The 64,616-nt window shown below is 45.5% G+C and overlaps 2 protein-coding genes and 1 long non-coding RNA gene across 10 annotated transcripts in view; 2 read left to right on the top strand and 1 right to left on the bottom strand.

Annotated features, from left to right (window-relative positions):
• The first annotated feature begins 10,151 nt into the window (after positions 1–10,151).
• LOC139381325 (involucrin-like) lies at positions 10,152–13,746 on the top strand. Its single transcript, XM_071124776.1, has 5 exons — positions 10,152–10,193; positions 10,267–10,634; positions 10,783–11,479; positions 12,929–13,661; positions 13,736–13,746. The coding sequence occupies exons 1-5, from the start codon at positions 10,152–10,154 to the stop codon at positions 13,744–13,746; spliced, it is 1,851 nt and encodes a 616-aa protein (XP_070980877.1).
• A 36-nt stretch (positions 13,747–13,782) lies between these two features.
• Positions 13,783–35,952, bottom strand: LOC139381570 (uncharacterized). The gene is made up of 3 exons (XR_011628563.1): positions 35,825–35,952; positions 26,896–26,971; positions 13,783–13,870 (listed from the first exon to the last, which is right to left on the bottom strand). It is a non-coding gene; the product is annotated as an uncharacterized lncRNA (long non-coding RNA).
• Positions 35,953–47,920: 11,968 nt separating this feature from the next.
• The window catches only part of LOC139381119 (dedicator of cytokinesis 1), a 547,069-nt gene continuing 530,373 nt past the window's right edge, over positions 47,921–64,616 (top strand). For 7 of the 8 annotated variants that reach the window (XM_071124412.1, XM_071124414.1, XM_071124410.1 and 4 more), the window contains exon 1: positions 47,927–48,105. In XM_071124412.1, coding sequence (XP_070980513.1) covers positions 48,063–48,105 — 43 coding nt within the window. In that variant the 5' untranslated portion in view covers positions 47,927–48,062. Of the gene's footprint in view, positions 48,106–64,616 lie in introns of all 8 variants that reach the window. The other variant, XM_071124416.1, reaches the window with a different exon arrangement.

The following is a 64,616-nucleotide window of genomic DNA, read 5'->3' as shown; positions in this document are numbered from 1 at the left end:
ATAACATTCCTCTCCTACTGGTGTCAGGTGGTATATTATACTCCATAACATTCCTCTCCTACTGGTGTCAGGTGGTATATTATACTCCATAACATTCCTCTCCTACTGGTGTCAGGTGGTATATTATACTCCATAACATTCCTCTCCTACTGGTGTCAGGTGGTATATTATACTCCATAACATTCCTCTCCTACTGGTGTCAGGTGGTATATTATACTCCATAACATTCCCCTCCTACTGGTGTCAGGTGGTATATTATACTCCATAACATTCCTCTCCTACTGGTGTCAGGTGGTATATTATACTCCATAACATTCCCCTCCTACTGGTGTCAGGTGGTATATTATACTCCATAACATTCCCCTCCTACTGGTGTCAGGTGGTATATTATACTCCATAACATTCCTCTCCTACTGGTGTCAGGTGGTATATTATACTCCATAACATTCCCCTCCTACTGGTGTCAGGTGGTATATTATACTCCATAACATTCCCCTCCTACTGGTGTCAGGTGGTATATTATACTCCAATACATTCCCCTCCTACTGGTGTCAGGTAGTATATTATACTCCATAACATTCCTCTCCTACTGGTGTCAGGTGGTATATTATACTCCATAACATTCCTCTCCTACTGGTGTCAGGTGGTATATTATACTCCATAACATTCCTCTCCTACTGGTGTCAGGTGGTATATTATACTCCATAACATTCCTCTCCTACTGGTGTCAGGTGGTATATTATACTCCATAACATTCCTCTCCTACTGGTGTCAGGTGGTATATTATACTCCATAACATTCCCCTCCTACTGGTGTCAGGTGGTATATTATACTCCATAACATTCCCCTCCTACTGGTGTCAGGTAGTATATTATACTCCATAACATTCCACTTCTACTGGTGTCAGGTGGTATATTATACTCCATAACATTCCTCTCCTACTGGTGTCAGATGGTATATTATACTCCATAACATTCCTCTCCTACTGGTGTCAGGTGGTATATTATACTCCATAACATTCCTCTCCTACTGGTGTCAAGTGGTACAGTACACCATAATTTGCAAATATATTCATAAAAATCCTAAAATGTGATTTTCTGGATTTTTTTCCCCTCATTTTGTCTGTCATAGTTGAAGTGTACCTATGATGAAAATTACAGGCCTCTCTCATCTTTTTTAAGTGGGAGAACTTGCACAATTGGTGGCTGACTAAATACTTTTTTGCCCCACTGTACCTTTGCAACCAAACCACATCAAACATTTACTTTAAGCTGATGCGCCTCAGGCCTTGGTAATTAACGAATGACACTCGTAATGAGCCTGATTAAAAAATAATGAGAACATTTCACACAGGGAAGCGTGAGAGCACGAAGAAGGGAATAGCTGCAGAGACAGCGTGCAGAGACAGCGTGCAGAGACAGCGTGCAGAGACAGCATGCAGAGACAGCGTGCAGAGACAGCGTGCAGAGACAGCATGCAGAGACAGCATGCAGAGACAGCGTGCAGAGACAGCGTGCAGAGACAGCATGCAGAAAGCTCTCAGCAAGATCCACCGTTACTTATTGAAGTGACAGTCTCTCTTTCAGACATGCAATAATACTACACCCTGGACTGGAGTACTGGAGGACACAATTACATGCTCAATATATGTATTCTTCTTATTCAAATACATAACAAACTCTATTAATGTATTGTATTATTATAATATAGAATACTGCATAATTACTGTGTTATTATAATATAGAATACTGTATAATACTGTTATTATAATATAGAATACTGTATAATACTGTTATTATAATATAGAATACTGTATAATTACTGTGTTATTATAATATAGAATACTGCATAATCACTGTGTTATTATAATATAGAATACTGTATAATACTGTTATTATAATATAGAATACTGTATAATTACTGTGTTATTATAATATAGAATACTGTATAATACTGTTATTATAATATAGAATACTGTATAATACTGTGTTATTATAATATAGAATAGTGTATAATTACTGTGTTATTATAATATAGAATGCTGTATAATACTGTATTATTGTAATATAGAATACTGTATAATACTGTGTTATTATAATATAGAATACTGTATAATACTGTATAACACTGTGTTATTGTAATATAGAATACTGTACAATACTGTGTAATTATAGTATAGAATACTGTATAATACTGTATAACGCTGTGTTATTGTAATATAGGATACTGTATAATACTGTATAATACTGTGTTATTAAAATATCGAATACTGTATAATACTGTGTTATTATAATATCGAATACTGTATAATACTGTGTTATTATAATATTGAATACTGTATAATACTGTATTATTATAATATAGAATACTGTATAATACTGTTATTATAATATAGAATACTGTATAATACTGTTATTATAATATAGAATACTGTATAATACTGTGTTATTATAATATAGAATACTGTATAATACTGTGTTATTATAATATAGAATACTGTATAATACTGTGTTATTATAATATAGAATACTGTATAATACTGTGTTATTATAATATAGAATACTGTATAATACTGTGTTATTATAATATAGAATACTGTATAATACTGTGTTATTATAATATAGAATACTGTATAATGATATGGCTGTATTGTTAGGGAGTTGAAGCCAGACCAGGAGGGTGTGTGCTTTCAATCAGTTCCACTAAGTCTTCTATTATTTCTATCACATTAAGCAGTTCTTAATTCCCCTGGAATCCTCTCTCCCTCTCTGCCTTTCTCTCCGCCTGTGAAAAAAGGACAGAAATACAAAGGATGCGTGGGAAAATGAAAGAGAGATAGAGAGAGAGAGAGAGAGAGACAGAGAGAGAGACAGAGAGTGAGAGATAGAGAGCTAGAGAGAGAGAGATAGAGAGTGAGAGACAGAGAGAGAGAGACAGAGAGTGAGAGATAGAGAGAAAGATGGAGAGTGAGAGAGAGAGTGAGAGATAGAGAGTGAGAGATAGAGAGCTAGAGAGAGAGAGCGAGAGAGAGAGAGAGAGATAGAGAGCTAGAGAGAGAGAGTGAGAGATAGAGACAGAGATAGAGATAGAGAGATAGAGAGTGAGAGCTAGAGAGCTAGAGAGTGAGAGACAGAGAGTGAGAGATAGAGAGCTAGAGAGAGAGAGAGAGAGTGAGAGATAGAGAGATAGATAGAGAGTGAGAGAGAGAGTGAGAGATAGAGAGCTAGAGAGAGAGTGAGAGATAGAGAGATAGATAGAGAGTGAGAGAGAGAGTGAGAGATAGAGAGTGAGAGATAGAGAGCTAGAGAGAGAGTGAGAGATAGAGAGATAGATAGAGAGTGAGAGAGAGAGTGAGAGATAGAGAGTGAGAGAGATAGAGAGAGAGAGAGAGGGGGAGCTAGAAAGAGAGAAAAAGAGAGCGAGAGAGCTAGAAAGGACCTCCTCTCTGCTTCAGGATAACGGTGCTGTCTGACAACGAACCACCGCTGATGCAGATACCCTGCAGTGAGAGTTTCATTTAAACTGAGGAGAATAAATTATTCATCACAATACAATAATAAAATACGGTTCAATTATCCATCAAGGAAGACTGAGGACGAATCAAACCTGAGAGTGGTGAGGTGTGTATGACAAATAAACACATTCTATAGCATCACACACACACACACACACACAGACACACACACACACACACACACACACACACACACAGACACACACACACACACACACACACACACACACACACACAGACACACACACACACACACACACAGACACACACACACACACACACACACACACACACACACACACACACACACACACACACACACACACACACACACACACACACACAGAGAGAGAGACACACACACACACAGAGACACACACACACACAGACACACACACACACAGAGACACACACACACACAGAGACACACACACACACACACACACACACACACACACACACAGAGACACACAGACAAAACACACACACACACACATACACACAAAACACACACACACATACATACACACACACACAGCTGTACAGAGAACCTATATACTTAGACAATGCTCTAATACAGAGACTGGTACAGTCAGTCCAGAGGAGTGTGGTGGGAGGAGCTATAGGAGGACGGGCTCATTGTAATATCTGGAATGGAATTTATTGTACGCTCTCAACATCATCAAACATATGGAAACCACATGACCCTGTTCCATTTATTACATTCCAGCCTTTACAATGAGCCTGTCCTCCTACAGCTCTTCTCACCAGCCTCCACTGAGTCAGTCAGAGTCATATGTAGTAATTTCCTATCAACAGCTCTGGGTACCGTGAGACAGTAACTCCTACCTTGGTGCTTGATGAGGGTGATAGCTGGAGGTTGTGGTTGGCTGCTCCTGGCATCTGCCTGGTGTGAATGATGTGTCACATCTCCTTCTCTCTCAGTCCCTCTTCCCTCTGGTCTGGAGGACTCTGTCTCTGGGGGACAGTTCCCGGGTCCAGCTTGTGTAACAGCCTCTGGGCTCCAGTTCCCGGGTCCAGCTTGTGTAACAGTCTCTGGGCTCCAGTTCCTGGGTCCAGCTTGTGTAACAGTCTCTGGGCTCCAGTTCCCGGGTCCAGCTTGTGTAACAGTCTCTGGGCTCCAGTTCCTGGGTCCAGCTTGTGTAACAGTAACAGTCTCTGGGCTCCAGTTCCCGGGTCCAGCTTGTGTAACAGTAACAGTCTCTGGGCTCCAGTTCCTGGGTCCAGCTTGTGTAACAATCTCTGGGCTCCAGTTCCTGGGTCCAGCTTGTGTAACAGTCTCTGGGCTCCAGTTCCTGGGTCCAGCTTGTGTAACAGTCTCTGGGCTCCAGTTCCCGGGTCCAGCTTGTGTAACAGTAACAGTCTCTGGGCTCCAGTTCCTGGGTCCAGCTTGTGTAACAGTCTCTGGGCTCCAGTTCCTGGGTCCAGCTTGTGTAACAGTCTCTGGGCTCCAGTTCCCGGGTCCAACTTGTGTAACAGTAACAGTCTCTGGGCTCCAGTTCCCGGGTCCAGCTTGTGTAACAGTAACAGTCTCTGGGCTCCAGTTCCTGGGTCCAGCTTGTGTAACAGTCTCTGAGCTCCAGTTCCCGGGTCCAGCTTGTGTAACAGTAACAGTCTCTGGGCTCCAGTTCCTGGGTCCAGCTTGTGTAACAGTCTCTGGGCTCCAGTTCCCGGGTCCAGCTTGTGTAACAGTAACAGTCTCTGGGCTCCAGTTCCTGGGTCCAGCTTGTGTAACAGTCTCTGGGCTCCAGTTCCCGGGTCCAACTTGTGTAACAGTAACAGTCTCTGGGCTCCAGTTCCCGGGTCCAGCTTGTGTAACAATCTCTGGGCTCCAGTTCCCGGGTCCAGCTTGTGTAACAGTAACAGTCTCTGGGCTCCAGTTCCTGGGTCCAGCTTGTGTAACAGTCTCTGGGCTCCAGTTCCTGGGTCCAGCTTGTGTAACAGTAACAGTCTCTGGGCTCCAGTTCCTGGGTCCAGCTTGTGTAACAGTCTCTGGGCTCCAGTTCCCGGGTCCAGCTTGTGTAACAGTAACAGTCTCTGGGCTCCAGTTCCTGGGTCCAGCTTGTGTAACAGTAACAGTCTCTGGGCTCCAGTTCCTGGGTCCAGCTTGTGTAACAGTAACAGTCTCTGGGCTCCAGTTCCTGGGTCCAGCTTGTGTAACAATCTCTGGGCTCCAGTTCCTGGGTCCAGCTTGTGTAACAGTAACAGTCTCTGGGCTCCAGTTCCTGGGTCCAGCTTGTGTAACAGTCTCTGGGCTCCAGTTCCCGGGTCCAGCTTGTGTAACAGTAACAGTCTCTGGGCTCCAGTTCCCGGGTCCAGCTTGTGTAACAGTAACAGTCTCTGGGCTCCAGTTCCTGGGTCCAGCTTGTGTAACAGTCTCTGGGCTCCAGTTCCCGGGTCCAGCTTGTGTAACAGCCTCTGGGCTCCAGTTCCTGGGTCCAGCTTGTGTAACAGTCTCTGGGCTCCAGTTCCTGGGTCCAGCTTGTGTAACAGTCTCTGGGCTCCAGTTCCCGGGTCCAGCTTGTGTAACAGTAACAGTCTCTGAGACTGGGCATGGCTCTGTCGGGTCAGTGTGGCCTAACACATTAGCATAGCAGCTCGCTGGTCTCCTGGCTCTGTCCCGAGCCCGTCTCTCTTCGCCTCCTCTCTCTACACCAACCTGCTCTATGGACGTCTCTCTGGAAGAGGGAGAAGAGGGGTTGATGAATAGCATCAGGGTAGACTTCTGTATTGGCTTCCCTCCACCTCTGCTTCCCTCTGGGTCCCTCAGAGCAACTGTAGTGGTTGAGGTGGACTTGTTTGGAGTCAGGAACAGAGCAGAGTTGGGCCTGTCTATCCTGTCCATAGATGATTCTAGAAGGTACTGGGAGGGAGGGGTACTATGGAGTGATTCCACAGAGTTCATGTTTGAATTCATGGCGCCTTGTTGCCACGGGGATTGTTGCCACGGGGATTTGTGTCTGTACACTCCCTCTGTGTAACTGTGTCTGTACTCTGACGGCCTACTGCTGCTTCTGATCACACCACTGGCATCCTGACCTGGGCTGTAGCTCTCTCTGTGCTCGGTCACTTTTATGACGGTGGCTTTTCTCCTGTGAACCGCCGTGCCCCGATCATTTGGTTGGTCACCTGACACAGATGAAACAGGGCTCTGCCTTCCATTCAGTCGGTTGACAGGTTCAGAGGTCATCCTTCTGTGCTCGGTCACTTTGACTATGGTGGCGGTGGACTTTCTCCTGAGGGTGACAGGGGTGGAGCTGGGGTCGTTGCCGGTGGGGTGGTGGTGATGGACCTGGTCCTGCTGGGTGACAGAGGTGCAGGTGGTGGAGAGTCTGGCCTGATTTGTGTGGTAGCTCTGGGGCCTGGGGGTTTTATAGCCTGGGACCCTGGCCTCGTCGCAGTGGTAGCTCTGGGGCCTAGGGGTTTTATAGCCTGGGACCCTGGCCTCGTCGCAGTGGTAGCTCTGGGGCCTGGGGGTTTTATAGCATGGGACTCTGGCCTCGTCGCAGTGGTAGCTCTGGGGCCTAGGGGTTTTATAGCCTGGGACCCTGGCCTCGTCGCAGTGGTAGCTCTGGGGCCTGGGGGTTTTATAGCATGGGACTCTGGCCTCGTCGCAGTGGTAGCTCTGGGGCCTGGGGGTTTTATAGCCTGGGACCCTGGCCTCGTCAGAGTGGTAGCTCTGGGGTCTAGGGGCTCTAGATCCAGGGCTCAGAGGTCTAGACCCAGGGAGGCTTGCCGTCCTGGAGATCTTCTTGGTGGCGATGGTAATGGAGGAGAAGGCTGGTGTAGTTGTCTTCAGGACGATGGTAGCACCTGTAGTGGTCCTAGGGGCCGGGGGTGATACTACCCCAGCAGGAGAAGTTTGTGGAAGACAACTTGTTCGTTTTTGTAGAGAGGTTGCTCTGTAAGGCTCTGAGCTGGTTCTATAAGGAGTTAACTCAGCGTGTGAGGGTTTCTGTTGGACGCTGTTTGTCCTACATAGAGGGTTGTTGCTCCTGTACGGTGCAGATTTGGTTCCAGAGGGGGTTATCTCAGTATGTGAAGGATTATTTTGGACTGTTGGCCTGATGGTCCAGGGAGAAGACGTTTGGAAGCTGTTGGTCCTGTGTAGAGAAGATCTCCAGCAGGGTTCTGAGTCGTCCCCAGGTTGGATTCCAGGAGACTGTGAGCTGGTCCCATAGGGTGGACCCTCAGTGTGTGAAGGCTGTTGGTTGTTGCTGGTTGTCCTGTGTAGAGGGCTCTTCCTGGCAGGCTCTGAGTTAGTGTTAGCCCCGGGTAGGGAGTTGTTAGACTGGGTAGGAGTCCCACTACCACTGAGGTGGGATGTTGTCCTGCTAGCCCAACTTCTCCTCTGATCCTGCCAACCTAAAGACCTGTTGTCCCTCTCCCTTGGGACTGAGCTTTCCTTGCCTGAGACCTGTGGGAAAGGAGAAGAAGAAGAAGAAGAAGTAGAAGGAGAAGCAGAAGCAGAAGCAGAGGAAGAAGAAGACGAAGACAAAGAAGTAGAAGGAGAAGGAGAAGGAGAAGCAGAAGAAGAAGAAGAAGAAGAAAGATAATAATGTAGATTGGGTGTCTTCATAATGTGTTAGTTAAACCACTATCTGTTTCAGGTGTCTTCATAATGTGTTAGTTAAACCACTATCTGTTTCAGGTGTCTTCATAATGTGTTAGTTAAACCACTATCTGTTTCAGGTGTCTTCATAATGTGTTAGTTAAACCACTATCTGTTTCAGGTGTCTTCATAATGTGTTAGTTAAACCACTATCTGTTTCAGGTGTCTTCATAATGTGTTAAACCACTAGCTGTTTCAGGTGTCTTCATAATGTGTTAGTTAAATTACTAGCTGTTTCAGGTGTCTTCATAATGTGTTAGTTAAACCACTAGCTGTTTCAGGTGTCTTTATAATGTGTTAAACCACTAGCTGTTTCAGGTGTCTTCATAATGTGTTAAACCACTAGCTGTTTCAGGTGTCTTCATAATGTGTTAAACCACTAGCTGTTTCAGGTGTCTTCATAATGTGTTAGTTAAACCACTATCTGTTTCAGGTGTCTTCATAATGTGTTAGTTAAACCACTATCTGTTTCAGGTGTCTTCATAATGTGTTAGTTAAACTACTAGCTGTTTCAGGTGTCTTCATAATGTGTTAGTTAAATTACTAGCTGTTTCAGGTGTCTTCATAACGTGTTAGTTAAACCACTAGCTGTTTCAGGTGTCTTCATAATGTGTTAGTTAAACCACTATCTGTTTCAGGTGTCTTCATAATGTGTTAGTTAAACCACTAGCTGTTTCAGGTGTCTTCATAATGTGTTAGTTAAACTACTAGCTGTTTCAGGTGTCTTCATAATGTGTTAAACCACTATCTGTTTCAGGTGTCTTCATAATGTGTTAAACCACTAGCTGTTTCAGGTGTCTTCATAATGTGTTAAACCACTAGCTGTTTCAGGTGTCTTCATAATGTGTTAAATTACTAGCTGTTTCAGGTGTCTTCATAATGTGTTAAACCACTAGCTGTTTCAGGTGTCTTCATAATGTGTTAAATTACTAGCTGTTTCAGGTGTCTTCATAATGTGTTAAACCACTAGCTGTTTCAGGTGTCTTCATAACGTGTTAGTTTATCACCATAATTATACAATTGTAATGTTGTACCAACAAAAACGTTGTTGTTGTTGTTGTTGTTGTGGTTATTGTTGTGGTTGAGGTTGTGGGGTTGATGTTGTTGCTGTGGTTGTTGTTGTTGTGGTGGATGTTGTGGTTGTTGTTGTTGTGGTGGATGTTGTGGTTGTTGTTGTTGTTGTTGTGGTTATTGTTGTGGTTGAGGTTGTGGGGTTGATGTTGTTGCTGTGGTTGTTGTTGTTGTGGTGGATGTTGTGGTTGTTGTTGTTGTGGTGGATGTTGTGGTTGTTGTTGTTGTTGTTGTGGTTATTGTTGTGGTTGAGGTTGTGGGGTTGATGTTGTTGCTGTGGTTGTTGTTGTTGTTGTTGTGGTGGATGTAGTGGTTGTTGTTGTGGTGGATGTAGTGGTTGTTGTTGTGGTGGATGTTGTGGATGTTGTTGTGGTGGATGTAGTGGTTGTTGTTGTGGTGGATGTTGTGGATGTTGTTGTGGTGGATGTAGTGGTTGTTGTTGTGGTGGATGTTGTGGTTGTTGTTGTGGTGGATGTAGTGGTTGTTGTTGCTGTGGTTGTTGTTGTTGTGGTGGATGTAGTGGTTGTTGTTGTGGTGGATGTTGTGGATGTTGTTGTTGTTGCTATTGCTGTGGTTGTTGTGGCTGTGGTTGTTGTGGATGTTGTTGTTGTTGTGGATGTTGTTGTGGATGTTGTTGTTGTTGTGGATGTGGTTGTTGTTTTTATTGTGGTTGTTGTTGTGGTAATTGCTGTTGTTATGGTTGCAGTTGTTGTTGTTGTTGTTGTTGTTGTTGTTGTTGTGGTTGTTGTTGGTGATGTGGTTGTTGTTGTTGTGGTGGTTGTTGTTGTTGTTGTGGTTGTTGTTGTTGAAAGCCAACTTTGCCTTTCAGTGGTAACTTAAGCTTGCTGTTTGTACTGCTATCATATGACAGCCTCTCCCCTTGCTCAACAATGGCTGATTGGTTTCTCTTGTCTTACTAACTTGGGGCATTTCATGCGGCACAATAACTGTGTGTATCTGTGGCTCTCTGTTTGTGTCAGTGGTTAGTACTTAAGGCTTCTGCTTCTTTGGCTGTCATATCACTGCCTCTCCCCATTCTTAACAACAGCCCCAGCAGCAACCAGAGCCAGCACACAGCAAGCAGAGCCAGCAGACAGCACGCAGAGCCAGCAGACAGCAAGCAGAGCCAGCAGACACCAAGCAGAGCCAGCAGACACCAAGCAGAGCCAGCAGACAGCAACCAGAGTCAGCAGACAGCAAGCAGAGCCAGCAGACACCAAGCAGAGTCAGCAGACAGCAAGCAGAGCCAGTAGACAGCAAGCAGAGCCAGCAGACAGCAAGCAGAGCCAGCACACAGCAAGCAGAGCCAGCAGACAGCAAGCAGAGCCAGCACACAGCAACCAGAGCCAGCACACAGCAAGCAGAGCCAGCAGACAGAAAACAGAGCCAGCACAGAGCGAACAGAGCCAGCAGCAGGTAACCAGAGCCAGCAGACAGCAAGCAGAGCCAGCAGACAGAAAACAGAGCCAGCACAGAGCGAACAGAGCCAGCAGCAGGTAACCAGAGCCAACAGACACCAAGCAGAGCCAGCACACAGCAAGTAGAGCCAACAGACACCAAGCAGAGCCAACAGACACCAAGCAGAGGCAACAGACACCAAGCAGAGCCAGCAGACACCAAGCAGAGCCAACAGACACCAAGCAGAGCCAACAGACACCAAGCAGAGCCAACAGACACCAAGCAGAGCCAACAGACACCAAGCAGAGCCAACAGACACCAAGCAGAGCCAGCAGACACCAAGCAGAGCCAACAGACACCAAGCAGAGCCAACAGACACCAAGCAGAGGCAACAGACACCAAGCAGAGCCAGCAGACACCAAGCAGAGCCAGCAGACACCAAGCAGAGCCAACAGACACCAAGCAGAGCCAGCACACAGCAAGCAGAGCAAGCAGCAGGCAACCAGAGCCAGCAGACAGCAAGCAGAGCCAGCACACAGCAAGCAGAGCCAACAGACACCAAGCAGAGCCAGCAGCAGGCAACCAGAGCCAGCAGACACCAAGCAGAGCCAACAGACACCAAGCAGAGCCAACAGACACCAAGCAGAGGCAACAGACACCAAGCAGAGCCAGCAGACACCAAGCAGAGCCAGCAGACACCAAGCAGAGCCAACAGACACCAAGCAGAGCCAGCACACAGCAAGCAGAGCAAGCAGCAGGCAACCAGAGCCAGCAGACAGCAAGCAGAGCCAGCACACAGCAAGCAGAGCCAACAGACACCAAGCAGAGCCAGCAGAGCTAAAAGCCTATCCCCCCATTCGGATGTAACAATGAGCTACTCGCTATCTTGAACACAACTGTTGAAGCCAAGGATCTTCAGAAACATATCCAGGCCTGAGCACTAAGAAAACAGTCCTGTGATCCAGACAGACAGAGTCAGAGGGTGTTGGTCATGTGGTGTATTGAGGCCGTGCGATAGCATCCTGTCTATGATACCTCTTCAACAAGTATGTGTATTAATCCTACAGCACAGCCTTTGCACAAACTACAGCCTGGGGTGGTCTAGTGGTTACTGGCGCTGCCTTCAGAACAGATCACATGCCAGGTTTGAATCCCAACCCACACCCTTCTAATGCGTCCTTTCTACCTTCATTTCCCGTCTCTCTTCACTGCCTCTGGGCTGTTAGAACAGACATTGGACAATACATTATCCGTTATATGTACTGTATGTATCCCTTTAAAGACAAACATGATCAGTCAGTTACCTGGTGTTGAGGACTGGGGGAAGGGGCCTGGTCAGTTACCTGGTGTTGAGTACTGGGAGACAGAGCCTGGTGGTGAGTACTGGGGGAAGGGGCCTGGTCAGTTACCTGGTGTTGAGTACTGGGGGAAGGGGCCTGGTCAGTTACCTGGTGTTGAGTACTGGGAGACAGAGCCTGGTGTTGAGGACTGGGGGAAGGGGCCTGGTCAGTTACCTGGTGTTGAGTACTGGGAGACAGAGCCTGGTGGTGAGTACTGGGGGAAGGGGCCTGGTCAGTTACCTGGTGTTGAGTACTGGGGGAAGGGGCCTGGTCAGTTACCTGGTGTTGAGGACTGGGGGAAGGAGCCTGGTGTTGAGTACTGGGGGAAGGGGCCTGGTCAGTTACCTGGTGTTGAGTACTGGGGGAAGGGGCCTGGTCAGTTACCTGGTGTTGAGTACCGGGAGACGGAGCCTGGTGTTGAGTACCGGGAGAAGGAGCCTGGTGTTGAGTACCGGGAGAAGGGGCCTGGTTAGTTATCTGGTATTGAGAACCGAGAGAAGGGGCCTGGTCAGTTACCTGGTGTTGAGTACCGGGAGAAGGGGCCTGGTCAGTTACCTGGTGTTGAGTACCGGGAGACGGAGCCTGGTGTTGAGTACTGGGGGAAGGGGCCTGGTCAGTTACCTGGTGTTGAGTACTGGGGGAAGGGGCCTGGTCAGTTACCTGGTGTTGAGTACCGGGAGACGGAGCCTGGTGTTGAGTACCGGGAGAAGGAGCCTGGTGTTGAGTACCGGGAGAAGGGGCCTGGTTAGTTATCTGGTATTGAGAACCGAGAGAAGGGGCCTGGTCAGTTACCTGGTGTTGAGTACTGGGAGAAGGGGCCTGGTCAGTTACCTGGTGTTGAGTACCGGGAGAAGGGGCCTGGTCAGTTACCTGGTGTTGAGTACCGGGAGACGGAGCCTGGTGTTGAGTACCGGGAGAAGGGGTCTGGTCAGTTACCTGGTGTTGAGTACCTGGGAGAATGGGCCTGGTCAGTTACCTGGTGTTGAGTACCGGAAGAAGGGGCCTGGTCAGTTACCTGGTGTTGAGTACCGGGAGACGGAGCCTGGTGTTGAGTACTGGGAGAAGGGGCCTGGTCAATTACCTGGTGTTGAGTACCGGGAGAAGGGGCCTGGTCAGTTACCTGGTGTTGAGTACCGGGAGAAGGAGCCTGGTGTTGAGTACCGGGAGAAGGAGCCTGGTGTTGAGTACTGGGAGAAGGAGCCTGGTCAGTTACCTGGTGTTGAGTACCGAGAGAAGGAGCCTGGTGTTGAGTACCGGGAGAAGGAGCCTGGTCAGTTACCTGGTGTTGAGTACCGAGAGAAGGAGCCTGGTGTTGAGTACCGGGAGAAGGAGCCTGGTCAGTTACCTGGTGTTGAGTACCGGGAGACGGAGCCTGGTGTTGAGTACCGGGAGAAGGGGCCTGGTCAGTTACCTGGTGTTGAGTACCGGGAGAAGGGGCCTGGTCAGTTACCTGGTGTTGAGTACCGAGAGAAGGAGCCTGGTGTTGAGTACCGGGAGAAGGAGCCTGGTCAGTTACCTGGTGTTGAGAACCGAGAGAAGGAGCCTGGTGTTGAGTACCGGGAGAAGGGGCCTGTTCAGTTACCTGGTGTTGAGTACCGAGAGAAGGAGCCTGGTGTTGAGTCCTGGGAGAAGGAGCCTGGTCAGTTACCTGCTGTTGAGTACCGAGAGAAGGAGCCTGGTGTTGAGTACTGGGAGAAGGAGCCTGGTCAGTTACCTGGTGTTGAGTGCTGGGGGAAGGAGCCTGGTCAGTTACCTGGTGTTGAGTCCTGGGGGAAGAAGCCGGGTGTTGAGTACTGGGAGACGGAGCCTGGTGTTGAGTACTGGGAGAAGGAGCCTGGTCAGGAAGCCACCTCGTTCTGAGCCCCACAGGGTTAATGCTAGGTTTACTCCACTCCACTTTCTCCACCTCTCCCTCTGTGTGTCAAGAAACAATAATAAACAACAATAACAACTTAATCAGAAGGTTGCGTGTTTATATCACGTCGGGGTCATGTCATTTTAGTGGCGGCAGGTACAGTAGCCTAGTGGTTAGAGGGGGCAGGTAGCCTAGTGGTTAGAGGGGGCAGGTAGTCTAGTGATTAGAGGAGGCAGGTAGCCTAGTGGTTAGAGGGGGCAGGTAGCCTAGTGGTTAGAGGGGGCAGGTACCCTAGTGGTTAGAGGGGCAGGTAGCCTAGTGGTTAGAGGGGGAAGGTAGCCTAGTGGTTAGAGGGGCAGGTAGCCTAGTGGTTAGGGGGGAAGGTAGCCTAGTGGTTAGAGGGGGCAGGTAGCCTAGTGGTTAGAGGGGGCAGGTAGCCTAGTGGTTAGATGGGGCAGGTAGCCTAGTGGTTAGGGGGGCAGGTAGCCTAGTGGTTAGGGGGGCAGGTAGCCTACTGGTTAGAGGGGGCAGGTAGCCTAGTGGTTAGGGGGGCAGGTAGCCTAGTGGTTAGAGAGGGCAGGTAGCCTAGTGGTTAGAGGGGGCAGGTAGCCTAGTGGTTAGAGGGGGCAGGTAGCCTAGTGGTTAGAGGGGGCAGGTAGCCTAGTGGTTAGAGGGGGCAGGTAGCCTAGTGGTTAGAAGGGGCAGGTAGCCTAGTGGTTAGAGGGGGGGGCAGATAGCCTAGTGGTTAGAGGGGGGGGGCAGGTAGCCTAGTGGTTAGAGGGGGGGAGGCAGGTAGCCTAGTGGTTAGAGGGGGGGGGGGGGCAGGTAGTCTAGTGGTTAGAGTGGAGGGATGGCAGGTAGTCTAGTGGTTAGAGTGGAGGGATGGCAGGTAGCCTAGTGGTTAGAGCGTTGGACTAGTAACCGGAATGGTTGCTGGATTGAATCCCCTTGCTGACATGGTAAAAGTTTGTTATTCTGCCCCCTGAACAAGGCAGTTAACCCACTGTTCCTTGGTAGGCCGTCATTGTAAATACGAATTTGTTCTTAACTGACTTGCCTAGTTAAATAAAGGTTCAATAAACATTTTTTTTTAAATAACTTGTGTCACTGTGACTCATAAACACACCTTGAGATTCCTCTGCTGACATCATGATTAAAGGATGTGGACGTTTGTAGAGCGATGAGGTTAATCGTTCAACACCACCATCACCCTCTTCAGCGTTGAGTCATGAGAACATGGTTTCACACTCCCTGACGGATACCCTGACTGGCTGGATCTCAACTTACTGATGCTGTTACCACGGTGATAGGACGGTTAGGAAGTCATTGTAACAGGAAAACACAACCAAAAAAAATGGTTGTCACTAGTAACCACCGATGATGTACACTATAAACCCTGGGATTGCTGATGCTATGTATTGGCCAATGAGGGGCTTTGAAGCCACCTGTCGGCCATATTGGAGCTCCTCAGAAGAAGCTCCCCTTCATCGGAATGAATGGAATTCTGCAGTATTTCAATTCAATGTTTAAAGGACAAAATGACATGTATTTATGTAACATAACTTACAAAAAAAAGAATTATTTTTTAATATATTATTTGATTTAGAATGTTTGTTTCGCTCACATGGTATAATTTAAAAGTATGTATTAAAACCCCCTGAAAGTGTAAGCCTGGGGAGGGGGCGGCAAATGTTGAATTTGGCCTTTATCTACCGTAGCCCATAGAAACATGTTGAATAACACATTCATCAATGACAAAAAAATAAATAAATAAATAAATTTAGGAGATATAACAAAACTCAGGAAATAATATTTATATATTTGGAAATATTTACCCCTTAGTTTTTTTGTTGGCACAAAACTACCTCCATACTTCATTCATTTTTTAAACCGGTACCAGATTACCTTCAGACGAGACCCGTGTTTAAACCGGTACCAGATTATCTTCAGACGAGGCCCGTGTTTAAATCGGTACCAGATTACCTTCAGACGAGGCCCGTGTTTAAACCGGGACCAGATTACCTTCAGACGAGAAACGTGTTTAAACCGGGACCAGATTACCTTCAGACGAGGCCCGTGTTTAAACCGGTACCAGATTACCTTCAGACGAGACCCGTGTTTCAACCGGTACCAGATTACCTTCAGACAAGACCCGTGTTTAAACCGGTACCAGATTACCTTCAGACGAGGCCCGTGTTTAAACCGGTACCAGATTACCTTCAGACGAGGCCCGTGTTTAAACCGGGACCAGATTACCTTCAGACGAGGCCCGTGTTTAAACCGGTACCAGATTACCTTCAGACGAGGCCCGTGTTTAAACCGGTACCAGATTACCTTCAGACGAGGCCCGTGTTTAAACCGGTACCAGATTACCTTCAGACGAGGCCCGTGTTTAAACCGGGACCAGATTACCTTCAGACGAGGCCCGTGTTTTAACCGGTACCAGATTACCTTCAGACGAGGCCCGTGTTTAAACCGGGACCAGATTACCTTCAGACGAGGCCCGTGTTTAAACCGGGACCAGATTACCTTCAGACGAGACCCGTGTTTAAACGGGTACCCGATTACCTTCAGACGAGGCCCGTGTTTAAACCGGTACCAGATTACCTTCAGACGAGACCCGTGTTTAAACCGGTACCAGATTACCTTCAGACGAGGCCCGTGTTTAAACCGGTACCAGATTACCTTCAGACGAGACCCGTGTTTCAACCGGTACCAGATTACCTTCAGACGAGACCCGTGTTTAAACCAGTACCAGATTACCTTCAGACGAGGCCCGTGTTTAAACCGGTACCAGATTACCTTCAGACGAGGCCCGTGTTTAAACCGGTACCAGATTACCTTCAGACGAGACCCGTGTTTAAACCGGTACCAGATTACCTTCAGACAAGGCCCGTGTTTAAACCGGTACCAGATTACCTTCAGACGAGACCCGTGTTTAAACCGGTACCAGATTACCTTCAGACGAGGCCCGTGTTTAAACCGGTACCAGATTACCTTCAGACGAGACCCGTGTTTAAACCGGTACCAGATTACCTTCAGACAAGGCCCGTGTTTAAACCGGTACCAGATTACCTTCAGACGAGACCCGTGTTTAAACCGGGACCAGATTACCTTCAGACGAGACCCGTGTTTAAACCGGTACCAGATTACCTTCAGACAAGGCCCGTGTTTAAACCGGTACCAGATTACCTTCAGACGAGACCCGTGTTTAAACCGGGACCAGATTACCTTCAGACGAGGCCCGTGTTTAAACCTGGACCAGATTACCTTCAGACGAGGCCCGTGTTTAAACCGGTACCAGATTACCTTCAGACAAGGCCCGTGTTTAAACCGGTACCAGATTACCTTCAGACGAGGCCCGTGTTTAAACCGGTACCAGATTACCTTCAGACGAGGCCCGTGTTTAAACCGGTACCAGATTACCTTCAGACGAGGCCCGTGTTTAAACCGGTACCAGATTACCTTCAGACGAGGCCCGTGTTTAAACCGGGACCAGATTACCTTCAGACGAGGCCCGTGTTTTAACCGGTACCAGATTACCTTCAGACGAGGCCCGTGTTTAAACCGGGACCAGATTACCTTCAGACGAGAAACGTGTTTAAACCGGGACCAGATTACCTTCAGACGAGGCCCGTGTTTAAACCGGTACCAGATTACCTTCAGACGAGACCCGTGTTTCAACCGGTACCAGATTACCTTCAGACGAGACCCGTGTTTAAACCAGTACCAGATTACCTTCAGACGAGGCCCGTGTTTAAACCGGTACCAGATTACCTTCAGACGAGACCCGTGTTTAAACCGGTACCAGATTACCTTCAGACAAGGCCCGTGTTTAAACCGGTACCAGATTACCTTCAGACGAGACCCGTGTTTAAACCGGTACCAGATTACCTTCAGACGAGGCCCGTGTTTAAACCGGTACCAGATTACCTTCAGACGAGACCCGTGTTTAAACCGGTACCAGATTACCTTCAGACAAGGCCCGTGTTTAAACCGGTACCAGATTACCTTCAGACGAGACCCGTGTTTAAACCGGTACCAGATTACCTTCAGACGAGACCCGTGTTTAAATGGGTACCCGATTACCTTCAGACGAGGCCCGTGTTTAAACCGGTACCAGATTACCTTCAGACGAGACCCGTGTTTAAACCGGTACCAGATTACCTTCAGACGAGGCCCGTGTTTAAACCGGTACCAGATTACCTTCAGACGAGACCCGTGTTTAAACCGGTACCAGATTACCTTCAGACGAGACCCGTGTTTCAACCGGTACCAGATTACCTTCAGACGAGACCCGTGTTTAAACCAGTACCAGATTACCTTCAGACGAGGCCCGTGTTTAAACCGGTACCAGATTACCTTCAGACGAGGCCCGTGTTTAAACCGGTACCAGATTACCTTCAGACGAGGCCCGTGTTTAAACCGGTACCAGATTACCTTCAGACGAGGCCCGTGTTTAAACCGGTACCAGATTACCTTCAGACGAGACCCGTGTTTAAACCGGTACCAGATTACCTTCAGACAAGGCCCGTGTTTAAACCGGTACCAGATTACCTTCAGACGAGACCCGTGTTTAAACCGGTACCAGATTACCTTCAGACGAGGCCCGTGTTTAAACCGGTACCAGATTACCTTCAGACGAGACCCGTGTTTAAACCGGTACCAGATTACCTTCAGACAAGGCCCGTGTTTAAACCGGTACCAGATTACCTTCAGACGAGACCCGTGTTTAAACCGGTACCAGATTACCTTCAGACGAGACCCGTGTTTAAACGGGTACCCGATTACCTTCAGACGAGGCCCGTGTTTAAACCGGTACCAGATTACCTTCAGACGAGACCCGTGTTTAAACCGGTACCAGATTACCTTCAGACGAGGCCCGTGTTTAAACCGGTACCAGATTACCTTCAGACGAGACCCGTGTTTAAACCGGTACCAGATTACCTTCAGACGAGACCCGTGTTTAAATCGGTACCAGATTACCTTCAGACGAGGCCCGTGTTTAAACCGGGACCAGATTACCTTCAGACGAGAAACGTGTTTAAACCGGGACCAGATTACCTTCAGACGAGACCCGTGTTTAAACCGGTACCAGATTACCTTCAGACAAGGCCCGTGTTTAAACCGGTACCAGATTACCTTCAGACGAGACCCGTGTTTAAACCGGTACCAGATTACCTTCAGACGAGACCCGTGTTTAAACGGGTACCCGATTACCTTCAGACGAGGCCCGTGTTTAAACCGGTACCAGATTACCTTCAGACGAGACCCGTGTTTAAACCGGTACCAGATTACCTTCAGACGAGACCCGTGTTTAAATCGGTACCAGATTACCTTCAGACGAGGCCCGTGTTTAAACCGGGACCAGATTACCTTCAGACGAGAAACGTGTTTAAACCGGGACCAGATTACCTTCAGACGAGGCCCGTGTTTAAACCGGTACCAGATTACCTTCAGACGAGACCCGTGTTTCAACCGGTACCAGATTACCTTCAGACAAGACCCGTGTTTAAACCGGTACCAGATTACCTTCAGACGAGGCCCGTGTTTAAACCGGTACCAGATTACCTTCAGACGAGGCCCGTGTTTAAACCGGGACCAGATTACCTTCAGACGAGGCCCGTGTTTAAACCGGTACCAGATTACCTTCAGACGAGGCCCGTGTTTAAACCGGTACCAGATTACCTTCAGACGAGGCCCGTGTTTAAACCGGTACCAGATTACCTTCAGACGAGGCCCGTGTTTAAACCGGGACCAGATTACCTTCAGACGAGGCCCGTGTTTTAACCGGTACCAGATTACCTTCAGACGAGGCCCGTGTTTAAACCGGGACCAGATTACCTTCAGACGAGGCCCGTGTTTAAACCGGGACCAGATTACCTTCAGACGAGACCCGTGTTTAAACGGGTACCCGATTACCTTCAGACGAGGCCCGTGTTTAAACCGGTACCAGATTACCTTCAGACGAGACCCGTGTTTAAACCGGTACCAGATTACCTTCAGACGAGGCCCGTGTTTAAACCGGTACCAGATTACCTTCAGACGAGACCCGTGTTTCAACCGGTACCAGATTACCTTCAGACGAGACCCGTGTTTAAACCAGTACCAGATTACCTTCAGACGAGGCCCGTGTTTAAACCGGTACCAGATTACCTTCAGACGAGGCCCGTGTTTAAACCGGTACCAGATTACCTTCAGACGAGACCCGTGTTTAAACCGGTACCAGATTACCTTCAGACAAGGCCCGTGTTTAAACCGGTACCAGATTACCTTCAGACGAGACCCGTGTTTAAACCGGTACCAGATTACCTTCAGACGAGGCCCGTGTTTAAACCGGTACCAGATTACCTTCAGACGAGACCCGTGTTTAAACCGGTACCAGATTACCTTCAGACAAGGCCCGTGTTTAAACCGGTACCAGATTACCTTCAGACGAGACCCGTGTTTAAACCGGGACCAGATTACCTTCAGACGAGGCCCGTGTTTAAACCTGGACCAGATTACCTTCAGACGAGGCCCGTGTTTAAACCGGTACCAGATTACCTTCAGACGAGGCCCGTGTATAAACCGGTACCAGATTACCTTCAGACGAGGCCCGTGTTTAAACCGGGACCAGATTACCTTCAGACGAGGCCCGTGTTTAAACCGGGACCAGATTACCTTCAGACGAGACCCGTGTTTAAACCGGTACCAGATTACCTTCAGACGAGGCCCGTGTTTAAACCGGTACCAGATTACCTTCAGACGAGGCCCGTGTTTAAACCGGTACCAGATTACCTTCAGACGAGACCCGTGTTTAAACCGGTACCAGATTACCTTCAGACGAGGCCCGTGTTTAAACCGGTACCAGATTACCTTCAGACGAGACCCGTGTTTAAACCGGTACCAGATTACCTTCAGACGAGACCCGTGTTTAAACCGGTACCAGATTACCTTCAGACGAGGCCCGTGTTTAAACCGGTACCAGATTACCTTCAGACGAGGCCCGTGTTTAAACCGGTACCAGATTACCTTCAGATGAGGCCTGTGTTTATCCCGGTACCAGACTACCTTCAGACGAGGCCCGTGTTTAAACCGGTACCAAATTACCTTCAGACGAGACCCGTGTTTAAACAGGGACCAGATTACCTTCAGACGAGGCCCGTGTTTAAACCGGGACCAGATTACCTTCAGACGAGGCCCGTGTTTAAACCGGTACCAGATTACCTTCAGACGAGGCCCGTGTTTAAACCGGTACCAGATTACCTTCAGACGAGGCCCGTGTTTAAACCGGTACCAGATTACCTTCAGACGAGGCCCGTGTTTAAACCGGGACCAGATTACCTTCAGACGAGGCCCGTGTTTTAACCGGTACCAGATTACCTTCAGACGAGGCCCGTGTTTAAACCGGGACCAGATTACCTTCAGACGAGGCCCGTGTTTAAACCGGGACCAGATTACCTTCAGACGAGACCCGTGTTTAAACCGGTACCAGATTACCTTCAGACAAGGCCCGTGTTTAAACCGGTACCAGATTACCTTCAGACGAGACCCGTGTTTAAACCGGTACCAGATTACCTTCAGACGAGGCCCGTGTTTAAACCGGTACCAGATTACCTTCAGACGAGACCCGTGTTTAAACCGGTACCAGATTACCTTCAGACGAGGCCCGTGTTTAAACCGGTACCAGATTACCTTCAGACGAGACCCGTGTTTAAACCGGTACCAGATTACCTTCAGACGAGACCCGTGTTTAAACCGGTACCCGATTACCTTCAGACGAGGCCCGTGTTTAAACCGGTACCAGATTACCTTCAGACGAGACCCGTGTTTAAACCGGTACCAGATTACCTTCAGACGAGGCCCGTGTTTAAACCGGTACCAGATTACCTTCAGACGAGACCCGTGTTTAAACCGGTACCAGATTACCTTCAGACGAGACCCGTGTTTAAATCGGTACCAGATTACCTTCAGACGAGGCCCGTGTTTAAACCGGTACCAGATTACCTTCAGACGAGGCCCGTGTTTAAACCGGTACCAGATTACCTTCAGACGAGGCCCGTGTTTAAACCGGTACCAGATTACCTTCAGATGAGGCCCGTGTTTATCCCGGTACCAGACTACCTTCAGACGAGGCCCGTGTTTAAACCGGTACCAAATTACCTTCAGACGATACCCGTGTTTAAACCGGGACCAGATTACCTTCAGACGAGGCCCGTGTTTAAACCGGGACCAGATTACCTTCAGACGAGGCCCGTGTTTAAACCGGTACCAGATTACCTTCAGACGAGACCCATGTTTAAACCGGGACCAGATTACCTTCAGACGAGGCCCGTGTTTAAACCGGTACCAGATTACCTTCAGACGAGGCCCGTGTTTAAATCGGTACCAGATTACCTTCAGACGAGACCCGTGTTTCAACCGGTACCAGATTACCTTCAGACGAGACCCGTGTTTAAACCAGTACCAGATTACCTTCAGACGAGGCCCGTGTTTAAACCGGTACCAGATTACCTTCAGACGAGGCCCGTGTTTAAACCGGTACCAGATTACCTTCAGACGAGACCAGTGTTTAAACCGGTACCAGATTACCTTCACACAAGGCCCGTGTTTAAACCGGTACCAGATTACCTTCAGACGAGACCCGTGTTTAAACCGGTACCAGATAACCTTCAGACGAGGCCCGTGTTTAAACCGGTACCAGATTACCTTCAGACGAGACCCGTGTTTAAACCGGTACCAGATTACCTTCAGACGAGGCCCGTGTTTAAACCGGTACCAGATTACCTTCAGACGAGGCCCGTGTTTAAACCGGTACCAGATTACCTTCAGACGAGACCCGTGTTTAAACCGGTACCAGATTACCTTCAGACGAGACCCGTGTTTAAACCGGTACCAGATTACCTTCAGACGAGGCCCGTGTTTAAACCGGTACCAGATTACCTTCAGACGAGGCCCGTGTTTAAACCGGTACCAGATTACCTTCAGATGAGGCCCGTGTTTATCCCGGTACCAGACTACCTTCAGACGAGGCCCGTGTTTAAACCGGTACCAAATTACCTTCAGACGAGACCCGTGTTTAAACCGGGACCAGATTACCTTCAGACGAGGCCCGTGTTTAAACCGGTACCAGATTACCTTCAGACGAGGCCCCTGTTTAAACCGGTACCAGATTACCTTCAGACGAGGCCCGTGTTTAAACCGGTACCAGATTACCTTCAGACGAGGCCCGTGTTTAAACCGGGACCAGATTACCTTCAGACGAGGCCCGTGTTTAAACCGGTACCAGATTACCTTCAGACGAGGCCCGTGTTTAAACCGGTACCAGATTACCTTCAGACTAGACCCGTGTTTAAACCGGTACCAGATTACCTTCAGACGAGACCCGTGTTTAAACCGGTACCAGATTACCTTCAGACGAGGCCCGTGTTTAAACCGGTACCAGATTACCTTCAGACGAGGCCCGTGTTTAAACCGGTACCAGATTACCTTCAGATGAGGCCCGTGTTTATCCCGGTACCAGACTACCTTCAGACGAGGCCCGTGTTTAAAGCGGTACCAAATTACCTTCAGACGAGACCCGTGTTTAAACCGGGACCAGATTACCTTCAGACGAGGCCCGTGTTTAAACCGGGACCAGATTACCTTCAGACGAGGCCCGTGTTTAAACCGGTACCAGATTACCTTCAGACGAGGCCCGTGTTTAAACTGGTACCAGATTACCTTCAGACGAGACCCGTGTTTAAACCGGTACCAGATTACCTTCAGACGAGGCCCGTGTTTAAACCGATACCAGATTACCTTCAGACGAGACCCGTGTTTAAACCGGTACCAGATTACCTTCAGACGAGACCCGTGTTTAAACCGGTACCAGATTACCTTCAGACGAGACCCGTGTTTAAACCGGTATCAGATTACCTTCAGACGAGGCCCGTGTTTAAACCGGTACCAGATTACCTTCAGACGAGGCCCGTGTTTAAACCGGTACCAGATTACCTTCAGACGAGACCCGTGTTTAAACCGGTACCAGATTACCTTCAGACGAGACCCGTGTTTAAACCGGTACCAGATTATCTTCAGACGAGGCCCGTGTTTAAACCGGTACCAGATTACCTTCAGACGAGACCCGTGTTTAAACCGGTATCAGATTACCTTCAGACGAGGCCCGTGTTTAAACCGGTACCAGATTACCTTCAGACGAGGCCCGTGTTTAAACCGGTACCAGATTACCTTCAGACGAGACCCGTGTTTAAACAGGTACCAGATTACCTTCAGACGAGACCCGTGTTTAAACCGGTACCAGATTATCTTCAGACGAGGCCCGTGTTTAAACCGGTACCAGATTACCTTCAGACGAGACCCGTGTTTAAACCGGTATCAGATTACCTTCAGACGAGGCCCGTGTTTAAACCGGTACCAGATTACCTTCAGACGAGGCCCGTGTTTAAACCGGTACCAGATTACCTTCAGACGAGACCCGTGTTTAAACAGGTACCAGATTAGGTTCAGACGAGACCCGTGTTTAAACCGGTACCAGATTATCTTCAGACGAGGCCCGTGTTTAAACCGGTACCAGATTACCTTCAGACGAGACCCGTGTTTAAACCGGTACCTCCAGACGAGACCCGTGTTTAAACCGGTACTAGATTACCTTCAGACAAGACCCGTGTTTAAACCGGTACCAGATTACCTTCAGACGAGACCCGTGTTTAAACCAGTACCAGATTACCTTCAGACAAGACCTGTGTTTAAACCGGTACCAGATTACCTTCAGACGAGACCCGTGTTTAAACCGGTACCAGATTACCTTCAGACGAGGCCCGTGTTTAAACCGGTACCAGATTACCTTCAGACGAGACCCGTGTTTAAACCGGTACCTCCAGACGAGACCCGTGTTTAAACCGGTACTAGATTACCTTCAGACAAGACCCGTGTTTAAACCGGTACCAGATTACCTTCAGACGAGACCCGTGTTTAAACCAGTACCAGATTACCTTCAGACAAGACCTGTGTTTAAACCGGTACCAGATTACCTTCAGACGAGGCCCGTGACACTGGTGGAGGTCGTAGAACAAAACGGAGAACACCATCGTGTTTGAGAGAGTCTCCCCTTTCCATTAGTGGAGTCAAAACTGTACTCACTACAGATGTTTTCGTGAGAAGACCGATTTTCAGGGATGTCTCCTGATCTGACAAACAGCACTGTGGCTCTGTCACTTTCCACCACAGACTGCGGAAGGCCGACATCAGGAGGATGCGGTGGATTGAGATGCAGACCATATAATAAAACAGACACCTCTAGCTTGCAACCGATATGCCCAAACCAGGGAGGGAGGGCGAGAGGGAGGGAAAGGGGGGAGAGAGGGAGAGATCGAGAGGGAGAGGGGGGAGCTAGAGAGAGAGAGGGTGGAGGGAGAGAGAGAGACAGAGAGAGAAAGAGAGAGAGAGAGCGAGAAAGAGAGAGAGACAGAGAGACAGAGAGAGAGAGGGAGAGAGAGAGAGAGAGAGAGTGAGAGAGAGAGAGAGAAAGAGAGAGAGACAGACAGAGAGAGAGAAACAGAGAGAGACAGAGAGAGAGAGAGAGAGAGAGAGAGAGAGAAACAGAGAGAGACAGACAGAGAGAGAGAAACAGAGAGAGAAACAGAGAGAGACAGACAGAGAGAGAGAAACAGAGAGAGAGACAGAGAGGGAGAGAGAGAGAGAGAGAGAGAGAGAGAAACAGAGAGAGACAGACAGAGAGAGAGAAACAGAGAGAGACAGAGAGAGAGAGAGAGAGAGAGAGAGAGAAACAGAGAGAGACAGACAGAGAGAGAGAAACAGAGAGAGAAACAGAGAGAGACAGACAGAGAGAGAGAAACAGAGAGAGACAGAGAGAGAGAGAGAGAGAGAGAGAGAGAGAGAGAGAGAGAGAGAGACACAGAGAGAAACAGAGAGAGAGAGACAGAGACAGACAGAGAGAGAGAGACAGACAGAGAGAGAGAGACAGAGAGAGAGAGAGAAACAGAGAGAGAAACAGAGAGAGAAACAGAGAGAGACAGAGAGAGAGAGAGAGAGAGAGAGAGAGAGAGACAGAGAGAGACAGAGAGACAGAGAGAGAGAGAGAGAGAGAGAGAAACAGAGAGAGACAGACAGAGAGAGAGAAACAGAGAGAGAGACAGAGAGAGAGAGAAGTACACAGACTAAACTTCTCGATCAAACAGTAAAACAGTCACTTTTGCAGGTGGGTGAAATGAGCCAATGATCTCAACACATCACAACCAAGCGTGTGGATTGCCTCAAGTATCACTGATGACCATTCAAGAAAAACAGCTGCTTCTGTTCACAATAAACTGGGTTTTGGTCTGAAGAATCAATTATATTAGTAAAACACAAGGTCTGACAATTTTTCACATCACACAATGGTGAACATTGTTTCTATTGATACACCCTGGAGTTGTCTTCATGACCCATGATGTGTCTCTCACACACAGGGTGATGTGTCTCTCACACGAGATGTCTTCGTGATGCGGGGTGATGTGTCTCTCTCACATGAGATGTCTTCATGATGCAGGGTGATATGTCTCTCTCAGACAAGATGTCTTCATGATGCAGGGTGATGTGTCTCTCTCACATGAGATGTCTTCGTGACGCAGGGTGTCTCTCTCACACGAGATGTCTTCATGAAGCAGGGTGATGCGTCTCCCTCACATGAGATGTCTTCGTGATGCAGGGTGATGTGTCTCTCTCACATGAGATGTCTTCGTGACGCAGGGTCTCTCTCACACGAGATGTCTTCATGATGCAGGGTGATGTGTCTCCCTCACACAAGATGTCTTCATGATGCAGGGTGATGTGTCTCCCTCACACAAGATGTCTTCATGATGCAGGGTGATGTGTCTCTCTCACATGATACGGCGAAGTCAAGGTTATAACTCGACCCTTACCTATTATCTTCCATGGGACTGTATCATATGTGTAATGGTGAACCACACTCTGTGTGTGTGTGTGTGTGTGTGTGTGTGTGTGTAGGGTTGCAGAATGACGGTAAATATTCCAACATTCCCAGATTAGCAAGGACAACCCAGCTGTTATGAGCGTGGGTGAAGACTTTGACTATACATACCTACTACAGGTTTGATCACGTTTCCCCTGACAGGATTCTTCCGGAAGGTAGGGGTAATGGCCGGTTTAAGTCTCACCTGTAAAAAAAAAAAAAAAAAAAAAATGATCACAACAAATATGGAATTTGATTGGAGGTCAAAAAAAATGACATCATATGTAAGACATCCTTTAGTTCTTTATAGTTGTATTGTCCCCTTAGTATCAGTCTACCCATTACATCATCTGTAAGACACCCTTTAGTTCTTTATAGTTGTATTGTCCCCTTAGTATCAGTCTACCCATTACATCATCTGTAAGACATCCTTTAGTTCTTTATAGTTGTATTGTCCCCTTAGTATCAGTCTACCCATTACATCATCTGTAAGACACCCTTTAGTTCTTTATAGTTGTATTGTCCCCTTAGTATCAGTCTACCCATTACATCATCTGTAAGACACCCTTTAGTTCTTTATAGTTGTATTGTCCCCTTAGTATCAGTCTACCCATTACATCATCTGTAAGACACCCTTTAGTTCTTTATAGTTGTATTGTCCCCTTAGTATCAGTCTACCCATTACATCATCTGTAAGACACCCTTTAGTTCTTTATAGTTTTATTGCCCCCTTAGTATCAGTCTACCCATTACATCATCTGTAAGACACCCTTTAGTTCTTTATAGTTGTATTGTCCCCTTAGTATCAGTCTACCCATTACATCATCTGTAAGACATCCTTTAGTTCTTTATAGTTGTATTGTCCCCTTAGTATCAGTCTACCCATTACATCATCTGTAAGACACCCTTTAGTTCTTTATAGTTGTATTGTCCCCTTAGTATCAGTCTACCCATTACATCATCTGTAAGACACCCTTTAGTTCTTTATAGTTGTATTGTCCCCTTAGTATCAGTCTACCCATTACATCATCTGTAAGACACCCTTTAGTTCTTTATAGTTGTATTGTCCCCTTAGTATCAGTCTACCCATTACATCATATGTAAGACACCCTTTAGTTCTTTATAGTTGTATTGTCCCCTTAGTATCAGTCTACCCATTACATCATATGTAAGACACCCTTTAGTTCTTTATAGTTGTATTGTCCCCTTAGTATCAGTCTACCCATTACATCATCTGTAAGACACCCTTTAGTTCTTTATAGTTGTATTGTCCCCTTAGTATCAGTCTACCCATTACATCATCTGTAAGACACCCTTTAGTTCTTTATAGTTGTATTGTCCCCTTAGTATCAGTCTACCCATTACATCATCTGTAAGACACCCTTTAGTTCTTTATAGTTGTATTGTCCCCTTAGTATCAGTCTACCCATTACATCATCTGTAAGACACCCTTTAGTTCTTTATAGTTGTATTGTCCCCTTAGTATCAGTCTACCCATTACATCATCTGTAAGACATCCTTTAGTTCTTTATAGTTGTATTGTCCCCTTAGTATCAGTCTACCCATTACATCATCTGTAAGACACCCTTTAGTTCTTTATAGTTGTATTGTCCCCTTAGTATCAGTCTACCCATTACATCATCTGTAAGACACCCTTTAGTTCTTTATAGTTTTATTGTCCCCTTAGTATCAGTCTACCCATTACATCATCTGTAAGACACCCTTTAGTTCTTTATAGTTTTATTGCCCCCTTAGTATCAGTCTACCCATTACATCATCTGTAAGACACCCTTTAGTTCTTTATAGTTGTATTGTCCCCTTAGTATCAGTCTACCCATTACATCATCTGTAAGACACCCTTTAGTTCTTTATAGTTGTATTGTCCCCTTAGTATCAGTCTACCCATTACATCATCTGTAAGACACCCTTTAGTTCTTTATAGTTGTATTGTCCCCTTAGTATCAGTCTACCCATTACATCATCTGTAAGACACCCTTTAGTTCTTTATAGTTGTATTGTCCCCTTAGTATCAGTCTACCCATTACATCATCTGTAAGACATCCTTTAGTTCTTTATAGTTGTATTGTCCCCTTAGTATCAGTCTACCCATTACATCATCTGTAAGACACCCTTTAGTTCTTTATAGTTGTATTGCCCCCTTAGTATCAGTCTACCCATTACATCATCTGTAAGACATCCTTTAGTTCTTTATAGTTGTATTGTCCCCTTAGTATCAGTCTACCCATTACATCATCTGTAAGACACCCTTTAGTTCTTTATAGTTTTATTGTCCCCTTAGTATCAGTCTACCCATTACATCATCTGTAAGACACCCTTTAGTTCTTTATAGTTGTATTGTCCCCTTAGTATCAGTCTACCCATTACATCATCTGTAAGACACCCTTTAGTTCTTTATAGTTGTATTGTCCCCTTAGTATCAGTCTACCCATTACATCATCTGTAAGACACCCTTTAGTTCTTTATAGTTGTATTGTCCCCTTAGTATCAGTCTACCCATTACATCATCTGTAAGACACCCTTTAGTTCTTTATAGTTGTATTGTCCCCTTAGTATCAGTCTACCCATTACATCATCTGTAAGACACCCTTTAGTTCTTTATAGTTGTATTGCCCCCTTAGTATCAGTCTACCCATTACATCATCTGTAAGACATCCTTTAGTTCTTTATAGTTTTATTGCCCCCTTAGTATCAGTCTACCCATTACATCATCTGTAAGACACCCTTTAGTTCTTTATAGTTTTATTGTCCCCTTAGTATCAGTCTACCCATTACATCATCTGTAAGACACCCTTTAGTTCTTTATAGTTGTATTGTCCCCTTAGTATCAGTCTACCCATTACATCATCTGTAAGACACCCTTTAGTTCTTTATAGTTGTATTGTCCCCTTAGTATCAGTCTACCCATTACATCATCTGTAAGACACCCTTTAGTTCTTTATAGTTGTATTGTCCCCTTAGTATCAGTCTACCCATTACATCATCTGTAAGACACCCTTTAGTTCTTTATAGTTGTATTGTCCCCTTAGTATCAGTCTACCCATTACATCATCTGTAAGACACCCTTTAGTTCTTTATAGTTTTATTGTCCCCTTAGTATCAGTCTACCCATTACATCATCTGTAAGACACCCTTTAGTTCTTTATAGTTGTATTGTCCCCTTAGTATCAGTCTACCCATTACATCATCTGTAAGACACCCTTTAGTTCTTTATAGTTGTATTGTCCCCTTAGTATCAGTCTACCCATTACATCATCTGTAAGACACCCTTTAGTTCTTTATAGTTTTATTGTCCCCTTAGTATCAGTCTACCCATTACATCATCTGTAAGACACCCTTTAGTTCTTTATAGTTGTATTGCCCCCTTAGTATCAGTCTACCCATTACATCATCTGTAAGACACCCTTTAGTTCTTTATAGTTGTATTGCCCCCTTAGTATCAGTCTACCCATTACATCATCTGTAAGACACCCTTTAGTTCTTTATAGTTGTATTGTCCCCTTAGTATCAGTCTACCCATTACATCATCTGTAAGACACCCTTTAGTTCTTTATAGTTGTATTGTCCCCTTAGTATCAGTCTACCCATTACATCATCTGTAAGACACCCTTTAGTTCTTTATAGTTTTATTGTCCCCTTAGTATCAGTCTACCCATTACATCATCTGTAAGACACCCTTTAGTTCTTTATAGTTTTATTGCCCCCTTAGTATCAGTCTACCCATTACATCATCTGTAAGACACCCTTTAGTTCTTTATAGTTTTATTGTCCCCTTAGTATCAGTCTACCCATTACATCATCTGTAAGACACCCTTTAGTTCTTTATAGTTTTATTGTCCCCTTAGTATCAGTCTACCCATTACATCATCTGTAAGACACCCTTTAGTTCTTTATAGTTTTATTGTCCCCTTAGTATCAGTCTACCCATTACATCATCTGTAAGACACCCTTTAGTTCTTTATAGTTGTATTGTCCCCTTAGTATCAGTCTACCCATTACATCATCTGTAAGACACCCTTTAGTTCTTTATAGTTTTATTGTCCCCTTAGTATCAGTCTACCCATTACATCATCTGTAAGACACCCTTTAGTTCTTTATAGTTTTATTGCCCCCTTAGTATCAGTCTACCCATTACATCATCTGTAAGACACCCTTTAGTTCTTTATAGTTTTATTGTCCCCTTAGTATCAGTCTACCCATTACATCATCTGTAAGACACCCTTTAGTTCTTTATAGTTTTATTGTCCCCTTAGTATCAGTCTACCCATTACATCATCTGTAAGACACCCTTTAGTTCTTTATAGTTGTATTGTCCCCTTAGTATCAGTCTACCCATTACATCATCTGTAAGACACCCTTTAGTTCTTTATAGTTTTATTGTCCCCTTAGTATCAGTCTACCCATTACATCATCTGTAAGACACCCTTTAGTTCTTTATAGTTGTATTGTCCCCTTAGTATCAGTCTACCCATTACATCATCTGTAAGACACCCTTTAGTTCTTTATAGTTGTATTGTCCCCTTAGTATCAGTCTACCCGTTACATCATCTGTAAGACACCCTTTAGTTCTTTATAGTTTTATTGTCCCCTTAGTATCAGTCTACCCATTACATCATCTGTAAGACACCCTTTAGTTCTTTATAGTTGTATTGTCCCCTTAGTATCAGTCTACCCATTACATCATCTGTAAGACACCCTTTAGTTCTTTATAGTTTTATTGTCCCCTTAGTATCAGTCTACCCATTACATCATCTGTAAGACACCCTTTAGTTCTTTATAGTTGTATTGTCCCCTTAGTATCAGTCTACCCATTACATCATCTGTAAGACACCCTTTAGTTCTTTATAGTTGTATTGTCCCCTTAGTATCAGTCTACCCATTACATCATCTGTAAGACACCCTTTAGTTCTTTATAGTTGTATTGTCCCCTTAGTATCAGTCTACCCATTACATCATCTGTAAGACACCCTTTAGTTCTTTATAGTTGTATTGTCCCCTTAGTATCAGTCTACCCATTACATCATCTGTAAGACACCCTTTAGTTCTTTATAGTTGTATTGTCCCCTTAGTATCAGTCTACCCATTACATCATCTGTAAGACACCCTTTAGTTCTTTATAGTTTTATTGTCCCCTTAGTATCAGTCTACCCATTACATCATCTATAAGACACCCTTTAGTTCTTTATAGTTTTATTGTCCCCTTAGTATCAGTCTACCCATTACATCATCTGTAAGACACCCTTTAGTTCTTTATAGTTGTATTGTCCCCTTAGTATCAGTCTACCCATTACATCATCTGTAAGACACCCTTTAGTTCTTTATAGTTTTATTGTCCCCTTAGTATCAGTCTACCCATTACATCATCTGTAAGACATCCTTTAGTTCTTTATAGTTTTATTGTCCCCTTAGTATCAGTCTACCCATTACATCATCTGTAAGACACCCTTTAGTTCTTTATAGTTGTATTGTCCCCTTAGTATCAGTCTACCCATTACATCATCTGTAAGACACCCTTTAGTTCTTTATAGTTTTATTGTCCCCTTAGTATCAGTCTACCCATTACATCATCTGTAAGACACCCTTTAGTTCTTTATAGTTTTATTGCCCCCTTAGTATCAGTCTACCCATTACATCATCTGTAAGACACCCTTTAGTTCTTTATAGTTTTATTGTCCCCTTAGTATCAGTCTACCCATTACATCATCTGTAAGACACCCTTTAGTTCTTTATAGTTTTATTGTCCCCTTAGTATCAGTCTACCCATTACATCATCTGTAAGACACCCTTTAGTTCTTTATAGTTGTATTGCCCCCTTAGTATCAGTCTACCCATTACATCATCTGTAAGACACCCTTTAGTTCTTTATAGTTTTATTGTCCCCTTAGTATCAGTCTACCCATTACATCATCATGAGGATCACATGAAACAACCAATGAGGACGTGTATCCACCACCACTACAAGGTGCATCAGTGTAATGGGGAGTTGTGAGCGACAAACCATAACGTTTTAAGCTACACAGACAGACTGGCCGTCAGGCAGGTCTGGAAAATGCCAGATGAGGTGGTCCATTTTTAGCCCAGTGTGCCGGTGTTTTAGCGCAGAACGATCATTATCTGGCTGATAATGGGAACCTCAAGTTGAAAAGGGGGCCGGTGTGGGGACCTCAAAGAAAACAATGTGCCAGTGTGTTAGAAACACCCAGGCCGATTTCAGATCCTAGTCCATCCACCCAGGCCGATTTCAGATCCTAGTCCATCCACCCAGGCCGATTTCAGATCCTAGTCCATCCACCCAGGCCGATTTCAGATCCTAGTCCATCCACCCAGGCCGATTTCAGATCCTAGTCCGTCCACCCAGGCCGATTTCGGATTCTAGTCCGTCCCTATCTAGCGACATAGCTATAGCTAGCATAATTACATTATTTTAGATCCTAGTCCATCCCTAGCTAGCTACATCGCTATAGCTAGCATAGTTACATTATTTTAGATCCTAGTCCATCCCTAGCTAGCTACAGTATATAGCTATAGCTAGCATAGTTACATTATTTCAGATCCTAGTCCGTCCTTAGCTAGTTATATCGCTATAGCTCGCATAATTTGATTATTTCAGATCCTAGTCTGTCCCTAGCTAGCTACATAGCTATAGCTAGCATAATTACATTATTTTAGATCCTAGTCCTTCCCTAGCTAGCTACATAGCTATAGCTAGCATAATTCCATTATTTTAGATCCTAGTCCGTCCCTATCTAGCGACATAGATATAGCTAGCATAATTACATTATTTTAGATCCTAGTCCTTCCCTAGCTAGCGACATAGCTATAGCTAGCATAATTACATTATTTTAGATCCTGGTCCTTCCCTAGCTAGCTACATCGCTATAGCTAGCATAATTACATTATTTTAGATCCTGGTCCTTCCCTAGCTAGCTACATCGCTATAGCTAGCATAGTTACATTATTTCAGATCCTAGTCCGTCCTTAGCTATTTATATCGCTATAGCTCACATAATTTAATTATTTCAGATCCTAGTCTGTCCCTAGCTAGCTACATAGCTATAGCTAGCATAATTAGATTATTTCAGATCCTAGTCTGTACCTAGCTAGCTACAGTATATAGCTATAGCTAGCATAATTAGATTATTTCAGATCCTAGTCTGTCCCTAGCTAGCTACATAGCTATAGCTAGCATAATTAGATTATTTCAGATCCTAGTCTGTCCCTAGCTAGCTACATAGCTATAGCTAGCATAATTCGATTATTTCAGATCCTAGTCTGTCCCTAGCAAGCTACAGTATATAGCTATAGCTAGCATAATTAGATTATTTCAGATCCTAGACTGTCCCTAGCTAGCTACATCGCTATAGCTAGCATAATTAGATTTTTTCAGATCCTAGTCCATCCCTAGCTAGCTACATTGCTATAGCTAGCATAATTACATTATTTAAGATCCTAGTCCGTCCTTAGCTAGTTACATAGCTATAGCTAGCATAATTAGATTATTTCAGATCCTAGTCCATCCCTAGCTAGCTACAGTATATAGCTATAGCTAGCATAGTTACATTATTTCAGCTCCTAGTCCATCCCTAGCTAGCTACAGTATATAGCTCTAACTAGCATAACTAGCTACAGTAGACAGTACATAGCTCTAACTAGCGTAATTCCATTGGGAAAACAACACCCCAGACTTTGCCCTACGACACACAGGCGTCCAGTGGTGCATTAAGCTCTTTTACTGGCTGTGCCAATATCACACCGCACATAAACCTTTTGAGAGACAATTCCTGCTGAGTTAGTTGTTTTCAGACGATGCCAAAGCAACTCTCTCTCCCTGTACTGAACATCTGAGACTGGACTGCTAAAGTCTGTCTCTCTCTCTCTCTTTTCTGTTTGTCTCTCTCTCTCTCTGTCTCGGTCGCCCTGGCACCTGGCACCTGGCAGCGTACACCATATACCACACAAGCCAGCCAATCACGCGTTACTCTACCCAGAGGTCAAAGTGTTAGGAGAGGTAAATCAGGCTACCCTCTAAGTCTGGCTCAGACACCTTAACCTCTGTCTGTCTGAACGTCTGGCTCTTATAGTATTGGTTTACAGCGTGCTTCTGCTTTCTCTTTTGGGGTCCAAGCCGCGTTACTGTAAAGAACTTAGTGCCAACCATTCCTTTCACAACACAGCCCTGTTCTGCTATTTCCTACTTCCTGCTTCCTACTTCCTGCTACTTGTTCTTGTTCTTTTGCTGCTGCAGCATCACAGTGTCCAATAAGCTCATGTGGGCGGGGCATCCTGAAGATGCAAGTCACTATAATAATACAATTCATCTAGAATAAATGACGTACACAAAGCTAACAACAAGGCTGTAAAGAAATACACACAAAGCTAATAACGAGGCTGTAAAGAAACACACACAATGCTAACAACGAGGCTGTAAAGAAATACACACAAAGCTAATAACGAGGCTGTAAAGAAACACACACAATGCTAACAACGAGGCTGTAAAGAAATACACACAAAGCTAATAACGAGGCTGTAAAGAAACACACACAATGCTAACAACGAGGCTGTAAAGAAATACACACAAAGCTAATAACGAGGCTGTAAAGAAACACACACAATGCTAACAACGAGGCTGTAAAGAATCACACGCTCTAAATGGATTGAAACACCCTCCTGTTGGTTATCACTCCAACCCTGTTCCTGGAGACAAAACTTCCTGTTGGTTATCACTCCAACCCTGTTCCTGGAGAGCTACCGTCCTGTATGTTTACACTCCAACCCTGTTTACACTCCAACCCTGTTCCTGGAGAGCTACCGTCCTCTAGGTTTACACTCCAACCCTGTTCCTGGAGAGCTACCGTCCTCTAGGTTTACACTCCAACCCTGTTCCTGGAGAGCTACCGTCCTGTATGTTTACACTCCAACCCTAATCTAGCACATCTGATTCTAATAATTAGCTGGTTGATTAGCTGAACCAGGTTAGTTACCACACTACAGGAGTGTAGCTCTCCAGGAACAGAACAGCCCTGTTTGCAGCATGTCTTACCTGTCTGGCTACATTGACCTGAAGGTGTGGATGTCTGGGTCCAGGGCCTGGAGCATCCCTCAACAGGGCCCTTCTCTGAATGGGCAGCCAGCCCACTCTCACCGGAGTCAGAGAGCTGAGTTTAGCCTCCTCCTTCCCTGGAGCCTGCTTGATTATAGCCCTTTCCCAGCTACCGTTGTAGTCCTGGGCAGAGGACAATCCTGCCCCGAGGGACTCCTGGCTGCCCAGGGAACTGTCACACGGGCTGGGAGTCCCACAGGGGGAGAGGTCCCTGTCCCGGCTGCAGAGAGATGGGGACGAGGGGAGGCCCTGGTAGTGGTGACGCAGGCCAGAGCCAACGGGTTCCTTGTGAAGGGTTGGCATCGATGCTGTCCCGTCGTAGAAAGGGGCCTGCACTTGATCTCTCTGCGCTCGGTCAGGGTTTCCGAAATATCTCCCGTTCTCCATCCTCTCCAGTTCCTGTAACCACCTGTCTAGATTCTGGCTACCTCCCTCGATGGCGCTCTGCGGGCGAGGGGTACGACCCAAATGAACCTTCGGATGGGGCTCAACCTCTGGGCTGTCAGTGGGGCTTCCTTCAAAATAGTCCCCACTCTGCATCTTCTCCAACTCATACAGCCACTCGTTCATCTGACGTCTTCCCTCGATGGCGCTGTGCGGCCGAGGGGTATGAGCAGGGGTATGTTGAGGGAGAGATGGAGGCACAAGCTCTACCTTGGACACTTGGCCAGGACTGCTAACTGGGCTTCCTCCTTTAAAATAGGTCTGACACTGCACTTGGTCAGGACTGCTAACTGGGCTTCCTCCTTTAAAATAGGTCTGACACTGCACTCTCTCCAACTCCTGCAAACACCTGTCTAGATTCTGGCTGTGGCTCCCTCCATCTCTGGCGCTCTGTTGCCGAGGAGGGTTACATCCCGTAAGACCGGTATGTCGTGGCACCACCTCCACTTCAGACATGAGTCCGTCCCAACGGGACGGTTCCCATGATCTTCTCCAGCCCGGATCCTGGCCCCTACGGGCCCCCGGGTGGGCAGATGGCCCACGAAGATTCATCTCTCTGGGGCTAAGGTAACCAACAGCTCCCCGTCTCCGGTTTCAGACCCCTGTTTTTTTGGATAAAGCTCCTTCTTTACATCAGCTATTAACGAGAAGGACCCTCTGGCTGGCCCGGGTTACCAGGCACGGCAGAAATATCTGGCCAGGAATCAGGGGCTACACGGCGGCAGGCAGTGGATTCAGATTATTAAGGAACTGTTGGATATCTGGAAGCAAAATAACCATCATAATGTATTATTGATTAGGAAGCTCCGAGGAACCGACCTGCAGTGGAAATCAACAGCTTCCCGGCTGTGTTAACCACGTCATCATCTTAATATAAAATAATGACACAAACAGAGATACTACATACTGATGTTTACCGGAAGATCCTGGGAGTTTAAGAGTTACTATAGAAACAGAAAAGGAAAAGGTTCAAATATAAAACGAATAAACATTTTTTTTTAAATATATGTAAATCCAACGACTCATCCGTCCGTATCATCCATCCATGTTTTAAATCAACTCAAATGTTATTGGTCACATACACATGGTTAGCAGATGTTATTGGTCACATACACATGGTTAGCATATGTTATTGGTCACATACACATGGTTAGCAGATGTTATTGGTCACATACACATGGTTAGCAGATGTTAATGCGAGTGTAGCGAAATGTTTGTGCTTCTAGTTCCGACAATGCAGTAATAACCAACGAGTAATCTAACCTAACAATTCCACAACTACTCCTTTATACACACAAGTATAAAGGGATAAAGAATATGTACGGTTTACATCCGTATCATCCATCCAGGGTGTTATTCATCCATCCAGGGTGTTATTCATCCATCCAGGGTGTTATTCATCCATCCAGGGTGTTATTCATCCATCCAGTGTATTATTCATCCATCCAGTGTATTATTCATCCATCCAGGGTGTTATTCATCCATCCAGGGTGTTATTCATCCATCCAGGGTGTTATTCATCCATCCAGTGTATTATTCATCCATCCAGGGTATTATTCATCCATCCAGGGTGTTATTCATCCATCCAGGGTGTTATTCATCCTTCCAGGGTGTTATTCATCCATCCAGGGTATTATTCATCCATCCAGGGTGTTATTCATCCATCCAGGGTGTTATTCATCCATCCAGGGTGTTATTCATCCATCCAGGGTGTTATTCATCCATCCAGGGTATTATTCATCCATCCAGGGTGTTATTCATCCATCCAGGGTGTTATTCATCCATCCAGGGTATTATTCATCCATCCAGGGTGTTATTCATCCGTCCAGGGTATTATTCATCCATCCACTGTATTATTCATCCATCCAGGGTGTTATTCCTCCATCCAGGGTGTTATTCATCCATCCAGGGTATTATTCATCCATCCAGGGTGTTATTCATCCATCCAGGGTATTATTCATCCATCCAGTGTATTATTCATCCATCCAGTGTATTATTCATCCATCCAGGGTATTATTCATCCATCCAGGGTGTTATTCATCCATCCAGGGTGTTATTCATCCATCCAGGGTATTATTCATCCATCCAGGGTATTATTCATCCATCCAGGGTATTATTCATCCATCCAGTGTATTATTCATCCATCCAGGGTGTTATTCATCCACCCAGGATGTTATTCATCCATCCAGGGTGTTATTCATCCATCCAGGGTGTTATTCATCCATCCAGGGTATTATTCATCCATCCAGGATGTTATTCATCCATCCAGGGTGTTATTCATCCATCCAGGGTGTTATTCATCCATCCAGGGTGTTATTCATCCATCCAGGGTATTATTCATCCACCCAGGATGTTATTCATCCATCCAGGGTGTTATTCATCCATCCAGAGTGTTATTCATCCATCCAGGGTGTTATTCATCCACCCAGGATGTTATTCATCCATCCAGGGTGTTATTCATCCTTCCAGGGTGTTATTCATCCATCCAGGGTATTATTCATCCACCCAGGATGTTATTCATCCATCCAGGGTATTATTCATCCACCCAGGGTGTTATTCATCCATCCAGGGTGTTATTCATCCATCCAGTGTATTATTCATCCATCCAGGGTGTTATTCATCCATCCAGTGTATTATTCATCCATCCAGGGTATTATTCATCCATCCAGGGTATTGGTCATCCATCCAGTGTATTATTCATCCATCCAGGGTGTTATTCATCCATCCAGTGTATTATTCATCCATCCATGGTGTTATTCATCCATCCAGTGTATTATTCATCCATCCAGGGTGTTATTCATCCATCCAGGGTGTTATTCATCCATCCAGTGTATTATTCATCCATCCAGGGTGTTATTCATCCATCCAGGGTGTTATTCATCCATCCAGGGTGTTATTCATCCATCCAGTGTATTATTCATCCATCCAGGGTATTATTCATCCATCCAGGGTGTTATTCATCCATCCAGGGTATTATTCATCCATCCAGTGTATTATTCATCCATCCAGTGTATTATTCATCCATCCAGTGTATTATTCATCCATCCAGGGTGTTATTCATCCATCCAGTGTATTATTCATCCATCCAGGGTATTATTCATCCATCCAGGGTATTATTCATCCATCCAGGGTGTTATTCATCCATCCAGGGTGTTATTCATCCATCCATCTATTCCAAATTTCCCTTGTTGTTTATACTTTTTTGGTCGATCCATTTCTCTGTCAGGCAGTCAGGCACGGAGATGGCTCTCCCTGTGGGATGTTTCTTAAACAAACAAAAGAGTTACAGAGCAGAGAGCCAGGGAGGGAGGGAGGGAGGGGAGGGAGGGAGGGAGGGAAGGAGAAGACAGAGAGGCCATGCCATCTCTACCCCACTGAAACAAAGAGGTGCGGGGGGGCTGTCTTAATCAATGGCATCAGCACCCAGTTGTTGGGGGTTAATTGCAATGCTCAAGGGCACAACGGGAAATTTTACCACATTGCCGGCTCGTGGATTCAAACCAGCATCCTTTTGGTTACTGCCCAACACTGTTCAGCGCTAGGCTACCTGCCTCGCAAACTCACCCCAGTTAATCAATAACTTAGCAAACTCACCCAGTTAATCAATAACTTAGCAAACTCACCCCAGTTAATCAATAACTTAGCAAACTCACCCCAGTTAATCAATAACTTAGCAAACTCACCCCAGTTAATCAATAACTTAGCAAACTCACCCCAGTTAATCAATAACTTAGCAAACTCACCCAGTTAATCAATAACTTAGCAAACTCACCCAGTTAATCAATAACTTAGCAAACTCACCCAGTTAATCAATAACTTAGCAAACTCACCCAGTTAATCAATAACTTAGCAAACTCACCCTAGTTAATTAATAACTTAGCAAACTCACCCAGTTAACCAATAACTTAGCAAACTCACCCTAGTTAATTAATAACTTAGCAAACTCACCCAGTTAACCAATAACTTAGCAAACTCACCCAGTTAACCAATAACTTAGCAAACTCACCCAGTTAATAACCAATAACTTAGCTAACTCACCCAGTTAATCAATAACTTAGCAACAAGCCAGGCTTCTTCTCTGCAACTCTTTCCATCCAGATCTCTAGCCCAGGTCTCTTTGGTAATACTTCTGTCTCTTCCTCTGATCATGTGGTGTGATGGCTGATGAACCATTGCTGTCCTCAAGCCTCTGTGTCCCAGACATGTGATTCCTGCAAGACTGTGTCTGTTTCCCAAGTGGCACCCTGTTTCCAATGTACAGTGCACTTCTTTTGACCAGAGCCTTATAGTAGTGCACTGTAATGGGAATAGGATGGCATTTGGGATGCGCCTCTGTGAGATAAACGGCTCAGTGGGATGCTTGGATAAGTAACTCTGACCCGGCATGATGTCCCAATACTTATTTGTGAACAACAGCAGCAATAGTCTAGAAGGTTCCGACGTCTCCCTTGTTCCATAGAACCATAGAGATAAAACTAATTGCTAATGTTTGGAATATTCAGAAATAGTTTTTTTTTGTTTTGTCCTTGATGATTGTCATAATTAAACAGACTGGAGAACACATTATAATGCCCTGAATGTGTTTGGGTTTCTCTCCTCTCAGAGAACAAACTGACATCCTCTTCCTGCTTTAAAACAATAGATAATTGTTTGTTGTCTACGTGCATCACAAAAAAAAGCAGCACGTCCTGCATCACATGTAACTAAATCCTACAACCACAACCGCAAAGTATAAAGGGTTCATTTGAACAAGGTGAAAATGTAGAGACTCAATGGGTGTTCCTTCCCTGTAGCTCTCACTCTGAGGGAGAGAGTGAGAGAGAGCGAAAGAGAGAGAGCGGAGAGAGAGAAAGAGAGAGAGAGAGAAAGAGAGAGAGAGAGAAATAGTGAGAGAGAGAGAAATAGAGAGAGAGAGAGAGAGAAATAGAGAGAGAGAGAAATAGAGAGAGAAATAGAGTGAGAGAGAGAGAGAGAAATAGAGAGAGAGAGAAATAGAGAGAGAAATAGAGAGAGAGAGAGAGAGAAAAAGAGAGAGAGAGAGAAATAGTGAGAGAGAGAGAAATAGAGAGAGAGAGAGAAATAGAGAGAGAGAGAAATAGAGAGAGAAATAGAGTGAGAGAGAGAGAGAGAGAAAGAGAGAGAGAAATAGAGAGAGAAATAGAGAGAGAGAGAGAGAAGAAACTTGTTCTGCTGGTTGAAAACTCCAATGCCCTCTGCTGGAATTACAGTATATCAATGTTATGATCCACAGCAAAATATAACATATTATGTTCCTCGTTTATACATTGTCTGTATATTCTGTGTATTGTGGCAGCAACATTTCACCAGATCAAGTTTCTGGTACATGTAAATGTACTTGGCCAATACAGGTGATTCTGATTCTGAAAGAGACATTCGGAAATGAGTGTTTTTAAATACAGGAAGGGAAAGTTTTCTGTGAAAAGTTATTTTGGGATTTTGCCGGGTGCACATTTAAATAAACATGAGACGGTTTACTGGTGTGTAACTCTTTCCTCTCATCTCCTCTCCTCTCTGATGTCGCTCAGCGCTTTGAGGACTATCCTCTCCTCCCGCCTGTCATCAACATTCCACCACTCCTAACATTCTAAACATCAGGGTTTATCTGTGATCAACATTCCACCACTCCAAACATTCTAAACATCAGGGTTTATCTGTGATCAACATTCCACCTCTCCAAACATTCTAAACATCAGGGTTTATCTGTGATCAACATTCCACCACTCCTAACATTCTAAACATCAGGGTTTATCTGTGATCAACATTCCACCACTCCTAACATTCTAAACATCAGGGTTTATCTGTGATCAACATTCCACCACTCCTAACATTCTAAACATCAGGGTTTATCTGTGATCAACATTCCACCACTCCTAACATTCTAAACATCAGGGTTTATCTGTGATCAACATTCCACCACTCCTAACATTCTAAACATCAGGGTTTATCTGTGATCAACATTCCACCACTACAAACATTCTAAACATCAGGGTTTATCTGTGATCAACATGCCACCACTCCTAACATTCTAAACATCAGGGTTTATCTGTGATCAACATTCCACCACTCCTAACATTCTAAACATCAGGGTTTATCTGTGATCAACATTCCACCTCTCCTAACATTCTAAACATCAGGGTTTATCTGTGATCAACATTCCACCACTCCTAACATTCTAAACATCAGGGTTTATCTGTGATCAACATTCCACCTCTCCTAACATTCTAAACATCAGGGTTTATCTGTGATCAACATTCCACCACTCAAAACATTCTAAACATCAGGGTTTATCTGTGATCAACATTCCACCACTCCTAACATTCTAAACATCAGGGTTTATCTGTGATCAACATTCCACCTCTCCTAACATTCTAAACATCAGGTTTTATCTGTGATCAACATTCCACCTCTCCTAACATTCTAAACATCAGGGTTTATCTGTGATCAACATTCCACCACTCCTAACATTCTAAACATCAGGGTTTATCTGTGATCAACATTCCACCACTCCTAACATTCTAAACATCAGGGTTTATCTGTGATCAACATTCCACCTCTCCTAACATTCTAAACATCAGGGTTTATCTGTGATCAACATTCCACCACTCCTAACATTCTAAACATCAGGGTTTATCTGTGGTCAACATTCCACCACTCCTAACATTCTAAACATCAGGGTTTATCTGTGATCAACATTCCACCACTCCTAACATTCTAAACATCAGGGTTTATCTGTGGTCAACATTCCACCACTCCTAACATTCTAAACATCAGGGTTTATCTGTGATCAACATTCCACCACTCCTAACATTCTAAACATCAGGTTTTATCTGTGATCAACATTCCACCGCTCCAAACATTCTAAACATCAGGGTTTATCTGTGATCAACATTCCACCGCTCCAAACATTCTAAACATCAGGGTTTATCTGTGATTAACATTCCACCACTCCAAACATTCTAAACATCAGGGTTTATCTGTGATCAACATCCCACCACTCCTAACATTCTAAACATCAGGGTTTATCTGTGATCAACATTCCACCACTCCTAACATTCCAAACATCAGGGTTTATCTGTGATCAACATCCCACCACTCCTAACATTCTAAACATCAGGGTTTATCTGTGATCAACATTCCACCACTCCTAACATTCTAAACATCAGGGTTTATCTGTGATCAACATTCCACCTCTCCTAACATTCTAAACATCAGGGTTTATCTGTGATCAACATTCCACCACTCCTAACATTCCAAACATCAGGGTTTATCTGTGATCAACATCCCACCACTCCTAACATTCTAAACATCAGGGTTTATCTGTGATCAACATTCCTCCCCTCCTAACATTCTAAGCATCAGGGTTTAACTGTGATCAACATTCCATCACTCCTAACATTCTAAACATCAGGGTTTATCTGTGATCAACATTCCACCACTCCTAACATTCTAAACATCAGGGTTTATCTGTGATCAACATTCCACCTCTCCTAACATTCTAAACATCAGGGTTTATCTGCTCATTATTAGGAGGGTTCGGAGCAAGGGACACAGACAAGGGGACAGGAGGGGGGCGAGAGATGGGTGGGAAGAGAGAGAGGGGGGAGGAGATGTGGGGAGAGACATTCTATGCCATCGAAAGGAACATAAAATTTGATATAATAATTTGAATCTGGCTAAAAATACTTGAATCAGTCATAGAACCCATTGCCCTTTATGGTTGTGAGGTCTGGGGTCCGCTCACCAACCAATAATTCACAAAATGGGACAAACACCAAATCGAGACTGAATGCAGAATTCTGATAAAATATCCTCCGTGTACAACGTAGACCACCAAATAATGCATGCAGAGCAGAATTAGGCCGATACCCACTAATTATCAAAATCCAGAAAAGAGCTGTTAAATTCTACAACCACCTAAAAGGAAGCGATTCCCAAACCTTCCATAACAAAGCCATCACCTACAGAGAGATGAACCTGGAGAAGAGTCCCCTAAGCAAGCTGGTCCTGGGGCTCTGTTCACAAACACAAACAGACCCCACAGAGCCTCAGGACAGCAACATAATTAGACCCAAACAAATCATGAGAAAACAGAAAGATAATTACTTGTCACATTGGAAAGAATTAACAAAAACCCAGAGCAAACTAGAATGCTATTTGGCCCTACACAGAGAGTACACAGTGGCAGAATACCTGACCACTGTGACTGACCCAAACTTAAGGAAATCTTTGACTATGTACAGACCCAATTGTGAGAACCTCCCATATCTACTGGGTGAAATTCCACAGTGTGACATCACAGCAGCAAGATGTGTGACCTGTTGCCACAAGAAAAGGTACTTTAACTATTTGCACATTACTACAACACTGTATATAGACATAATACGACATTTGAAATGTCTTTATTCTTTGGGAACTTGTGTGAGTGTAATATTTACTGTTCACTTTTTATTGTTTATTTCACTTTTGATTATCCATTTCACTTGCTTTGGCAACGTAAACATGTCTTCCCATGCCAGTAAAGCCCCTTGAATTGAATTTAAAGAGAGAGAGAGAGAAGGGAAGGGGGAGAGAGAGAGAGAGAGTAAGAGAGAGAGAGAGAGAGTAAGAAGAGAGAGAGAGTAAGAGAGAGAGAGAGAGAGACAGAGACAGAGAGTAAGAGAGAGAGAGAGAGTAAGAGAGAGAGAGAGTAAGAGAGAGTGAGAGAGAGAGAGAGAGAGTAAGAGAGAGAGAGAGAGTAAGAGAGAGTGAGAGAGAGAGAGAGAGAGAGAGAGAGAGAGAGAGAGAGAGAGAGAGAGAGAGAGAGAGAGAGTAAGAGAGAGAGAGAGAGAGAGTAAGAGAGAGAGTAAGAGAGAGAGAGAGAGTAAGAGAGAGAGAGTAAGAGAGAGAGAGAGAGAGTAAGAGAGAGGGAGAGAGAGAGCGAGAGAGAGAGAGAGAGTAAGAGAGAGAGAGTAAGAGAGAGAGAGAGAGAGTAAGAGAGAGGGAGAGAGAGAGAGCGAGAGAGAGAGCAAGAGAGAGAGAGAGAGGAACACCTTGCTGATATTGAAATGTGCCTTTGAGAAGGTGATTTATTCACAGAAAAGGGCAATCAGAAACGTTATAGGCTTATCTCACTGGTAGTCTATATTCCCTTTTGAAAAGAAGGAAAGAAAGAAAGAAAGAAAGAACAGTTTTCGGGTGTTCCCGTTGGGATCTGTCTTAATCTGCTGGTTTAAAATGTCATGTAGGCCTAGGCTTATCAACAGTCTGGGCTCTCTGAGGTGGTTGCAGACACGCATAGAGAATGAACATGGTGGAAAAGACTAGAATCAGTTGACCTTGAACTATGAAGATCAGCCTGGATACATGGGAGCTACACTTTGGCGTCCAGCTACTCTGAACGCCATTCCTTTTTGTGTCTGTTTTTCCCCTTTACCTTCACGGGGCGGCAGGGTAGCCTAGTGGTTAGAGTGTAGAGGTGGCAGGGTAGCCTAGTGGTTAGAGTGTAGAGTGGGCAGGGTAGCCTAGTGGTTAGAGCGTTGGACTAGTAACCGAAAGGTTGCAAGTTCAAACCCCCGAGCTGACAAAGTACAAATCTGTTGTTCTGCCCCTGAACAGTTAACCCACTGTTCCTAGGCAGTCATTGTAAATAAGAATTTGTTCTTAACTGACGTGCCTAGTTAAATTAAAATATATATAAGTAGCTTATAAATGTGCTTTTTCTCCTCCAATAATTCCACACTCACAGACAAAAACATTCCTGTCCATATATAACCCGTCTATCATTTGTTTATCTGTCTGTATTCTTGTGGTAAATGATCCTACCCCATAAGGACATCACAATACCCCATAATGACATCACAAGAGACCCCATAGAGACAACCCAAGGCCCGTTTTGTTTTCAGCGTTTTATCGGCATTTGTTACAGGTTTAGGTCTACACGTTTCTGGCTCACTTACAACTCAGCGGGAAACACGAAAACACACATCGTATTTAGTTGTTTAGGTCCTCAGTCTAATAAACCTTTTCAAATTCAAGGTAACTTCCTGGTTCTGATCAACTGTTTTCCCACGCTCTGCCAAACGGCGTCCTCGCCTGCAGGTGTGTATGAGTCCACTTTTGTTATTAGACCAGATGGTAATGTCAAGGGAGAAAGAGATAGTACAGAACCTTGTGTATGTAATGCAGTCTGCTTCAAGGCCTGGAACAGACAGGGTGTAACACACTTTAAAAAAAATATATATATTTATTTTATTTAACCTTCATTTAAGATGGCGGCGGTGCCATGCCACTTAAGATTTACCTGTGCAGTGGTCTTGTAGGGTTAAAGTTGAAAGTTTAGTCAATTTCCTTTTTTAAGTTTTGTGTAGGCTATTGTTTTTTTTAAACGTTTTTTAAAATAATTTATTTTACTGCAAAAGAACCATTTTGAATGATCATCTAGTGAAAAATAGACTGGATACTGAAAGCGATATATTGCTAAACATTATAAGCACTGTCTCCCTATACAGTACGGGTCAAACGTTCTAGAGTACGGGTTAAGCATTCTAGAACACCTACTCATTCCAGGGTTTTAGAACACCTACTCATTCCAGGGTTCTAGAACACCTACTCATTCCAGGGTTCTAGAACACCTACTCATTCCAGGGTTCTAGAACACCTACTCATTCAAGGGTTTTTCTTTATTTTTACTATTTTCTAAATTGTAAAATAATAGTGAAGACATCACAAACTATGAAATAACACACATGGAATCATGTAGTAAACAAAAAAAGTGTTAGACACATCAAAATATAAAATATAAACCCACAAACGCTGATGCATCAGATACTCAACTCGTCTAAAGAAGGCCAGTTTTATTGCTTCTTTAATCAGCACAACAGTTTTCAGCTGTGCTAACATAATTGCAAAAGGGTTTTCTGATTATCAATTAGCCTTTTAAAATGATAAACTTGGATTAGCTAACACAACGTGCCATTGGAACACAGGAGTGATGGTTGCTGAAAATGGGCCTCTGTACGTCTATGTAGATATTCCATTCAGCTACAATAGTCATTTACAACATTAACAATGTCTACACTGTATTTCTGATCAATTTGATGTTATTTTAATGGACAAAAATGTGCTTTTCTTTCAAAACCAAGGACATTTCTAAGTGACCCCCAAACTTTTTGCACCATAGTGAAAATCACATCATTATGTGCTTAGTCGATATATTTTCATATTTAAAGTTCAATTCATTGGTCAACCATTAAACGCAAATACTAGTAAACTCATTTGGGAGAAGGATTAATTCAGAATGATACAGAATGATACAGTAACAGAAGATTACAGTTTTGTCTAGAATTGATATAATCACAAGTGTTGCATGATTAGTTGCCTCCTGACATTGTTTTGAGACCCTTTTACATATCATTCTGTACAGTTACCTTTAGAAAAGTCATAGATTAAGTAATAGTTTGCTATATAGGCCCGGTATCTATTTGATCAATATTAAAATCTATTTCCAGTTGCTTAGCCTAACGACGTCCATACTTGATGATCAAAGTGTTTTGTGTTAATTTCCACCCCCTTGTGGAGCGTCCTGTCCAGGCTGACTGTCACTGGGGGAAAATGGCCGCTCGACGTGATTCTATTCACCGACACTGAGAACTCTAAAGTACAGAAAACTCTACAGTCTGATCTGGAACTATTGAAACAAACACAACCTCAACACGGGGGAGTTTTTAAATGAATAATGTCTCGCTGGGTGCCTACGAAGAAGGAGAAGTACGGAGTTGGTGAGTCTAATAATCTTGCACGTTTTCTCTGTCTAGTCTCGCTGGGTAGCTTGTCGTTCCTACTCTGCATCCGAAGGCACAAGTTTGGGAATAATTGTAATTATTTTAGGATACAGCGCTGCTACGCCGAGATTCACACAATATTCCTAAAGGCCTGACTTGATTTCTTTGCAACACATTTGCCTGAATGTAGGAATGCAAAAGTTAGATAAAATCTTCTGCTATCAGCAACTGGTTTTGCCAACTGGTTTGCATAAAGGCAACGCGAGGAATCCCTGTCTTTGTGAGCGGACTGCGGTCAACACCGGGAATTGTCAGAGGCGCGCCTAGTTTGCAACACTGTTTCCTGTGGAGTCGGGGCCTGCCACATCGTGGACGGTACAGGACGCGGTTGTAACTTTGTACCGTTTATTGTTACTTGGTTCAACATACGAGCTAAAGTTACTGGTGAACAGAATGGAGTTAGTGTAATTGTGATGCCTCATATGTTTTCAATGTGTTTGGTTTGGAATAGTGCAGGCTACTCTTTCCCCGTCTCTAAGTCCTTTATGTGATTTATTCAAAGTAGATCTGGCAACAGGAGCCCTCAGGGCTGCTGTTTTCTGTTTGAGTTCAGTTTTTGAAATGTGGACACAACTCAAACTGGATACATTTATAGCGCGTCTTGAAGTTGAATAGCTCCGTGTTGATTGACACATGATCTCCTTGGGCGGTATGACCGGGGGTTTGGCCGCCCGCTGTCGGACGTCCTGTCCTGTCTCACCATCAGGCCAGTAACTGAGTTAGGTTTTGGCCTGGCTGGAGTCATTCATTGTAGTGGCCATATTCACTCTCACTCTGGTGTATTGGTAATAATTAGGTATAACACATTGTTATTCTCCAAGTACATTTAACCCGGAATTTGATTTGGTGAAGAGGTGCTGCCAGCAATATACACTGTACAAACAGAATACAGTAACGTTGTTGTTATGCCTAGGCTACATAAGCTAGTACAGGCTACATAAGCTGGTACAGGCTACATAAACTGATACAGGCTACATAAACTGGTATAGGCTACATAAGCTGGTACAGGCTACATAAGCTGGTACAGGCTACATAAACTGGTACAGGCTACATAAGCTGGTACAGGCTACATAAGCTGGTACAGGCTACATAAGCTGGTACAGGCTACATAAGCTGGTACAGGCTACATAAACTGATACAGGCTACATAAACTGATACAGGCTACATAAACTGATACAGGCTACATAAGCTGGTACAGGCTACATAAGCTGGTACAGGCTACATAAGCTGGTACAGGCTACATAAGCTGGTACAGGCTACATAAGCTGGTACAGGCTACATAAGCTGGTACAGGCTACATAAGCTGGTACAGGCTACATAAGCTGGTACAGGCTACATAAGCTGGTACAGGCTACATAAGCTGGTACAGGCTACATAAGCTAGTGCAGGCTACATAAGCTAGTACAGGCTACATTAGCTAGTGCAGGCTACATAAGCTAGTGCAGGCTACATAAGCTAGTACAGACTACATAAACTAGTACAGACTACATAAACTAGTACAGACTACATTAGCTAGTGCAGGCTACATAAGCTAGTACAGGCTACATAAGCTAGTACAGACTACATAAACTAGTACAGACTACTGTTAGTAGTCTAAACTCTTGGTCATTGCATAGTGATTCAGTAAATATACTACACTGTAGTTAAGACTTTGTTTCAACTGAACTTTAAGAAAATAGTTCCAAATATTGATAACACTCAACAAGGCCTTCTGATGAGTCAGGGAGATCAGAGAAGACTCAACAAGGTCTTCTGATGAGTCAGGGAGATCAGAGAAGACTCAACAAGGCCTTCTGATGAGTCAGGGAGATCAGAGAAGACTCAACAAGGCCTTCTGATGAGTCAGTGAGATCAGAGAAGACTCAACAAGGCCTTCTGATGAGTCAGGGAGATCAGAGAAGACTCAACAAGGCCTTCTGATGAGTCAGTGAGATCAGAGAAGACTCAACAAGGCCTTCTGATGAGTCAGTGAGATCAGAGAAGACTCAACAAGGCCTTCTGATGAGTCAGTGAGATCAGAGAAGACTCAACAAGGCCTTCTGTAGAGTCAGGGAGATCAGCGAAGACTTAGGGCCCTATAAAATCGGCATTGCGGGAAAATGCAGACGGAATCAAGGAATCCAGATGTTAAACACTAAATTCACCCATATATAATATGTTTTATTGAACTTAGTTGGAAATCAAAAGTGAAACTTCTATTTAGTCGAATAAGCCTCACTTAGAATATCTTTTGTAATTTTACGTTGAATGAATTCAAGACTTTCTCATTGACCTCCATTCAAAACCACTTGGTCTGTTTCACGCTTTATTCTCTGACCGACAGGGGAGGAGTCGGCCCTCTTGCTTCACCTCTGCCTCTCTGGTCTGGTTGGTTTAAAGGAGCAGACATACCGAAACATACTATAAATTACTGATTTACCATCCGTGTACAATTCAACAGTGACGTGTGGGTTTTGGTTCTCACCTTACATTACAGTGGCCCCTATCCACAGGGTTTTGGTTCTCACCTTACATTACTGTGGCCCCTATCCACAGGAACACTTCTACAGTAATGAGACCAGTGTCATGTGCGTTTTGGTTCTCACCTTACATTACAGTGGCCCCTATCCACAGGGTTTTGGTTCTCACCTTACATTACTGTGGCCCCTATCCACAGGAACACTTGTACAGTAATGAGACCAGTGTCATGTGAATTACAGGGCCCGTTGTCGCTGTCGGCTGTGTGTCTCACCCTTTATCAAGGTTCCCCATTATTATAGTCTCAGGTAGATTGAGGAAGTGGGGAGGGAGATGGTTTAACCATGAATGGCTGTCGTCAGTACAGTAAAACACTGCTTCCCATATAGAGTTGCCTTGTGTCTGCTGTTATAGAACGTTTAGTTCCCTTCCTGTAGGAGGGACTTGAGCTCACTGTGTCCCTTCCTGTAGGAGGGACTTGAGCTCACTGTGTCCCTTCCTGTAGGAGGGACTTGAGCTCACTGTGTCCCTTCCTGTAGGAGGGACTTGAGCTCACTGTGTCCCTTCCTGTAGGAGGGACTTGAGCTCACTGTGTCCCTTCCTGTAGGAGGGACTTGAGCTCACTGTGTCCCTTCCTGTAGGAGGGACTTGAGCTCACTGTGTCCCTTCCTGTAGGGAGGACTTGAGCTCACTGTGTCCCTTCCTGTAGGAGGGACTTGAGCTCACTGTGTCCCTTCCTGCAGGAGGGACTTGACCTCACTGTGTCCCTTCCTGTAGGAGGGACTTGAGCTCACTGTGTCCTTTCCTGTAGGAGGGACGTGAGCTCACTGTGTCCCTTCCTGTAGGAGGGACTTGAGCTCACTGTGTCCCTTCCTGTAGGAGGGACTTGAGCTCACTGTGTCCCTTCCTGTAGGAGGGACTTGAGCTCACTGTGTCCCTTCCTGCAGGGAGGATGTGACCTCAGCGTGTCCCTTCCTGCAGAGGAGGATGTGACCTCAGCGTGTCCCTTCCTGCAGGGATGATCTGACCTCAGCGTGTCCCTTCCTGCAGGGAGGATGTGACCTCACCGTGTCCCTTCCTGCAGGGAGGATGTGACCTCACCGTGTCCCTTCCTGCAGGGAGGATGTGACCTCACCGTGTCCCTTCCTGCAGGGAGGATGTGACCTCAGCGTGTCCCTTCCTGCAGGGAGGACGTGACCTCAGCGTGTCCCTTCCTGCAGGGAGGATGTGACCTCACCGTGTCCCTTCCTGCAGGGAGGATGTGACCTCACCGTGTCCCTTCCTGCAGGGAGGATGTGACCTCACCGTGTTCCTTCCTGCAGGGAGGATGTGACCTCACCGTGTCCCTTCCTGCTGGGAGGACGTGACCTCAGCTCGTCCCTTCCTGCAGGGAGGACGTGACCTCAGCGCGTCCCTTCCTGCAGGGAGGACTTGTCCTCAGCAGGTCCCTTCCCTTGTTGCTCAGGGCAACCAAAGCTACAGTCTACCACCACCTGGTTTCCATGGCGTTGGGTTTCCTCTTGTCACAGCTTTGTCATTGCACTTTTAATACTCCACCGACTACTGTTCCTCACCGACAATTCAAACTCACTAGGTGGATGTCTTTTAATACTCCACCGGCTACTGTTCCTCACCGACAATTCAAACTGACTAGGTGGATGTCTTTTAATACTCCACCGACTACTGTTCCTCACCGACAATTCAAACTAACTAGGTGGATGTCTTTTAATACTCCACCGACTACTGTTCCTCACCGACAATTCAAACTCACTAGGTGGATGTCTTTTAATACTCCACCGACTACTGTTCCTCACCGACAATTCAAACTCACTAGGTGGATGTCTTTTAATACTCCACCGACTACTGTTCCTCACCGACAATTCAAACTAACTAGGTGGATGTCTTTTAATACTCCACCGACTACTGTTCCTCACCGACAATTCAAACTAACTAGGTGGATGTCTTTTAATACTCCACCGACTACTGTTCCTCACCGACAATTCAAACTAACTAGGTGGATGTCTTTTAATACTCCACCGACTACTGTTCCTCACCGACAATTCAAACTCACTAGGTGGATGTCTTTTAATACTCCACCGACTACTGTTCCTCACCGACAATTCAAACTGACTAGGTGGATGTCTTTTAATACTCCACCGACTACTGTTCCTCACCGACAATTCAAACTACTAGGTGGATGTCTTTAGGAGAGTTGCATTTCCTTGACTGAGACTGAGGAAACCTTTTAGTTTCTCTGCAGATATGTCAGTCGACTGACTTTATCTTGGATAAGAAACATCTTGGATAAGAAACATCTTGAATAAGAAACATCTTGAATAAGAAACATCTTGGATAAGAAACATCTGGGATAAGAAACATCTGGGATAAGAAACATCTGGGATAAGAAACATCTTGGATAAGAAACATCTGGGATAAGAAACATATTGGATAAGAAACATCTTGGATAAGAAACATCTGGGATAAGAAACATCTGGGATAAGAAACATCTGGGATAAAAGCTTTAGATGTTTAGTTTGTGTCGTGTGGAGATCTCATCCCTTTACTCTGAGAAATACACAGCGTCTGATCTCACAACAGACGGAGGCTGAAAACATCTTTATTTCCCCTCATACGGTCTCTTCATGTGGATCATCACTTACCTTGAGGCCAGAAGCTGAACTTCCTTGAATGCCTTGAATTCCACAGTAGAATGTTTTAGAATGTCCCTTCTGTTAATGCTGAGGAGCTCATCGACCAATCAGAGACGCACAGTCACAATCTCTCCTTCAGGATCTCCTTCTAACATTACACTGCGCAGGTTAACATGAACGGTGGCCCTTACCAACCAATGAGTCATATTTGTATCTCTTTCACAGTTTCAGAGGAGGGATGGATGAATGTCCGGCTCTGACCTGCTTTTTTTGTTCGCAAAGAATAACGACGTGTGAACCAATCTAATGATCAAAGAGTTGAACGTTCATTCAAATAAATGTTTTGCCGACCCCGAGTTAATTCCACGACACACTTCCTTTTGTTCTTAGAACGTCAACAAACCCTGCAGGAGATCAGATGGAATCGGAGGTAGTAGTTTTAAATACAGCTTTCTTTCTCAAGGCTAGAGGGGGGAGGGGGGTCATTGTTTTCCTGCATGACGTTTCCTCGTCCATCATGTGATGAATTATTTTGAAATCCCCTTTTGATGATCATACAGGAAGTGTTGTAAAAAATACTCTCTGATTCTTTAAAAGTCTAGAAAGGAGATGCAGATGGAGAGGACAGGAATCCTGTTGAGAAACAGTGATACTCTGTGGTTCAACATGTCTGGAGAAATGGTATATGAGCTACACACATCCCTACAGAACAGTACACACATCCCTACAGAACAGTACACACATCCCTACAGAACAGTACACACATCCCTACAGAACAGTACACACATCCCTACAGAACAGTACACACATCCCCACAGAACAGTACACACATCCCTACAGAACAGTACACACATCCCTACAGAACAGTACTACACTGTTACACACATCCCTACAGAACAGTACACACATCCCTACAGAACAGATCTACACTGTTACACACATCCCCACAGAACAGTACACACATCCCTACAGAACAGTACACACATCCCTACAGAACAGTACACACATCCCTACAGAACAGTACTACACTGTTACACACATCCCTACAGAACAGTACACACATCCCTACAGAACAGATCTACACTGTTACACACATCCCCACAGAACAGTACACACATTCCTACAGAACAGTACACACATCCCTACAGAACAGTTCTACACTGTTACACACATCCCTACAGAACAGTTCTACACTGTTACACACATCCCTACAGAACAGTTCACACATCCCTACAGAACAGTACACACATCCCTACAGAACAGTACACACATCCCTACAGAACAGTTCTACACTGTTACACACTGTTACACACATCCCTTCAGAACAGTACACACATCCCTACAGAACAGTACACACATCCCTACAGAACAGTACACACATCCCTACAGAACAGTTCTACCCTGTTACACACATCCCTACAGAACAGTTCTACACTGTTACACACATCCCTACAGAACAGTACACACATCCCTACAGAACAGTTCTACCCTGTTACACACATCCCTACAGAACAGTTCTACCCTGTTACACACATCCCTACAGAACAGTTCTACACTGTTACACACATCCCTACAGAACAGTACACACATCCCTACAGAACCGTACTACACTGTTATACACATCCCTACAGAGCAGTACACACATCCCTACAGAACAGTTCTACACTGTTACACACATCCCTACAGAACAGTACTACACTGTTACACACATCCCTACAGAACAGTACACACATCCCTACAGAACAGTTCTACACTGTTACACACGTCCCTACAGAACAGTTCTACCCTGTTACACACATCCCTACAGAACAGTTCTACACTGTTACACACATCCCTACAGAACAGTTCTACACTGTTACACACATCCCTACAGAACAGTTCTACACTGTTACACACATCCCTACAGAACAGTACTACACTGTTACACACATCCCTACAGAACAGTTCTACACTGTTACACACATCCCTACAGAACAGTTCTACAATGTTACACACATCCCTACAGAACAGTACACACATCCCTACAGAACAGTACACACATCCCTACAGAACAGTTCTACCCTGTTACACACATCCCTACAGAACAGTTCCACCCTGTTACACACATCCCTACAGAACAGTACACACATCCCTACAGAACAGTACACACATCCCTACAGAACTGTACACACATCCCTACAGAACAGTTCTACACTGTTACACACATCCCTACAGAACAGTTCTACACTGTTACACACTGTTACACACATCCCTACAGAACAGTACACACATCCCTACAGAACAGTACACACATCCCTACAGAACAGTACACACATCCCTACAGAACAGTACACACATCCCTACAGAACAGTTCTACACTGTTACACACTGTTACACACATCCCTACAGAACAGTTCACACATCCCTACAGAACAGTTCTACACTGTTACACACTGTTACACACATCCCTACAGAACAGTTCTACCCTGTTACACACATCCCTACAGAACAGTTCTACACTGTTACACACATCCCTACAGAACAGTACACACATCCCTACAGAACCGTTCTACCCTGTTACACACATCCCTACAGAACAGTTCTACCCTGTTACACACATCCCTACAGAACAGTTCTACACTATTACACACATCCCTACAGAACAGTACACACATCCCTACAGAACAGTACTACACTGTTACACACATCCCTACAGAACAGTACACACATCCCTACAGAACAGTTATACACTGTTACACACATCCCTACAGAACAGTACTACAATGTTACACACATCCCTACAGAACAGTACACACATCCCTACAGAACAGTTCTACACTGTTACACACGTCCCTACAGAACAGTTCTACCCTGTTGCACACATCCCTACAGAACAGTACACACATCCCTACAGAACAGTTCTACCCTGTTACACACATCCCTACAGAACAGTACACACATCCCTACAGAACAGTACTACACTGTTACACACATCCCTACAGAACAGTACACACATCCCTACAGAACAGTTCTACACTGTTACACACATCCCTACAGAACAGTACTACACTGTTACACACATCCCTACAGAACAGTACACACATCCCTACAGAACAGTTCTACCCTGTTACACACATCCCTATAGAACAGTTCTACCCTGTTACACACATCCCTACAGAACAGTACACACATCCCTACAGAACAGTACACACATCCCTACAGAACAGTTCTACCCTGTTACACACATCCCTACAGAACAGTTCCACCCTGTTACACACATCCCTACAGAACAGTTCTACCCTGCTACACACATCCCTACAGAACAGTTCTACACTGTCCAACTCTGTTCCTCTGTGTAGTTCTACACTGTCCAGGACAACTCTGTTCCTCTGTGTAGTTCTACACTGTCCAGCAGCAGGACAACTCTGATCCTCTGTGTAGTTCTACACTGTCCAGCGCCAGGACAACTCTGTTCCTCTGTGTAGTTCTACACTGTCCAGCAGCAGGACAACTCTGTTCCTCTGTGTAGTTCTACACTGTCCTGCAGCAGGACAACTCTGTTCCTCTGTGTAGTTCTACACTGGCCAGCGATAGGACAACTCTGTTCCTCTGTGTAGTTCTACACTGTCCAACTCTGTTCCTCTGTGTAGTTCTACACTGTCCAGCGGCAGGACAACTCTGTTCCTCTGTGTAGTTCTACACTGTCCAGGACAACTCTGTTCCTCTGTGTAGTTCTACACTGTCCAGGACAACTCTGTTCCTCTGTGTAGTTCTACACTGTCCAGGACAACTCTGTTCCTCTGTGTAGTTCTACGCTGTCCAGGACAACTCTGTTCCTCTGTGTAGTTCTACACTGTCCAGGACAACTGTGTTCCTCTGTGTAGTTCTACACTGTCCAGGACAACTCTGTTCCTCTGTGTAGTTCTACACTGTCCAGGACAACTCTGTTCCTCTGTGTAGTTCTACGCTGTCCAGGACAACTCTGTTCCTCTGTGTAGTTCTACACTGTCCAGGACAACTCTGTTTCTCTGTGTAGTTCTACGCTGGCCAGCGGCAGGACAACTCTGTTCCTCTGCGTAGTTCTACACTGGCCAGCGGCAGGACAACTCTGTTCCTCTGTGTAGTTCTACGCTGGCCAGCGGCAGGACAACTCTGTTCCTCTGTGTAGTTCTACGCTGTCCTGCAGCAGGACAACTCTGTTCCTCTGTGTAGTTCTACACTGTCCTGCGGCAGGACAACTCTGTTCCTCTGCGTAGTTCTACGCTGGCCAGCGGCAGGACAACTCTGTTCCTCTGTGTAGTTCTACGCTGGCCAGCGGCAGGACAACTCTGTTCCTCTGTGTAGTTCTACACTGGCCAGCGGCAGGACAACTCTGTTCCTCTGTGTAGTTCTACACTGTCCTGCGGCAGGACAACTCTGTTCCTCTGCGTAGTTCTACGCTGGCCAGCGGCAGGACAACTCTGTTCCTCTGTGTAGTTCTACGCTGGCCTGCAGCAGGACAACTCTGTTCAACAGAAACAAATCGGTAATAAAACATAAACTTTACGTTCATTTGGGTCCCTGAAATGACCTGTATAAACCCTGTGTATTGTTCTTCAGTAACAGCTACAGTTCTGTTATCAAATGGTCACTGGACCGTTAGACCCCAGAGTGGCGCAGCCATCTAAGACACTGCATCTAGGTGCCAGAGGTGTCACTACAGACCCTGGTTCGATTCCAGGCTGTATCACATGTGCCAGAAGTGTCACTACAGACCCTGGTTCGATTCCAGGCTGTATCACAGGTGCCAGAAGTGTCACTACAGACCCTGGTTCGATTCCAGGCTGTATCACAGCTGTCTAAGGAACTGCATCTAGGTGCCAGAGGTGTCACTACAGACCCTGGTTCGATTCCAGGCTGTATCACAGCCGTCTAAGGAACTGCATCTTGGTGCCAGAAGTGTCACTACAGACCCTGGTTCGATTCCAGGTTGTATCACAGCTGTCTAAGGAACTGCATCTAGGTGCCAGAGGTGTCACTACAGACCCTGGTTCGATTCCAGGCTGTATCACAGCTGTCTAAGGAACTGCATCTAGGTGCCAGAGGTGTCACTACAGACCCTGGTTCGATTCCAGGCTGTATCACAGCTGTCTAAGGAACTGCTTCTAGGTGCCAGAAGTGTCTCTACAGACCCTGGTTCGATTCACAGCTGTCTAAGGAACTGCTTCTAGGTGCCAGAAGTGTCACTACAGACCCTGGTTCGATTCACAGCTGTCTCAGGAACTGCATCTAGGTGCCAGAAGTGTCACTACAGACCCTGGTTCGATTCCGCCTTAGGGCGGCACACAATTGTCCCAGCGCCATCTAGGTTTGGTCCGGGTAGGCCGTCTTTATAAATAAATAAATCTAAATAAAGTTGTGTGTGTGATCTTGAGGAAGCTGTGTTTGTGTTAGTCAGGCTGTTGAGTGCAGCCTTGGCTCCTCTTATCTTCAGACCTTGGCACAACAGATCACTAAATAAAACAACTTCCAACAACTAACAGCCTACTAACCAACATTCATAACACTCGTTTAGATGTGGTCTGTCCTGAGGAGTCTGGTTTGAGTTTGTCAGACAAATCAATAACTCCTTAACTATACTAATTACACACTTCATCAGTCTAACTAGACATGTAGGTAATGGTGAGGAGGGAGGCTGTTTGTCCTCCTGACTCTCAGCTGTAGTCCTGTAATGTAGTGGTGAGGAGGGAGGTTGTTTGTCCTCCTGACTCTCAGCTGTAGTCCTGTAATGTAGTGGTGAGGAGGGAGGTTGTTTGTCTTCCTGACTCTCAGCTGTAGTCCTGTAATGTAGTGGTGAGGAGGGAGGTTGTTTGTCCTCCTGACTCTCAGCTGTAGTCCTGTAATGTAGTGGTGAGGAGGGAGGCTGTTTGTCCTCCTGACTCTCAGCTGTAGTCCTGTAATGTAGTGGTGAGGAGGGAGGCTGTTTGTCCTCCTGACTCTCAGCTGTAGTCCTGTAATGTTGTGGTGAGGAGGGAGGCTGTTTGTCTCCTCTCAGCTGTAGTCCTGTAATGTTGTGGTGAGGAGGGAGGCTGTTTGTCTCCTCTCAGCTGTAGTCCTGTAATGTTACCAGAATCAGCCAGAGAAGGAAATGCCACTTCCTGTAGTTGGTGTGGTTCCTTCCCCCATGTGGGACCTCTCCAGCTGCACTTACAGTTCTAGAGTCCCCCGTTCTAGTTCTAGAGTCTCCAGTTCTAGAGTCCCCCGTTCCAGTTCTAGAGTCTCCAATTCCAGTTCTAGAGTCCCCCGTTCCAGTTCTAGAGTCCCCCGTTCCAGTTCTAGAGTCCCCCGTTCCAGTTCTAGAGTCCCCCGTTCCAGTTCTAGAGTCTCCAATTCCAGTTCTAGAGTCTCCAATTCCAGTTCTAGAGTCCCCCGTTCCAGTTCTAGAGTCCCCCGTTCCAGTTCTAGAGTCCCCCGTTCCAGTTCTAGAGTCCCCCGTTCCAGTTCTAGAGTCCCCCGTTCCAGTTCTAGAGTCCCCCGTTCCAGTTCTAGAGTCTCCAGTTCTAGAGTCCCCCGTTCCAGTTCTAGAGTCTCCAATTCCAGTTCTAGAGTCTCCAATTCCAGTTCTAGAGTCCCCCGTTCCAGTTCTAGAGTCCCCCGTTCCAGTTCTAGAGTCCCCCGTTCCAGTTCTAGAGTCTCCAGTTCCAGTTCTAGAGTCTCCAGTTCTAGAGTCCCCCGTTCCAGTTCTAGAGTCCCCCGTTCCAGTTCTAGAGTCCCCCGTTCCAGTTCTAGAGTCCCCCGTTCCAGTTCTAGAGTCCCCCGTTCCAGTTCTAGTCTCCAGTTCTAGAGTCTCCAGTTCTAGAGTCTCCAGTTCTAGTCTCCAGTTCTAGAGTATCCAGTTCTAGAGTCCCCCGTTCCAGTTCTAGAGTCTCCAGTTCTAGAGTCCCCCGTTCCAGTTCTAGTCTCCAGTTCTAGAGTCTCCAGTTCTAGTCTCCAGTTCTAGTCTCCAGTTCTAGGGTCTCCAGTTCTAGAGTCCCCCGTTCCAGTTCTAGAGTCTCCAGTTCTAGAGTCCCCCGTTCCAGTTCTAGAGTCTCCAGTTCTAGAGTCCCCCGTTCCAGTTCTAGAGTCTCCAGTTCTAGAGTCCCCCGTTCCAGTTCTAGAGTCTCCAGTTCTAGAGTCCCCCGTTCCAGTTCTAGAGTCTCCAGTTCTAGAGTCCCCCGTTCCAGTTCTAGAGTCTCCAGTTCTAGAGTCCCCCGTTCCAGTTCTAGAGTCTCCAGTTCTAGAGTCTCCAGTTCTAGATTCCCCCGTTCCAGTTCTAGAGTCTCCAGTTCTAGAGTCCCCCGTTCTGGTGTCCCAAATTGCTTCCTATCCCCTACATACCACCCTACTTTTGATTAAATCCCTCTGGGACCTGGTCAGAAGTAGTGACTATATAGTGTGTAGTATATAGTGTGTAGTGTGTATATAGTGTGTAGTATATCGTGTGTAGTATATAGTGTGTAGTATATCGTGTGTAGTATATAGTGTGTAGTTTGCTCCTCTCACAACTACAGTGTGACGCGATGCAATGGAGACCTGGAAACTACATATATATATATATACTAACTTTAACTAAACAGTAGTTGTCTCCCGCCCAGCCCCTCTGCCCAGCCCCCCCTCTGCCCAGCCCCCCCCCCCCCCCCAATCACACAGGCTGTTTACATGTAGTGTTTAAACCCCTGGGCTCAATAACACAGACTGTTTACATGTAGTGTTTAAACCCTTGGGCTCAATCACACAGGCTGTTTTACATGTAGTGTTTAAACCCCTGGGCCCAATCACACAGACTGTTTACATGTAGTGTTTAAACCCCTGGGCTCAATCACACAGGCTGTTTTACATGTAGTGTTTAAACCCCTGGGCTCAATCACACAGGCTGTTTTACATGTAGTGTTTAAACCCCTGGGCTCAATCACACAGGCTGTTTTACATGTAGTGTTTAAACCCCTGGGCTCAATCACACAGACTGTTTTACATGTAGTGTTTAAACCCCTGGGCTCAATCACACAGGCTGTTTTACATGTAGTGTTTAAACCCCTGGGCTCAATCACACAGGCTGTTTTACATGTAGTGTTTAAACCCCTGGGCTCAATCACACAGGCTGTTTTACATGTAGTGTTTAAACCCCTGGGCTCAATCACACAGACTGCTTTCACACAGACTGCTTTCACACAGACTGATTTCACACAGAACACTATCAGAAATGGTCTGCTTGGCTCCTACATAAAGACAAGTCATCCGTATGGCAGCCTACTCTCAGAACACTATCAGAAATGGTCTGCTTGGCTTCTACATAAAGACAAGTCATCCGTATGGCAGCCTACTCTCAGAACACTATCAGAAATGGTCTGCTTGCTTCTTGTGGTTGAGGACGGTGAGAATGAAACCCTGGGTATCGTCACAGAGCAGAGGTGTACATATTTATCTACTGAACCAGACATCCTTCCTCTGGTCGGGTGGGACATAGACCCACCGCTATGTCGTCTTCCTCTGGTCGGGTGGGACATAGACCCACCGCTATGTCATCTTCCTCTGGTCGGGTGGGACATAGACCCACCGCTATGTCATCTTCCTCTGGTCGGGTGGGACATAGACCCACCGCTATGTCATCTTCCTCTGGTCGGGTGAGACATAGACCCACCGCTATGTCATCTTCCTCTGGTCGGGTGGGACATAGACCCACCGCTATGTCATCTTCCTCTGGTCGGGTGGGACATAGACTCACCGCTATGTCATCTTCCTCTGGTCGGGTGGGACATAGACCCACCGCTATGTCATCTTCCTCTGGTCGGGTGGGACATAGACCCACCGCTATGTCATCTTCCTCTGGTCGGGTGGGACATAGACCCACCGCTATGTCATCTTCCTCTGGTCGGGTGGGACATAGACCCACCGCTATGTCATCTTCCTCTGGTCGGGTGGGACATAGACCCACCGCTATGTCATCTTCCTCTGGTCGGGTGGGACATAGACCCACCGCTATGTCATCTTCCTCTGGTCGGGTGGGACATAGACTCACCGCTATGTCATCTTCCTCTGGTCGGGTGGGACATAGACCCACCGCTATGTCATCTTCCTCTGGTCGGGTGAGACATAGACCCACCGCTATGTCATCTTCCTCTGGTCGGGTGGGACATAGACTCACCGCTATGTCATCTTCCTCTGGTCGGGTGGGACATAGACCCACCGCTATGTCATCTTCCTCTGGTCGGGTGAGACATAGACCCACCGCTATGTCATCTTCCTCTGGTCGGGTGGGAAATAGACTCACCGCTATGTCATCTTCCTCTGGTCGGGTGGGACATAACATTGGGTCTATGCCATCTTCCTCTGGTCGGGTGGGACATAGACTCACCGCTATGTCATCTTCCTCTGGTCGGGTGAGACATAGACCCACCGCTATGTAATCTTCCTCTGGTCGGGTGGGACATAGACCCACCGCTATGTCATCTTCCTCTGGTCGGGTGGGACATAACATTGGGTCTATGTCATCTTCCTCTGGTCGGGTGGGACATAACTGTGTGTCTATGTCATTATACCAGTCGTTGTCCTCGTTGTCTCTTGGAATGCATGTCAGTCTTGGAATGCATGTCAGTTTTGGAATGCATGTCAGTCTTGGAATGCATGTCAGTCTTGGAATGCATGTCAGTCTTGGAATGCATGTCAGTCTTGGAATGCATGTCAGTCTTGGAATGCATGTCAGTCTTGGAATGCATGTCAGTCTTGGAATGCATGTCAGTCTTGGAATGCATGTCAGTCTTGGAATGCATGTCAGTCTTGGAATGCATGCCAGTCTGTCTTGGAATGCATGTCAGTCTTGGAATGCATATCAGTCTTAGAATGCATGTCAGTCTTGGAATGCGTAGCACAGTCTTAGAATGCATGTCAGTCTTAGAATGCATGTCAGTCTTAGAATGCATGTCAGTCTTAGAATGCATGTCAGTCTTGGAATGCGTAGCACAGTCTTAGAATGCATGTCAGTCTTAGAATGCATGTCAGTCTTGGAATGCATGTCAGTCTTGGAATGCATGTCAGTCTTGGAATGCATGTCAGTCTTGGAATGCATGTCAGTCTTAGAATGCATGTCAGTCTTGGAATGCATGTCAGTCTTGGAATGCATGTCAGTCTTGGAATGCATGTCAGTCTTGGAATGCATGTCAGTCTTGGAATGCATGTCAGTCTTAGAATGCATGTCAGTCTTGGAATGCATGTCAGTCTTGGAATGCGTAGCACAGTCTTGGAATGCGTAGCACAGTCTTAGAATGCATGTCAGTCTTGGAATGCATGTCAGTCTTAGAATGCATGTCAGTCTTAGAATGCATGTCAGTCTTGGAATGCATGTCAGTCTTGGAATGCATGTCAGTCTTAGAATGCATGTCAGTCTTAGAATGCATGTCAGTCTTAGAATGCATGTCAGTCTTGGAATGCATGTCAGTCTTGGATTGCATATCAGTCATAGAATGCAAATCACATATCAGGAAGGTGTTCCTAATGTTTTGTCCACTCAGTGTACATATAACAGTCAGAGCTTTTTCAATATTCACCTTTTACACAAAGTTGTGTCCTTTTTTTAAACTGAATGTTCACCTTCATAATGTCAACACCTGTTTGATAGTGTTCTGTCTATGTGATGAGTTCCTGTAGAGACTCTTCCATTAGGCGGAAGTAGACCTCTTGGGTCAGTGTCCTTCCTACCTGGACTGGTCTGCCTGACCTTTTCTAACCTTATCAAACTACGCTGTCAGTGAGGGCCTCATGCTGTGTCTGTGTGGGAGTATTGCCACACACACACACACACACACACACACACACACACACACAGTATAGGTTTTTACACTTCCGGCCCGCATGAAAATAGTACCACCAGCCCACACTACACACAGTGTGAAACACCTTCCTCTTTCTGGCCAGTCACTGCTGTTTAGAGACCTGGTTACCAGCATGTTAGATACGTATATGCCTCCTCTACCTGAACAGTTAAAACCTTCCAATGCCTCCTCTACCTACCCTGTTAAACCTTCCAATGCCTCCTCTACCTGAACAGTTAAAACCTTCCAATGCCTCCTCTACCTGGCCTGTTAACCTTCCAATGCCTCCTCTACCTGGCCTGTTAACCTTCCAATGCCTCCTCTACCTGGCCTGTTAACCTTCCAATGCCTCCTCTACCTGGCCTGTTAACCTTCCAATGCCTCCTCTACCTGGCCTGTTAAACCTTCCAATGCCTCCTCTACCTGGCCTGTTAACCTCCCAATGCCTCCTCTACCTGGCATGTTAACCTTCCAATGCCTCCTCTACCTGGCCTGTTAACCTTCCAATGCCTCCTCTACCTGGCCTGTTAAAACCTTC

The sequence above is a fragment of the Oncorhynchus clarkii genome, chromosome 23 (assembly GCF_045791955.1).
Source record: "Oncorhynchus clarkii lewisi isolate Uvic-CL-2024 chromosome 23, UVic_Ocla_1.0, whole genome shotgun sequence".
Classification (NCBI taxonomy): domain Eukaryota; kingdom Metazoa; phylum Chordata; class Actinopteri; order Salmoniformes; family Salmonidae; genus Oncorhynchus; species Oncorhynchus clarkii.
Note: the sequence above shows the minus strand (reverse complement) of the source record. Positions and strands in the feature narration are given on the sequence as shown.

What these genes read in the sequence shown, in the direction of transcription:
- LOC139381325 (XM_071124776.1), top strand. Translation starts at nt 10,152, where the DNA reads ATGCGGCACAATAACTGTGTGTATCTGTGGCTCTCTGTTTGT. An exon ending in ATCTGTGGCTCTCTGTTTGT is followed by an intron (nt 10,194 to 10,266) that starts GTCAGTGGTTAG and finishes TCTTAACAACAG; the next exon opens with CCCCAGCAGCAACCAGAGCC. An exon ending in GCGAACAGAGCCAGCAGCAG is followed by an intron (nt 10,635 to 10,782) that starts GTAACCAGAGCC and finishes GACACCAAGCAG; the next exon opens with AGCCAACAGACACCAAGCAG.